Source organism: Orbicella franksi, chromosome 3, assembly GCF_964199315.1.
Source record: "Orbicella franksi chromosome 3, jaOrbFran1.1, whole genome shotgun sequence".
Classification (NCBI taxonomy): domain Eukaryota; kingdom Metazoa; phylum Cnidaria; class Anthozoa; order Scleractinia; family Merulinidae; genus Orbicella; species Orbicella franksi.
In genome coordinates, this window is record NC_138147.1 from 33,424,254 (window position 1) to 33,485,413 (window position 61,160).

General features: G+C 42.2%; 7 protein-coding genes, 1 long non-coding RNA gene and 1 pseudogene across 9 annotated transcripts in view; 2 read left to right on the forward strand and 7 right to left on the reverse strand.

Annotated features, from left to right (window-relative positions):
• Window positions 1–3,034, reverse strand: part of LOC145482189 (dynamin-related protein Dyn2-like) — a 12,182-nt gene extending 9,148 nt beyond the window's left edge. The window contains exons 1-2 of one of the 2 annotated variants that reach the window (XM_081460807.1): window positions 2,621–3,034; window positions 462–922 (exon numbers count right to left, since the gene is read on the reverse strand). In XM_081460807.1, coding sequence (XP_081316933.1) covers window positions 462–906 — 445 coding nt within the window. In that variant the 5' untranslated portion in view covers window positions 907–922; window positions 2,621–3,034. Of the gene's footprint in view, window positions 1–461 lie in introns of both variants that reach the window. The other variant, XM_081460806.1, reaches the window with a different exon arrangement.
• A 4,104-nt stretch (window positions 3,035–7,138) lies between these two features.
• Window positions 7,139–10,613, forward strand: LOC145482180 (uncharacterized). Its single transcript, XM_081460794.1, has one exon. The coding sequence runs from the start codon at window positions 7,938–7,940 to the stop codon at window positions 9,906–9,908; it is 1,971 nt and encodes a 656-aa protein (XP_081316920.1). The 5' UTR covers window positions 7,139–7,937; the 3' UTR covers window positions 9,909–10,613.
• A 4,670-nt stretch (window positions 10,614–15,283) lies between these two features.
• Window positions 15,284–18,757, reverse strand: LOC145482181 (uncharacterized). The gene has a single exon (XM_081460795.1). The coding sequence runs from the start codon at window positions 17,958–17,960 to the stop codon at window positions 15,990–15,992; it is 1,971 nt and encodes a 656-aa protein (XP_081316921.1). The 5' UTR covers window positions 17,961–18,757; the 3' UTR covers window positions 15,284–15,989.
• Window positions 18,758–22,771: 4,014 nt separating this feature from the next.
• Window positions 22,772–25,167, reverse strand: LOC145482543 (uncharacterized; annotated as a pseudogene).
• A 13-nt stretch (window positions 25,168–25,180) lies between these two features.
• Window positions 25,181–35,950, reverse strand: LOC145482191 (dynamin-related protein Dyn2-like). Its single transcript, XM_081460809.1, has 8 exons — window positions 35,325–35,950; window positions 33,176–33,636; window positions 32,426–32,758; window positions 31,247–31,461; window positions 29,726–29,920; window positions 28,443–28,578; window positions 27,363–27,844; window positions 25,181–26,792 (listed from the first exon to the last, which is right to left on the reverse strand). Exons 2-8 carry the CDS (start codon window positions 33,618–33,620, stop codon window positions 26,475–26,477), a joined length of 2,124 nt encoding a protein of 707 aa, XP_081316935.1. The 5' UTR covers window positions 33,621–33,636; window positions 35,325–35,950; the 3' UTR covers window positions 25,181–26,474.
• Window positions 35,951–36,688: 738 nt separating this feature from the next.
• Window positions 36,689–39,353, reverse strand: LOC145482544 (uncharacterized). Its single transcript, XM_081461138.1, has 2 exons — window positions 38,817–39,353; window positions 36,689–38,032 (listed from the first exon to the last, which is right to left on the reverse strand). The coding sequence occupies exons 1-2, from the start codon at window positions 39,351–39,353 to the stop codon at window positions 36,917–36,919; spliced, it is 1,653 nt and encodes a 550-aa protein (XP_081317264.1). The 3' UTR covers window positions 36,689–36,916.
• A 475-nt stretch (window positions 39,354–39,828) lies between these two features.
• Window positions 39,829–50,281, reverse strand: LOC145482190 (uncharacterized). Its single transcript, XM_081460808.1, has 8 exons — window positions 49,981–50,281; window positions 47,818–48,278; window positions 46,748–47,080; window positions 45,536–45,750; window positions 44,018–44,212; window positions 42,728–42,863; window positions 41,648–42,129; window positions 39,829–40,978 (listed from the first exon to the last, which is right to left on the reverse strand). The coding sequence occupies exons 2-8, from the start codon at window positions 48,260–48,262 to the stop codon at window positions 40,661–40,663; spliced, it is 2,124 nt and encodes a 707-aa protein (XP_081316934.1). The 5' UTR covers window positions 48,263–48,278; window positions 49,981–50,281; the 3' UTR covers window positions 39,829–40,660.
• A 1,276-nt stretch (window positions 50,282–51,557) lies between these two features.
• LOC145480354 (DNA polymerase III subunit epsilon-like) lies at window positions 51,558–52,638 on the reverse strand. The gene has a single exon (XM_081458644.1). The coding sequence runs from the start codon at window positions 52,562–52,564 to the stop codon at window positions 51,683–51,685; it is 882 nt and encodes a 293-aa protein (XP_081314770.1). The 5' UTR covers window positions 52,565–52,638; the 3' UTR covers window positions 51,558–51,682.
• A 3,684-nt stretch (window positions 52,639–56,322) lies between these two features.
• LOC145482200 (uncharacterized) lies at window positions 56,323–58,244 on the forward strand. Its single transcript, XR_014048734.1, has 2 exons — window positions 56,323–57,762; window positions 57,903–58,244. It is a non-coding gene; the product is annotated as an uncharacterized LOC145482200 (long non-coding RNA).
• Window positions 58,245–61,160: the final 2,916 nt, after the last annotated feature.

Sequence of the window (61,160 nt, forward strand, 5' to 3'; positions counted from 1 at the left end):
ATCTACAACCGCAGTTCATATATGAATTATTTCATATAAACTTCACATCAGTATTAGTTAACGTGCAATTTTCAGCCCGCGTGGCTGGCGAGATTTCGCGCGCGAGTGCTCTAATTTGTTTTGGCGGAGAAGTCGAGAGGGGTTTGGTGCCAATTGGTTAGGGGCGCGGTGGCACAGGCCCGGGCTAGAGCAAGACACTTACTTTCGAAATTCTTCTCTCCGCCCAGGACTAATAATTTTTGGCGCATTCTTAGACTTCTTAGAGCAATTTGGCGTACTCCTCTTGGCAGCTTGCGATGGACTAGTGTCCCATCGAACAGGGACGACCAAACTCCTTAGTCACTTCATCCCTCGGCAAAAAAAGTGAGCGGAAGGGCCTGCTAAGTTGGCGTCCCATATGTAAGTAGTAAAGAATACAATTGAACAAGCTGAGATCTAGATTTTCATATTTAACAGCTCACCTTGCAGAGTAACATTGACAGGGGTTTTTGATATCGGAGTTCCCTCCTCCTTGGGAAGTTCACCTGAAACCTGGTTGAGAAAATTCTCCACTGCATCATCCGTGGGGTTTTCCACCTTTCCCCCTAATTTTGGTATCTTTTCGCATTTCACTTCTACCACTCTTTCTCGGCCATTCCGTAGATTGAGTATTATGGGATACGTGGTGCGTGCCTGCAGGGTGTTGGCCGTTTCATTTCGTCGCATTGGGAGAAGATATCGACCAATCAGTCGGTTTATGAGCGTGGTCTTTGCCATGTTTTGTCGACCGACCATGACTAGATGCGGAATGTTGAAGGTTTCTCGCAGAGTGTCGTTACTTAACATGCTTTGAATAAAATCCAAAACAACTCCAAAGTCGCTACTTCGGCCATACTTGGCAACGGGTGCTTCAACTATATCTGACATTCTTTTCTGACTGTTTCTGCAATGTTGGAGACAAACAAACAAACAAACAAACAAACAAACAAACAAACAAACAAACAAAAAACTTAAGTCATCTGAAAAAAGACCAGATACCCGCAAGCAATGATTGGAGGTAGCCTCATGATTAGTGCGCTCGTCTCCGGATTAAGCGGAGAGGGAGGAGTAGAAATACCCCTAGTCGCTTCATGATACAGAAACCGGGAAAACCTCCGGCCGGATGGGGCCACTTGGCTCGTATGCAAACTCAGACTGCTTTCCTTACCTACCACAGGCATTGAGCAGGCCCTATTATATTCCTTAAACGAGCACTTAAAAGTTGGCAGAAATGCTATGTTGCCAAGCCATCTCGCTATATCCTTTTATAATTATGTATACCAAGTCCGGTGACGAAATCAACAAATAAATCAATAAATTGAATCTATTGCTTACATCTTACCTTTCAGGAACTGCGATTTACGCACTGAACATAATCTTGGAGATATCTATGATTTTCAAGCTACAAATTCCCACAAGTGAAGATTATAATATGCCACAGTGGCAAACGGTGAAATACAAAACATTTTCCAAATTGCACCACCAGCGTTTTTTGCAACAACTGCTAAGCTTTTCCATGATTTAATTCCTAGGAAATGTAAACTATACCCATAGAACCAACCAGATAGTTTTGGTTATTGAGCCTCGTTTCGTAATTTAACTTACTCATACGCTCGTTCCACCTCAATTGTTTCCACTCGTACGAGCCGTACACAAGTCTCAACTATTGACTCATATTATGGAGTTCCATCTTACAAACAATCCTACTTGGGTGTGGGAAAATTCCCTGGGTGAACTCAAGGATGGACTCTGTGTTGTTTTGGGAAGAGGGTCAGTTGTTACAACTGTTTTGAAGAGCACTGATCCTTTGCAAATATGATAACTCACTATTCCTAAAATATCGAATGAGTTTACTCAGTCTGCAACCTATTCCGGCTCTTCAAAAGGGTTTATATTGAGGAAATATTCCAATGGCCCCGCCTGGCAAATTGGAATCCCGTAAGTGAAATTAGTTAAAGATTGCCACGTCATGTACAGATTATATTAGGCGAAGAAGAAACAAGAAAGTCAAGAAATAACAGGAACGACACTCAAACCGAATGAATTCAGCGGCCTCGAGATCAGTTAAAGCCTTCTAGTTGTGATTTAAACTTCCTTTATCTGATTCTTTATGCAGCTGAATTTTTACACACTCTTTCAAGCTTTCACTTGCTGCGCGATGCAACTTGTAGTTTTGAGTATTTTGTAAGTATCATTTCAACTGCGACGAGCTAATATGACGGGGTAATATGGAGGACTGATACGTATACTTATTCCTTCGCTAAATTTTGATCTCAAACTAATTGAATGCTAATCGCTGAAATTATTTAAAATTGCAACATCACGATCGAAGGATCTCGAATTCGCTATGTATAGGGCTGTTAACTTTACCATTTTATCCTCCAAAACATTCGCGATGGCTCGCTCTGGTACTGTCGTGTTAAGGTTTCAACTTGACCTTTATAGGACCGGCTAGTTCGGACTTTTTTAAACAATAACAACTATGAGCAATGTAATTCCTAACATTCAATTTGTCTATTTCAAAGAAAAGTGAAAACATGGTCGCATGCCACGCCAGTTAATTAGTCTGAAGCGAAACATTTCACATATGGGAATTAAATACCTTGTTTAGATTTAAGCCGGCGAACTGGTAGCTTTGCGAACCGAGGCAGTCTTGCAAGGCAGCGCTCTTCCTGCGTTCTTCTCAATCCAGAGGATGCTACCTGACAAACGTTATTCCTTCAGCCAAGAATCTTCACTCTTTCCGATTTCGCTATTTAAATCGATTAAATTTTCAGCAACTGTCCTTCTCTTTTATCTTTCAGTACACGGAAACGTTTTGCAGCTTTCTCGGAAAAGCAGGCCTGTTTGCACAACGAATGAAAGCGAGGCTTGAACAGATTACTCTGTCATCTCCAATTGGCTATTTCAGGCTGTCGTTAACTTACTTTCAAAAGATATCAATAAGCATGGTTTTTGAACTGACAATGTTTGCAAGGCGTTCTCCAAGTCATTATTTATCATAACTTTAATAAAGCGTTTTACTGACTTACTCGGGAATACCATGAGTGATAAAACTTGCCCAATCCCTAAATCTAATAAGAACTTCTTAATAAAACCGAAATTCATTTCACAAGTCAAGTATAATCATAGTTACATAAAAAAATAGCCTTTTACCTTAGGAAATCATAGATTAAACGTGTCAGAAACTACGAAGAAAACGATAAAACTTCTCCAGTCAATATATATTATTTCTTTGTTCTCTACTATTGTCATTATTTGGCGAGAAAAGTTGTAAACTGACTCCGTTGTCATGTGGGTGCCATATTCAGCACATTTCCTGTTATATTTAATCAAACAAAATTAATCGTTTATGTTAATTTTTCGTCGGCAACAAGAAAGCAACAGTAATGTTCCTGTATCAGACACGAATTTAATTAATTGCATGAGCATTCTTTTCTGGAGCAAAGCTGAGCTAGTTTTTCCTAGAATATGGACCCTGCATTCGTAGAATTCCCACAACAAAGTATTGCATTCATTGACAGTTGAAAGATTGGCTGCTCTGGTTGAAATCAGATATGTCACGAGTTTTCGTTTGATGGCGTAAATTACCTAAATCGCCCCAACGCTTACCAAGAAAGTCAAATTCCTAGAATCTCAAATTCCAAGAAGAATTAAGTTTGTTTTAAGATGAATATTGAAACCCAACTAAATCAACCCCACGAATTTTTCCTTTTATGGATTTTTATTTCTCAAGGGAAAAGCCCTGGATAGTTGATCCACGCCTCTAAGGAAGGGTTTCGAGGCACGTTGTGTATAGTTTATGATTTTTGTTTTATTGATTCTTCGGACAGTGGTTTCGAGATATACTATTTATAATATATTTCATGACTATTTTTCGTTGTATAGACGAAAATTGCTAACCTAACAAGATCGTGACGTTTTCTTGGAAAAACAGAAACAAAACTCTCGTTTTGATTATTAATATAGAATGCCGTATTAGCCTGAATTTCAGCCTTGTTCTCTGGTCACTCAAAGGTGACAGGGCGGACGACAGTTTGAAGAGTGGAAACTCGAAACGTATTAAGAGTGCCTGCCTGTAAAAATCAGACAAATTCTTAATTTCGCGGCAAGAGTCGAAAATTCGATTTCGCTCATATTCTTATGGTAGATAGGCTAGGGCATGACAAAAACTACTGGATAAGATATCATTTTATTTCAAAGAAATATGCAAATTCCCAAATTCCGTTAAAATCGCCATTTGACGCACCATTTTATTAAACAAGTTTGAGAGCCTCGCTTGCAAAACCACACCATCCTTCCGTCTTTAAAACACTCAAATATTTTTTTGCAATGTTTAAATGTGTACTGGGTTGATTTTAGGGAATGTAGCCTTGCCTTTTTTGGTGCAAAATAAGTAAATTTCGAAGACATGTATTTCATTCACTTAAAAGTACTTCGTGAATATAATAAATTTTCACCATGTGCGAAACCTTCAAATGGATTAAGCTTCTCGTGGTTGAATTGCAGAAGGATAGTCTACAGATTCCTGTGAAAATTTCTTTGGGCAAATGATTGTGAGCGACGCGAGAGCTTTTCAAAGTACGTCAAACATGCAAATATTTGACCATCCGTCGTCAAATTTCAATTTACGGGTCAGACGTATATTTTAGCATGCGCGACATGACTTGACCTATAATAAGTTGAAATAGACACAGAGCTGAAAATTTCGATAATGTTCTAACCTTATTTGTAGTAAAAGGCTGGTCCAAAGCCGATTTGACGTGTTTCTAGTCGATCTCTCACCATTTGTCGTACGTAAAGCAGAAGTTTGCTTTTGTTTACACAAGGTTAACGTCCGATGTACATCGCCTACTGTCAACCTATTATTAGTCGAATACCATGAATCTTCGACCATCTTTCTGCGTATATGAACATCACTGCATCTAAGTAAAAAACGGCTGAGTCATTTTGAGATAGCTGCTTGCTTTGCACTGCGCCAGAATATTACGTTCGATCGATTGCTGACCATTGCTGATGAGCGTGTCGGTGCAGCACAACATTACAGCCGTTATTTGTTCGTCACGCAATGCTGTCACGGCATATGCTGCACATTTTGATCTATTTTGTATAGAGCACTCTCAGGATAAGTGAAACAATTTAATCATTGTTCATCTGTTTGTTCATATATATAATAATATGTGTATATTTAAATAATCGTATTCTATAGTGTGCGTGGCCTCGGTCCAAGTCACGTTTGTTGTACGTTCTGATGTTTCAGAAAACAGCTGATAAAGCTAGTGCCTGTACTCACTATAATTTTAAAAAAATCGCCATAAACAAATTATGGATCAATGAAGCAAGAACTAGCTGAAATATAAATAGGAAATCACAACGTGCCTAATTCGTGAGAAAAACAGACTAAATTTAATTAGTAATTACGTTAGTAAACAAACCCTGGCCGTGCCATTTTATTTGGCGTATTTTTGCTTGCTTAGTGGCGAAGCATTGGTATGTTTGTAACAGAAAATAGAGGACTGGTGTCAATACAGTCCAAAATTATTGTCAGTGAAATATTGTAAATAAAACACCCATTGACCGGTCCGGTTACCTCCGCGGCCACCATTTGGTCGTTCCGATAAGGGTTTCATTATCGCCTTTATCCCTATTAAGCGGCCACCCAAAATTTAACAAACACACATTTTTAGTGAGGGTTCTGGCGCAGCGCTCATGCACACAGTGCAAGCGTAACGCAACTCCTCATCTGAAGATTCGGAGTTGCGTTACGCTTGCACTGTGTGCGTTCGCTTGCGACCAGAACCCTCACTATATATGTGTGTGTGCGAGAACGGCAGTTGTCGAAACTAAATTTTCGACAACCAATTTTCGACAAGGACACAGTGTTCCGTGAGTGCTGCGCCAGAAATGTGTGTGTATGTAACGCAACAGCACAGCAGTAAAATTAGGTGAAGTAGCGGGTCCAGAGAAGCTGCAACGTCCGTAATCAATATGCGCGGATGTGCCCTTCACTAGTTTATACAAAATTGCGCCACAAAATTTTTCCTATTGGAGAATTGCATGCACAGTGTATACTACGCCGTCATGGCTGCCGCAAGATATTCGTCCGATGTTCTGCAAATGTTCTACGGCCCAATACCGAGGGAGGAAAGAACAAACCTTCCCGAGCCGTTACAACCAGATTTTACCGCATTATACGACGGGTTCCAAATATCTCAAAACGATTTCCAAGAATGGCTCCGTGTGTGGAGAATGGTTATATCTGAAAGGAACCCAAACAATAAAGATCTTTTGAGGTTCGCAAGAGAAAACAAAGAAAAGATCACCGATGTGGTTGAACAAGAAACCCAAAGGTTAAACAACGTTAAAGTAAGTTTCGGGTTACAAGTAAAGTTCTCAATAGAAAGAAACGATGAAACGCAATTCATGGAGCATTATTTCAAAGAAGATGAACCGCATGTTTTCGGAAGGAACGACGAGGAAAAGATAAAACAAAAATTTGATGAATTCATTGAAAACGCAAAAGGAAAAATTGAACACTGGTCCGAGATGGGATCAGGATGGGCGGTTGAAAGGATACAGATCGCGTACGTGAATGTTGCACGCTATCAGCCACTTCGCGGAGGGAGCTATTTGCCTCTTCCTGCCAAACTGGCGAAAAAGAAGGCAATAATCAATGTGAAACACAGGGACAACGAATGTTTGAAGTGGGCACTCAGAGCCGCTTTATTCCCTCCGAAAAACGGGAAAGATCCGCAAAGGCCAAGCAAATATCCGGTCAATGACGGTATCAACTACGCAGGCATCGATTTCCCTACACCGGTAAAACAGATAGAAAAGCTCGAGGCACAAAACCCCAAACTCGCAATAAACGTATTTGGCTGGGAAAACGATTGTGTGATCGTGCACCAGATAAGCAAAAAACAAGCGAATGTGCCGCGGATAAACCTGATGCTAATCGAGTCAGGGGAAATTCAGCACTACTGTTACGTAAAAAGAGAAAGCGCTTTGCTATTCGATCAGAGCAAGAACAGAAACGCAAAACACTATTGTATGCTGTGTTTGACCGGTTTCCCAAGTGCAGACTTGCTAGCGAATCACAAAAAATATTGCAACGGTGTGAATGGCAGGCCGACAAGGATTGAGATGCCGAAAGAAGGGGAAAACATCCTTTCCTTCCAAAACTTCAAAAAACAGATGAAGATGCCTTTCATTATTTACGCGGATTTTGAGGCAATTATCAGAAAGATTCTGGGCTGTGAGCGTGAGAGAATGCAAACAAGCTACACAGAGAAGACCGAAATGCACGAGGCATGCGGTTACTCTTACCTTGTCGTGAGAAGCGATGGAAAGTGGTAGGTTCGAACACTCACAGGGGCGAAAACGCGGTGGGAAAGTTTTTAAGCGACATTCTGCAGGAAGAGGAGAAAATAAGAGAGAGTTTGGCCACACCAAAGCCCATTGATATGACGGCCGAAGACTGGGAAAAATTCAAAAACGCAAACGACTGCCACGTTTGTAACAAAAGTTTGATAAAAGACGAATTCTTAGACTCAATGCCCATCTGGAACCATGACACAGGGAGCTATTGCGGCCAAAGTCACAAAGGTTGTTATTACGCGGCGCTCAACAAAATAAAATTTGTTGGACCAAAAAGAGAAAGAAAAGAAAAAGACAAAATTGAAAAAAATTTGACAAAATTTGTTCTGCGCAGAACCTTTGATGAAGAAAAACTTCAGAGACGCGGTAAAGGACCATTGCCACATAACGGGCAGGTACCGCGGAGCCGCGCACAGCGAATGTAACAAGAAATTGCGAATTAACCCCAAGACGGACCCAATACCAGTTGTATTCCACAACCTGAGGGGCTACGACGCGCACCACTTGATGCAAGCGATGTCGAAGCTGGAGAAAGAGGTGAAATGCGTCGCCAACAACATGGAAAAATACATCACATTTTCGGTCGGAGGTCTGCGTTTCATCGACAGCTTGAACTTGATTCACTTGTAAGAGCGACACCGAAGGAGGCATTGAAAATAACATCAACGATTTCGAAAGGCAGCGACCTGCTTTTCAAAAAAGGGAGCTACCCTTACGAGTACATGGACTCAAGGGAAAGATTTAGCGAGAAGAGGCTTCCGGACAAAGAGAAGTTTTACAGCAAGCTGAACGACGAGCACATAACAGACGAAGAGTACGCGCACGCGCAGGCTGTCTGGGAGTATTTTGAATGCAAAACGCTGGGCGATTACCACGATCTTTACGTGAAAGCGGACGTCGCGCTGCTGGCGGATGTTTTTGAGAACTTCCGAAACCTGTGCCTTGAGAAGTACGGGTTGGATCCGGCGCATTATTACACGTCGCCAGGCCTCTCCTGGGATGCGCTCCTGAAAAAGACGGGGGTCGAGCTTGAGCTCTTCACAGACTACGAAATGCATCTCTTCGTGGAAAGGGGAATGCGGGGCGGAATCTCCATGGTGAGCAATAGGTACGCCAAGGCGAACAACCCGCAAGTAACGGGATACGACCCAAGCAAGCCAAAAAAATTCATCATCTATCTCGACGCAAACAACCTTTACGGATGGGCGATGTGCAAGCCCCTCCCGATAAGAGGTTTTAAATGGAAGCGTGACATGCCCACATTGGATGAAATCTTGAATAAGAAAGAGAACGATAAACATGGGTGGATTCTCGAGGTCGATCTCGAATACCCTGCAGAACTGCATGAGGAGCACAACAGCTATCCCCTGGCGCCGGAGAAAAAGGCCGTAAAAAAGGAGTGGATGTCGGACTACCAAAAGGGGTTGATGAAAGACCTGGATCTGAAACCCCCGGACAGCAATGAGCTGCTGCTAACGCTTCATGACAAAAAGAACTACGTCGTGCATTACAGAAACTTGCAGTTTTATCTGAAGCAGGGCATGAAACTGAAGCGTGTGCACAGGGTGCTGGAGTTCGAACAAGAACGCTGGATGGAGCCGTACATCCGGATGAACACAGAGTTCAGGAAGAAAGCGAAGAGCGACTTCGAAAAGAACTTTTACAAGCTCATGAACAACTCGGTTTTCGGCAAAACCATGGAAAACCTGCGCAACCGCGTTGACATAAAAATAGTGCGCAGCAACGAGACGGACAAAATAAGGAAATTGATCGCCAGTCCTTTGTACTCAAGGCATGTTTTATTTTCAAACGACATGGCAGGAATCGACATGCGAAAAAGCAAGCTGCTTCTCAACAAGCCGGTCTACACGGGGATGACGATCCTCGACAACAGCAAGATCTTGATGTACGACTTCTTTTACAACGAGCTTAAAAAGAAGTACGGCTCGAAGTGCGAGCTCTTGTACACGGACACCGACAGCCTTCTGATTCTGATCGAAACAGAAGACGTCTACGAAGACATGAAAAACAACATGGACCTTTACGACACGAGCGACTACCCGAAGGAGCATCCTCTCCACTCAAACACGAACAAAAAGGTCTTGGGCAAGATGAAAGACGAGTGTGCCGGAACCCCTATCGCAGAGTATGTTGGTCTGAGGCCGAAGATGTACTCCATCTTGAAGGCGGACGAAAACAATATCAAAAAAGCAAAGGGCGTAAAAAAGAACGTTGTCAAGAAACAAATAACGCATGAACAGTACAAGGAAACGCTTTTCGGTGCGAAGCAGCAATGGCATGGAATGAACATTCTTCGGAGCGCGGGACACGAGATCTACGGTATGCATCTTAACAAAATTTCGCTTTCGCCATTTGATTCAAAGCGATGGATAGGCGACGATGGTATCTGTACGAAAGCTTACGGGTACACCTGCATGGATATATTGTCAACATTAACGGATGATGAACTTAGAGGATTGGAAGCCGAAGTTTCAAAGTTGCTCTGGGGGTAACTGTGTGTTCGGAGGAACAACCAGCAGCTCTTCACGAACAAAGCCGCGCTTGGGCCCGTCGCGCAGATAGTAGAGAACGGGTTGATCCGGTTTGGAAAAAGATCTTTCAATGCCGAAAACTTTCAAAGACCAGATCGGATCTATGGCCCTTTTCACGCCCCCTTCAAGCTCGCCGGGCTGGTAGAGATAACGAACCTGGACAAGAGAGGGGAGGATTTTTTCGCGTTTCCCAACAGGCCTCGTGTAAGGTGTCGAAGGTCTCGCATAAACAGATTTTTCTTTGATGGCAACGGCGGATTTCCTGCCGATAAGGCTTGTGACCTCGTTGTTCAAAGCCGAAACAACTTCTGGAAGTCTTTTCACCCAGGCGGTGGACCGCTTGCCCTCAGGGAGAAGCATTTGCACGGCGTACTGGTGCCCGAACAATCGCTCCGCCAGGGTGCGGTTGAAACGTTCAACAATGGCCTGGTCGCGGTGAACGTCAACGCGCCCGCGCCGGATATATGTTTTGTGATTGTCCATCTCTTGCGTGACAGCGCCCATGAATTCGCGCCCGGGATCAACCTGCAGCATTTCAGGCCATTCGAGAGGCGAGCGCTTGTAAATCTTCTGAAAGGCCTGGGCGACCTCATCAGAACTTTTCGAAATCAGGGGTTCGGCCTCTTTGAAGCGGCTGGCCACGTCGACAACGGTGAGAGCATATTTGAAAACTTTACAGCTGCGAGGGAGCTTGTCGTGCGGCAGAAAAAGAAGGTCCGCCTGATGGACCTTGTTGGGTGTGGGAACGTCGAATTTCGGGCGAGGAATTCGCCTCGGCGCGGGGAGGTATATCTGCCAGAGCGCTTGCCTAATCGGCCACTTTTTTGCGGCTTCTTCAGGTACCTTGGCGGCGTCGGCTAATTTTTTGATCGCGGTGATTCCTTTCCAGTAGCCCCCAGGGCCGTAGTATATCTTTGAGAGTTTGGCGTCCATATAAGTAAGGCGTAAAAAAGTTTAAAGGAACCGGAAGGCCGCGTAGCCCAGAGCGAGCGCCCCGGCGCCCACGAACGCGAGTTCACCGTTTTTCTGCTGCTCGCTTGGCTGATAGAAATCCGAGAACTTGGGCTCCATCTGTTCGTCAGGATGCGCCTGGTTGTAGAGTTTGAAGGCGTAGTCCGTGTTGGTGAAGTTCTGCTTGGCCTACTCCTTTGTTTGCGCGTTGGTCGCGATCCAGTCGAGAAGTTGTGTCTGGTCTCGCGTGTATTTGGCGTAAGCCGCTTGGTAATCTTCGAGAGCTTTGTCGTGGCGCTTTTTTTCTTCAAGCGCGGCTTTGTCGCCCCCGCCAAGCGCCCTCGCAAGATAATTGCCGCCGATAAAAGCCGTGGCGTTCAACACAGCCCCGCCAATCATGATCGCGATGCTCGCCATTGTATATGTTGTAAATCTATTTTTAATTGTTCTCGTATGGCGGCGGTGGGGGTTCGTAAGGAGGAGGTGCAGCGCATTTCTCCGGTAATGGGAATTCCTCAGTATCAAGATCCTCAAAAGCGGAGTCTTGATCCTCAGAATCGGAGTCTTCACGGGTGACAACCTTAACACTCCAAACAAAATCAATGGCATCACAGGCATAATAGATCATATTTATTGCAAAAAGTACAGCGCAGCCGTTGTGAAGGCTTTTATGGCCAAATAAGAACGCGGCATTGCGTTATTATAATATTTTTTTTTTTAAACGCTGACGGGGAGGATTTTCTGGTCCTCACGATACCCTTTTAGCGCAATGCTGCCCGCCATGACGGCGGTGAACTTCACGTAATTCATCAGGCTGCTGCTGGGATCAGGAGTGAAATTCTCTTTCACAACCTTTCTTGCGACCCAGCCGATGCCCGCGGCTAATCCCGTGAGAGTTCCGGCATCAAGGAAGGTCTTGACAAGCTTGTTGTCGGACATGGTGCGTTCGATATAAGAAAAGAACGAAAGTTTAAAACAAAATTAATCTGTTTTTTTTTCCCGCTTGATCTTATTCCGATTTTTCTCCGCCATTATCGTCAAAGACTTCCTCTTCTTCTCCGGCATAAATGCCAAAGGCCTCCCACAAAATTTCGAATGCTTGGCTAAGAACAATTTTGCTAAAGTCGCGCAGCAAATACGTGACACCAAAAATGGCGGCGAAAGTGACAATCTTCTGTGAAGTGGTAAGTTCTGACATCGTGGGTATACATCACACGCAAAGGTTCAAAGCATTTTTTTAAATCCTCTCTGCCGTGTGTCTGCGAGCAGCACGCCGTGGAAAGGTGGTTGAAGCTCGTGAGATGGCTTTACGTGGGCACCAGCACGCTCATAATCCTCGACGACTGCGCGGCCTGCAAAGACGTGAAAGGGCGTACAGGCGAGCTGGTGAATCTCGCCTTTTCTGCCCGGCATATGGGCATCAGCGTTTGGGCGCTGACCCAGAAGTTGACCGGCATAACATCTTCCTTCCGGGAGAACGTGGCGGCGACCGTCCTCTTTTACACCCCCTCGGCCAGGACAACGAAAGCCATCTTCGATGATTACGCCGGCGAGCTCTCCCCGGATGAGTACAGAGGATTGATTTCAAAGCTGAAAGAGCGAAAGTTCTCTTATCTTGTGTTCGCGCTTCGCCACCCGTACGGGGTAAAGTTGTTTTGAATAAAAAAATGAAAGTTGTATATAGCCTTGCACAATGGCTGGAGAAGACGCCGCGTTAGCAGACGTTATGAACCTTCTTCAAACCGAGCCCGAGCCGCCGAGTGGTCCCGCAGGTGGCCTTGTTTCAACCGCCCCCGGACCTGACATTCCTGCTCTTCGCGAGCAGCTGGCCGTGCTCGTGTCCACAGGCAAAGCCAAAGAGGCCATCGGAGTGCAGCTAACCCACGAGCAGGTGAAGCGCCTGAGCGACAAAGAGGTCGAGATATTCACCAAACGCTACGAGACATACGTGGCCTCAAAGACAACGGAAAGCCTGATCGACAGCTTTATTTTTCTTGCAACCAAAGTGGTCGGAATGACCGTCAAAATCAAAGACATCGAGGCTTACCAAAAAGAACTCAGAAACGACTACATCTTGAACAAAGAGCTCTCCAATCTGGCCGGTAACCTTGCTTTGAAGTGTGGCCGGTTTCTTGCTGCGGCCAACGCAGTGTTCATCACCACGAAACATGTTGATTTCAGTCCACAGTTGCCGGAGCAGAGCCACCCTTCTCGTGATGAACACGGCTATCCGCTTAAGGACATTGATGAAGTACCCGGCTCAGCAACTGCAGAATAACTGGCCAGCATTCGTTAACAACTGCTGAGGGCTTGCTGACAAATTGTTAACAATTAAACTTTTTTCATTTGCTTAGAATACAGCTCGTTTCAGAATGTCAACCGAACAATCTGAGAGCGCGCCTGCCGTCACTGCGCCTCAGGTCGAGACTAAGACAGCACCCGCCGGCGATATCACACAGCAAGCGACAACTCCGACTGCAACCACGCAGCCGTAAAAAACCCCAAGCGTGTGGCTGCTGGAAAAATGGTTGCTGAAAGAACGCGGCTGGCCCGGGGAGAACAGAAGAAAGCGGCCGAGGCTTATCACGCGGAAAATGAAGCGAAAGCCGCCACAGAGGCCCCTTAGCCAGCCCCGACTACAGAAGGTGTAAGCCCAAAGAGCGAAAGCCCAAAAAGCGGCGGCCTCAGCGCCAACCAATGGATCGCTACTGGCAGCATATGCGTTTCACTGCTCGGGATCTATTACAATCGTGAAGAGCTCAAGGCAATGGCCAAGCCCGTGTGCGACAAATTCAAAACGCCGGAGCCCGCGAGTGTCGAGTGCAGCCAGAACCTGCTCGCGCGACACGGCCAAGCGGATTTAAAAAAATGCTTTGAACCTTTGCGTGTGATGTATACCCACGATGTCAGAACTTACCACTTCACAGAAGATTGTCACTTTCGCCGCCATTTTTGGTGTCACGTATTTGCTGCGCGACTTTAGCAAAATTGTTCTTAGCCAAGCATTCGAAATTTTGTGGGAGGCCTTTGGCATTTATGCCGGAGAAGAAGAGGAAGTCTTTGACGATAATGGCGGAGAAAAATCGGAATAAGATCAAGCGGGAAAAAAAAACAGATTAATTTTGTTTTAAACTTTCGTTCTTTTCTTATATCGAACGCACCATGTCCGACAACAAGCTTGTCAAGACCTTCCTTGATGCCGGAACTCTCACGGGATTAGCCGCGGGCATCGGCTGGGTCGCAAGAAAGGTTGTGAAAGAGAATTTCACTCCTGATCCCAGCAGCAGCCTGATGAATTACGTGAAGTTCACCGCCGTCATGGCGGGCAGCATTGCGCTAAAAGGGTATCGTGAGGACCAGAAAATCCTCCCCGTCAGCGTTTAAAAAAAAAAATATTATAATAACGCAATGCCGCGTTCTTATTTGGCCATAAAAGCCTTCACAACGGCTGCGCTGTACTTTTTGCAATAAATATGATCTATTATGCCTGTGATGCCATTGATTTTGTTTGGAGTGTTAAGGTTGTCACCCGTGAAGACTCCGATTCTGAGGATCAAGACTCCGCTTTTGAGGATCTTGATACTGAGGAATTCCCATTACCGGAGAAATGCGCTGCACCTCCTCCTTACGAACCCCCACCGCCGCCATACGAGAACAATTAAAAATAGATTTACAACATATACAATGGCGAGCATCGCGATCATGATTGGCGGGGCTGTGTTGAACGCCACGGCTTTTATCGGCGGCAATTATCTTGCGAGGGCGCTTGGCGGGGGCGACAAAGCCGCGCTTGAAGAAAAAAAGCGCCACGACAAAGCTCTCGAAGATTACCAAGCGGCTTACGCCAAATACACGCGAGACCAGACACAACTTCTCGACTGGATCGCGACCAACGCGCAAACAAAGGAGTAGGCCAAGCAGAACTTCACCAACACGGACTACGCCTTCAAACTCTACAACCAGGCGCATCCTGACGAACAGATGGAGCCCAAGTTCTCGGATTTCTATCAGCCAAGCGAGCAGCAGAAAAACGGTGAACTCGCGTTCGTGGGCGCCGGGGCGCTCGCTCTGGGCTACGCGGCCTTCCGGTTCCTTTAAACTTTTTTACGCCTTACTTATATGGACGCCAAACTCTCAAAGATATACTACGGCCCTGGGGGCTACTGGAAAGGAATCACCGCGATCAAAAAATTAGCCGACGCCGCCAAGGTACCTGAAGAAGCCGCAAAAAAGTGGCCGATTAGGCAAGCGCTCTGGCAGATATACCTCCCCGCGCCGAGGCGAATTCCTCGCCCGAAATTCGACGTTCCCACACCCAACAAGGTCCATCAGGCGGACCTTCTTTTTCTGCCGCACGACAAGCTCCCTCGCAGCTGTAAAGTTTTCAAATATGCTCTCACCGTTGTCGACGTGGCCAGCCGCTTCAAAGAGGCCGAACCCCTGATTTCGAAAAGTTCTGATGAGGTCGCCCAGGCCTTTCAGAAGATTTACAAGCGCTCGCCTCTCGAATGGCCTGAAATGCTGCAGGTTGATCCCGGGCGCGAATTCATGGGCGCTGTCACGCAAGAGATGGACAATCACAAAACATATATCCGGCGCGGGCGCGTTGACGTTCACCGCGACCAGGCCATTGTTGAACGTTTCAACCGCACCCTGGCGGAGCGATTGTTCGGGCACCAGTACGCCGTGCAAATGCTTCTCCCTGAGGGCAAGCGGTCCACCGCCTGGGTGAAAAGACTTCCAGAAGTTGTTTCGGCTTTGAACAACGAGGTCACAAGCCTTATCGGCAGGAAATCCGCCGTTGCCATCAAAGAAAAATCTGTTTATGCGAGACCTTCGACACCTTACACGAGGCCTGTTGGGAAACGCGAAAAAATCCTCCCCTCTCTTGTCCAGGTTCGTTATCTCTACCAGCCCGGCGAGCTTGAAGGGGGCGTGAAAAGGGCCATAGATCCGATCTGGTCTTTGAAAGTTTTCGGCATTGAAAGATCTTTTTCCAAACCGGATCAACCCGTTCTCTACTATCTGCGCGACGGGCCCAAGCGCGGCTTTGTTCGTGAAGAGCTGCTGGTTGTTCCTCCGAACACACAGTTACCCCCAGAGCAACTTTGAAACTTCGGCTTCCAATCCTCTAAGTTCATCATCCGTTAATGTTGACAATATATCCATGCAGGTGTACCCGTAAGCTTTCGTACAGATACCATCGTCGCCTATCCATCGCTTTGAATCAAATGGCGAAAGCGAAATTTTGTTAAGATGCATACCGTAGATCTCGTGTCCCGCGCTCCGAAGAATGTTCATTCCATGCCATTGCTGCTTCGCACCGAAAAGCGTTTCCTTGTACTGTTCATGCGTTATTTGTTTCTTGACAACGTTCTTTTTTACGCCCTTTGCTTTTTTGATATTGTTTTCGTCCGCCTTCAAGATGGAGTACATCTTCGGCCTCAGACCAACATACTCTGCGATAGGGGTTCCGGCACACTCGTCTTTCATCTTGCCCAAGACCTTTTTGTTCGTGTTTGAGTGGAGAGGATGCTCCTTCGGGTAGTCGCTCGTGTCGTAAAGGTCCATGTTGTTTTTCATGTCTTCGTAGACGTCTTCTGTTTCGATCAGAATCAGAAGGCTGTCGGTGTCCGTGTACAAGAGCTCGCACTTCGAGCCGTACTTCTTTTTAAGCTCGTTGTAAAAGAAGTCGTACATCAAGATCTTGCTGTTGTCGAGGATCGTCATCCCCGTGTAGACCGGCTTGTTGAGAAGCAGCTTGCTTTTTCGCATGTCGATTCCTGCCATGTCGTTTGAAAATAAAACATGCCTTGAGTACAAAGGACTGGCGATCAATTTCCTTATTTTGTCCGTCTCGTTGCTGCGCACTATTTTTATGTCAACGCGGTTGCGCAGGTTTTCCATGGTTTTGCCGAAAACCGAGTTGTTCATGAGCTTGTAAAAGTTCTTTTCGAAGTCGCTCTTCGCTTTCTTCCTGAACTCTGTGTTCATCCGGATGTACGGCTCCATCCAGCGTTCTTGTTCGAACTCCAGCACCCTGTGCACACGCTTCAGTTTCATGCCCTGCTTCAGATAAAACTGCAAGTTTCTGTAATGCACGACGTAGTTCTTTTTGTCATGAAGCGTTAGCAGCAGCTCATTGCTGTCCGGGGGTTTCAGATCCAGGTCTTTCATCAACCCCTTTTGGTAGTCCGACATCCACTCCTTTTTTACGGCCTTTTTCTCCGGCGCCAGGGGATAGCTGTTGTGCTCCTCATGCAGTTCTGCAGGGTATTCGAGATCGACCTCGAGAATCCACCCATGTTTATCGTTCTCTTTCTTATTCAAGATTTCATCCAATGTGGGCATGTCACGCTTCCATTTAAAACCTCTTATCGGGAGGGGCTTGCACATCGCCCATCCGTAAAGGTTGTTTGCGTCGAGATAGATGATGAATTTTTTTGGCTTGCTTGGGTCGTATCCCGTTACTTGCGGGTTGTTCGCCTTGGCGTACCTATTGCTCACCATGGAGATTCCGCCCCGCATTCCCCTTTCCACGAAGAGATGCATTTCGTAGTCTGTGAAGAGCTCAAGCTCGACCCCCGTCTTTTTCAGGAGCGCATCCCAGGAGAGGCCTGGCGACGTGTAATAATGCGCCGGATCCAACCCGTACTTCTCAAGGCACAGGTTTCGGAAGTTCTCAAAAACATCCGCCAGCAGCGCGACGTCCGCTTTCACGTAAAGATCGTGGTAATCGCCCAGCGTTTTGCATTCAAAATACTCCCAGACAGCCTGCGCGTGCGCGTACTCTTCGTCTGTTATGTGCTCGTCGTTCAGCTTGCTGTAAAACTTCTCTTTGTCCGGAAGCCTCTTCTCGCTAAATCTTTCCCTTGAGTCCATGTACTCGTAAGGGTAGCTCCCTTTTTTGAAAAGCAGGTCGCTGCCTTTCGAAATCGTTGATGTTATTTTCAATGCCTCCTTCGGTGTCGCTCTTACAAGTGAATCAAGTTCAAGCTGTCGATGAAACGCAGACCTCCGACCGAAAATGTGATGTATTTTTCCATGTTGTTGGCGACGCATTTCACCTCTTTCTCCAGCTTCGACATCGCTTGCATCAAGTGGTGCGCGTCGTAGCCCCTCAGGTTGTGGAATACAACTGGTATTGGGTCCGTCTTGGGGTTAATTCGCAATTTCTTGTTACATTCGCTGTGCGCGGCTCCGCGGTACCTGCCCGTTATGTGGCAATGGTCCTTTACCGCGTCTCTGAAGTTTTTCTTCATCAAAGGTTCTGCGCAGAACAAATTTTGTCAAATTTTTTTCAATTTTGTCTTTTTCTTTTCTTTCTCTTTTTGGTCCAACAAATTTTATTTTGTTGAGCGCCGCGTAATAACAACCTTTGTGACTTTGGCCGCAATAGCTCCCTGTGTCATGGTTCCAGATGGGCATTGAGTCTAAGAATTCGTCTTTTATCAAACTTTTGTTACAAACGTGGCAGTCGTTTGCGTTTTTGAATTTTTCCCAGTCTTCGGCCGTCATATCAATGGGCTTTGGTGTGGCCAAACTCTCTCTTATTTTCTCCTCTTCCTGCAGAATGTCGCTTAAAAACTTTCCCACCGCGTTTTCGCCCCTGTGAGTGTTCGAACCTACCACTTTCCATCGCTTCTCACGACAAGGTAAGAGTAACCGCATGCCTCGTGCATTTCGGTCTTCTCTGTGTAGCTTGTTTGCATTCTCTCACGCTCACAGCCCAGAATCTTTCTGATAATTGCCTCAAAATCCGCGTAAATAATGAAAGGCATCTTCATCTGTTTTTTGAAGTTTTGGAAGGAAAGGATGTTTTCCCCTTCTTTCGGCATCTCAATCCTTGTCGGCCTGCCATTCACACACAAAGCAAAGCGCTTTCTCTTTTTATGTAACAATAGTGCTGAGTTTTCCCTTACTCGATTATTATCAGGTTTATCCGCGGCACATTCGATTTTTTTTCGCTTATCCGGTGCACGATCACACAATCGTTTTCCCAGCCAAATACGTTTATTGCGAGTTTGGGGTTTTGTGCCTCGAGCTTTTCTATCTGTTTTACCGGTGTCGGGAAATCGATGCCAACGTAGTTGATACCGTCTTTAACCGGATATTTGCTCGGTCTTTGCGGGTTCTTTACGTCTTTTGGAGGGAATAAAGCGGCTCTGATTGCCCACTTCAGGCATTCGTAGTCTTTGTTTTGCACATTGATTATTGGTTTCTTTTTTGCCAGTTTGGCTGGAAGAGGCAAATAGCTCCTTCCGCGAAGCGGCTGATAGCGTGCAACATTCACGTACGCGATCTGTATGTTTTCAACCACCCATCCTGATCCTTTCTCAGACCAGTGCTCTATTTCTCCTTTTACGGTTTCAATGAATTCATCAAATTTTTGTTTTATCAGGTCCTCATCATTCTTTTTGAAAACGTGCGGTTCATCGTCTTTGAAATAATGCTCCATGTATTGCGTTTCATCGTTTCTTTCTATTGAGAACTTTACTTGTAACCCGAAACTTACTTTTACGCTGTTTAGCGTTTGTGTTTCTTGTCCTACCAAATCGGTGATCTTTTCTTTGTTTTCTCTTGCGAACCTCAAAAGATCTTTATTGTTTGGGTTCCTTTCAGATATAACCATTCTCCACACACGGAGCCATTCTTGGAAATCGTTTTGAGATATTTAGAACCTGTCGTATAATGCGGTAAAATCTGGTTGTAACGGCTCGGGAAGGTTTGTTCTTTCCTCCCTCGGTATTGGGCCGTAGAACATTTGGAGAACATCGGACGAATATCTTGCGGCAGCCATGTCAGCGTATACACTGTGCATATACTTGTTCAATACGAAAAAAATTCTGGCACATTTTTGTATATACAAGTGAAGGGCACATCCGCGCATTTTGATTACGGACGTTGCAGCTTCGATGGACCCGCTACTTCGCCAAATTTTACTGCTGTGCTGTTGCGTTACACACACATACATTTCTGGCACAGCACTCATGCCGCAGTTCTGGTACAGCACACACACACGCAGTTCTGGCACAGCGCACACACGCAGTTCTGGCACAGCACACACACACACACACACACACACACACACACACACACATATAGTGAGGGTTCTGGTCACAAGCGAACGCAACACACTGCAAGCGTAACACTACTCCGAATCTTCAGATGAGGAGTTGTGTTACGCTTGCACTGTGTTGCGTGAGTGCTGTGCCAGAACCCTCACTATATATGTGTGTAACAACTTTGCTTTGAAAAGGGCGATGGCAGATAACAGTCTGAAATTGAAGGTGCATGACGAGTGATAATTCAAATACACGTCTATCGTGATTGCCTTGAATTGACTCCATGTTCACCAAGAAATTTACAACCCGATAGTGAAATATTAAATATTCAAGGTACATCAACCTCTATTTAAGCGGCTAGCCCCATTAAGCGTTCAGCACCCATTTCCCCGAGGGTAGCCCACCGTATTACATGTAATACAGTGGGCTACCCTCAAAAAATAATTACCCCAAAAATAATTGCACAGCGCGAAAAGACCTAGGTATGAGTTTAGCGTTACAGTATTACGCAGGGCATGTAGGTAGCGGTGGTCGAGTAAAAGATAAAAACAGGGGCAATGGTAAACTATTCATTCTTTTCATTTCTTAATTTAATCTCTTCCTACTCAACACGACTGGGTGCTCCCAGTGGTTCCAAGCCTTACGGGGCCTTAGGATTAGTATTAGGATAGAAATTGTCCTACCCCTACCCCCTAAAATGGGATGACAGCATTGCGTGATGAACAAGAAACCGCTGCAAGCAAGGATTCAAACCATGATCATCAAACGTAATATTTTGGTGTAGTGCAAAGCAAGCAACTATCTACAAATGACTTCGCCGTTTTTGACTCAGATGCAGTGGTGATCGTATGTGTCGAAAGAGGGTCACAGATTCATGGTATTCGACCATTAAATAAGTTGACAGTTGGCGATGTGCATCGGACGTTATGTAAACAAAAGCAAACTTCTGCTTTATGTACGACGAATGGTGAGAGAAACACGTCAAATCGGCTTTGGACCTGCCTTTTACAGCAAATGAGGTTAGAACATTTCCAAATTATCAGCTCTGTGTCTATTTCAACCTATCATAGGTCAAGTCGTGTGGCGCATGCTAAAATATACGTCTAACCCGTAAATTGAAATTTGACGAGGGAATGGTCAAATACTACGATTATCAGTTGAGTAAGGGTCCGGACGCCCTGGACTGACAAAATTTGTTTGGCCCTTCCAAAAATCTCGACAAAATTTGTCTCTGCCAAATTTTTAATTTGTCAAGCGTGGGCGCACTGAATCACAGCAAAATATTTGTAAACCACAAGAGTCAATCACATGGAAATTAACACCATCGCTTGCGCGCTTTCAATTTGATTACATGTAGTCGTGAAACTTGCACTTGTACTTGTACTCGGCTGACTCGGGTGGACATACGGATGTACAAATTGAGCAGAGCTTGGTCCTGGAGATGCAGCTGGAACGTTAACTTAGACTTGGGAACCGTAATAGTTGTACTGTACGAACGGATCGTCATGGAGCATACCGAAGTACGAATCTTCCATGTTTATTGTTGATTGCCGCGCAAATATAAATTTAATTTTGGCGGGCTTCGGACTGAAATACTCCGACTAAAAGTATAGATCAAATTTTCTTGATTGACATTTTCCTTCAAATCATGGCGTGTAAATTGACAAATCTCTCAGATTTCACGCCTGACAAAACTTTGTCCTGCTCCGAGGCAGGACGACGGTGTCTTTGAAGTTTGGTAAGCCTTGACAAAATTTGGTAGGTCTAAAAATCACCGGACGCACTTGTCTCAGGGAATTGATGACAGATTTTTTCGCAAAATAAACAAAAATTTGCCCAGTGCGTCCGGGCCCTAAGGCGGGACGAAAGTTTGGTCATCAAGTTTTAACGTAAAAATCGTGTTGTTGTCACGGGCAACTTACCTCGTTTCCGTTGGTAACAATATCAACAGCCGTTGGTCGCCCGTCGCGTCGCCTACAGTTTCGCGCGCTTTGCTGCCAATTGACGTCAAAGGCGGACAAGCTGCCAACGGATACGGAGCCAGTTGCTCGTGACAACAACACGATTTTTACGTTAAAACTTGGTGACCAAACTTTGGTCTCGCCTTACTCAACTGATAATCGTAGTATTTGCATTTTTGACGTACTTTGAAAAGCTCTCGCGTCGCTCACAATCATTTGCCCAAAGAAATTTTCACAGGAATCTGTAGACTATCCTTCTGCGATTCAACCACTAAAAGCTTAATCCATTTGAAGGTTTCGCCCATGGTGAAACTTTTTTATATTCACGAACTACTTTTAAGTGAATGAAATACATGTCTTCGAAATTTAATTATTTTGCACCAAAAAAGACAAGGTTACATTCCCTAAAATCAACCCAGTACACATTTAAACATTGCAAAAAAATATTTGAGTGTTTTAAAGACGGAAGGATGGTGTGGTTTTGCAAGCGAGGCTCTCAAACTTGTTTAATAAAATGGTGCGTCAAATGGCGATTTTAACGGAATTTTGGGAATTTGCATATTTCTTTGAAATAAAATGATATTTTGCCAAAAAAAAACTATCCAGTAGTTTTTGCCATGCCCTAGCCTATTTACCATGGAAATATGAGCGAAATCGAATTTTCGACCCTTGCCGAGTTATTTTCTATTTTTATGGACAAGGACTCTTAAAATGGCTGAGACAAATCATGCGTCAAGATTAATATGAAAATGCGGGCTGTAATCATCAAATCATACATCTTATACTCTATATTTTCCCCTTCTTCATTAATAACAGGGGGCAGATCCAGAAAAAAGCATAACCCTGATACACGATTGGAACGTGCTGGAGAGAAAAGCCATATCCTAGAATAATATTTTACTCTGTTTTTGTCTCTTTAGGGCTGACACTTAAGTCAGGTGAATCTGCTTTACGTTTCTGTGAATCACTGCCCTTATTCAATAACGCAGCTCTGTATAGAAGACAAACTCTTTCATCCTTCTCAACTCCCGAAAGCAACACTCTTTTTATTTTACTCACTGACAATTCTTGAAGCGTTTTCCCTCTCAGCGACGGTATGGTGCAATAAAATTTCTCCGCACGCGCAGCAAAAGATGTCAGATCTTCGTCGGACGTTTTCCTTTCCTTCAACATTACTTCCAAAGCAAGAAACAATTCCGTTTCAATTAAACACTGTGGAAAATTATTAACGAGGTCGGCAATGTTGGAGTAACTGTTTTTCTCCAGAAGTATCTTCAGGAGTGAATGCGCTGCGAGCAAGTCACATACAGCATCATGCTGCCTTTCTTCAAAGTTTTCTTTCTCTCCCTGTTCGAACAATGAAAGCACTTCACACTCTTATTGATCCCCTGCCGTAATACAAGACTGATAAAGATAAAAGAGGCTTTGCGCTTTTTTAATTCGAATCGAAAACTTCTCTAATAGCGTCGATGATCTATAACTGTTGAGATCAGGGAATGACTTGATCGCAAATCTAAGAAGGTCAACCCATTTGATCTTCCTCATAAGAGCTTTGTTGTCTTCGTTATCTTGCAGTCTGTCAAACTCAGCCATCAATATACTCCAGTCAAAGACACAGTTATGGCACACAACATAATCAACATTTTCCAAGAACTCACACAACTTCGATGCCACGTCGGCAAACTTCGGCTTTCCTAGAAGAAACTCCGGCGATATTTTGTGCACTTTGCAAACTCTCATTTGTTCCTCTTTTGGTTTGCAAGGATTCACATATGCCATCCATGGTTTAGAAACATTGTTTTCGACTTTAACAACGCCTATTTGTACGATGCGGTCTGTTTTTCTATCCAGTCCCGTGGTTTCAACGTCCAAAACTGCATAAACAGGTGGAAGACTTTGACTTGGCTTGGTTGAACAAACGACCTACAGATCGGTATTGAAACAAAGTTCACAGACATAACTGAGTCAAAATCGTATCTGAGTGTGCGGCGGAGAAAATTAAAGCTTCTATTAAAATTGTTGTTACTTTCAACTTGTAACTACGCTGGCTATTTACACTGTTGTTTGTCTATTTTTGTTTGCGAGCTCAAAATGGTGATACTCACATCATACCAACGTCTAAGATGTTCTTCCCTCGCTCTGTAGGGTTTAACTGGTTTGTACCGGTTTTAAACCGGACCTTGTCAAACTATTTACACATGATGGGATTAACAGTTACCGTAGCCGGGTAAGACGCATAGGTCTGGACAGAAATAATTTCAATATTTAGAGAGAAAGCCACATCAGTCTTAGCTGATTTTGATGCGGGTCCTCTATCCTGGTTTAATTGGAATTTGGAGATGTTAGTTGTTGTGGAGGGAGGAAAACCGAAGAACCCGGAGAAAAACCGTAGGAACAAGGAGAGAACCAGCAACAAACTCAACCCAGATATGGCACAAGGCCGGAATCGAACCTGCGTCACATTGGAGGGAGGTGAGCGTGCCCATCACCGCGCCATCTCTGCTCCCCGCTTCCCTGCTTCTAAGACGATCCGATTGTAAAGAAGATGAGTAGATGCTAGGTTTTGGGTTCTTGGAAGACACGCACCATGTCTCCGTGGAAACGTGGACGTTCTAGTGATTGAATTTATTGAATTCTAGCGTGATAATTAGTGCATGAAATTGATAAGTTTGTCACCTTCTGTTCTTGTGTTGGTTCCAACTACACTCGTTCATCAGCCTGGTCAGCTATTTGAACCAAAGCCTCTTTTTCTTCTTTTTCCCACTTGTCCATTACACTATTTAGTTCTTCGGTTTGACCTCGTTCTTCAGCCTGGTCAGCTATTTGAAGCAAAGTCTCATTATCTATCTTGTCCATTAAGCTATATAGTTCTTCGGTTTGACCTCGTTCTTCAGCCTGGTCAGCTATTTGAAGCAAAGTCTCATTATCTATCTTGTCCATTAAGCTATATAGTTCTTCGGTTTGACCTCGTTCATTAGCCTGGTCAGCTATTTGAACAAAAGTCTCATTTTCCATCTTGTCCATTAAACTATTTAGTTCTTCGGTTTGACCTCGTTCTTCAGCCTGGTCAGCTATTTGAAGCAAAGTCTCATTTTCCCACTTGTCCATTAAACTATTTAGTTCTTCGTTTGTTAATTGACTTGTAGATCCGAGGGCAACTATGGGTGTAATACTACAATTAACAAATAATCCCACGAGGGCGCTTTGGATATGAGATAGTGCGCCGAGTTGGCTATCTACCATCCGGGCGGGGGGGGGGGGGTACTTTGGGAATTTCTGGGTGGGGATGTGCCGCTGGGACCCTGGAACCCTTTATATCGGTTTTGAAGAGATTTTTTTGCAAAGCGTGAGTTCGGCGTGACTTTGTAATCTGAGATTTTTGTTGACCCGGAAGAAACAAGGTTTGGCGAGTAATCATTACAGATTGCGTAATTGAAAGTTGGCCGAAGTGGAGATCTGCGTGTGGTCGGCCCATGGCCGCGCGGTTAATAATTGTAATTATAAGTGTAATATTACGATAGCGTAATTGATTAAGTTGAGTCAGCCGGCCGTAGAAAGCTACGCCATTTCGTGATAGTAAGCATCAAGGCTACTGTACTCCGTTGTCTCCATGTTTTCGCCACTAGTTTGACAGTTTCGTAGTGAAAAATAAGGAGCAAGAAATCGAAATGATAGACACTGCTTAATTTTCTATTAAAAAAACACTTTTATTCCGTTAGAAGTAGCAATTTTTTATTACGCTTTTATTACATATCTGCCTAAATTCGTGAAACTAGTTTCAAATTATTGATTGCTCGACGACAGAGCATATACAACTGTTTTGAGAAAGGTTGTCCGGCAGAAGCGTATGCTGGAATGTCGTAGGGTATTATGGGTAATGCTAGTAACAGAAGGAAACAGCACAAACACGTGTATTTATGTTTCCCCCCTCCTTGCTGAGATACCGTGAACCTCAGTTTCTGTCAATTTTTTTCGAAACAGCTCTATATGTCAACGATGAGGTTTTTAAACCTAGTTTAAAAGTAATATTTGATTCATCATCTAACTAAAATAAACTCAAATTTTCTCGAGAATGGAATATTATGATTCGTCGGATCGCGAGGGTTTCAATAACACTGAGCCATGATTGAATAATAGATAGCTTTAGATCGGAGTAAGGTCAGCATGTAGCGATGGTATGGACGAGAAATGCTGGTTTGGGCAAACAGCACATTTTTGCCCTAAAATTGAAATAAGCTACCGGGAATCGGGAGACTAAAAGACACCTTTCAAGTAAACTAGAGATAATATCTCAGTACCTGTTCATAACAGTATCAGACAGTTTCACAAAACTTGAGAGAAGGGATTAAAAAATTTACGATGATCCGTCTACATCCGGGTACTCCTCAAACAGCATTTACGATTAGAATTGTCACCCTACGCATCCCCGTGATATGGAACAAATGAGCTTATAGTCATGCCATGCCAAACGATGCAAATTAAACAAACGTGCAAAAATTCTTAAGTAAGGCACTTTCCTTAAAGACAACAAATGAAAAGATTGTTCCAGTTCAGTAAATCTTGCCACCTTTTACTGGGGATCCCTGTTTCATGCGGAGCAGTTTGTCTACTACGTTAGTGGTGCGTGGCAGCGCTTCCTCCAGAGCCTGGGACTGTTTCCTGCACATTTCACGCTTGTCCCGGATGTCCTTCCTCTCCTGCAAGAACTCGACCAAGTTCTCCTTCTCCAAGGCGCGGCGAAGGTCATCTACCAACTGCGTGACGAAGAAATGAAAGATGCAGCGAGGGACTGTGTCACACACGTTCATTTTCAACACGTTGAAGCATCGAACTACGTTCCTTTTTAGATTCTTCATATCCTCAAGTTCCTAAATAACAAAAAGATAACATATCCTCATTACTAGTGTCTCAGTTCCTAAAAAAAGCAATGTTATGGTTAATTTACAGTTTTGCAACATATTGTAATTGGCTGAAGAAAACTGGTGCAAAATGTATGCACCAGCTGTTCGGCAGGGGGTCCCCCCATCTACCAGCAACGCACCAATCCAGTTATTTGACACCAGAGAAACTATGAATAAATCAAATGGCATTTGTTGTTTAAGAAGCAATACGAAATTGTACACAATAAATCTTCACTCATAACTACACCATTTGTTGTATAGCTGTCTTAGACAGTCCTTTAAAGAGGATGATAACAAGAATTATAATTGGATCTATCTAGTCCGGCTCTGCTCACCTGGACACACCAAAAAATTCTGGGCCTGCTTCTCCAGCCTGTTGAAACTGGCTAAACCAGATAAATCGATGTCTTGGAAAAATAAAATCTAAACTGAAATAGAACACCCCGTCCCTGACTAAGAAAAGAAAAAAAACTTTACCCTGTACGGTTCCAAGTGCCCATAATGGAACCTTCCCATACGCCCATGTTATATGCTCACCTTGTGGTTTACAAACGCAGTATGTGCGGAACTGCTGCCGTGACCTTCAATCTCGGTTACCAGATGCCGAGGGTAGAGTTTTTCCGCGAGGTGCTCCATGTGATTCATTGTTTTCGATGTCATGCATGGATGAGTCTTGCTAAGGCCTTCCCTCGTAGTCAACTTCTGCGATTTCCACTGATCTATTTCGTCTGGCGTGGGGATTGGTACAAACACCACGTCAATGCTTTTCTTCTGCATTTCCAGAAACTGTCGGATGAACTGAATGGTCTGGTCGCGTTTGGTTTCAAAGATTTTGTTCACAACTTTCGCTTCGACTGCTGTTTTGAGGGTGGGAAACTTGGACAGGCAGCGCTGGATGGTCTTTTGAACGATGTTCCGTAGAGTTTCCTGGACATTTTCAACCAGCTTCTTTGATATGGGAAACAGTTGATCAATAGGGCTGGCCATGGAGACTGGTTTACGGTCTTTCTGGTGATATCCTGCAAACACATTAAAAAATACTAAGATATAGTTGGAAAGCAGAGAAATGCAAGGAAACATTGTCTCTGACCCTTTTATTGATAATATATTCCCCCCTTTATCTATAAATAGATTTAAATTAGATTCAGGTATTCTAATTTTTAAACTCTTGCAAATTTTCTGCTCTTGTTGTTTTAGGGAGTTCCATAGATGCAGAGCTACTATACAGCTCTGCTGTAAAATAGCTATTTTTGTTATCATTAGTGTTGTTGTTTTTAGTATTGGGTCTTGGAAGGAAACAATAGTCCTGTCTACCAAGTAACAATTTCGCTGTTTTTTTTCCACAGTTCAGGTCAGTGGTAATTGTATAAGTCATAAAATGAAACGGCTATTGACTTGGCGGGTTACAAGGATAAAATACTTATCTACTGAGTTGGCCACTGGGTTTGCTATGGGATAAAGCACTTATTGACCGAGATGGTAAAAAGATAAGAAAAATCTTGATCGAGTTCTTTGTTACATAAAATACTTAGCGACTTACGAACGTACTTAAACCTACTTTACATACCCGTCACATGTTTCAAAAGTTACCCGCACCTCTGGTGGTATGTTTTGTACCTGTGTAATTCTCGTAGAGCAGCTTCTGCAGTAGCTGACTGTTTTCACTGCCCTCTCCTAGCGGGGCGGCCACACCCTCCAACCTCCTTTGTTCTGTTCTTATGTCGTCATCATTGCGCATAGCCAGAGGATCAACCTTGACAAGACATAGTGAGCCATAATTAATAATGTCTTAAATAAAAGCAACTCATTCTTACTTAAGAGGAAGTGTAGCTTAATGCATGGTTAGCGCGTTGGACACCAAATTGAGACACCCCCGCCCTGTTTCGGGGACTCGGAGCCCCGCCTTGGGTCTAGTTGTGTTGAAGGAGTATAAATGGCTACCGGCAACCTGACACGTAGCACAGCTTATAATGGACTAGGATCCCATGTAGGATTAGCAGGGAATACGAGTTGAGCACCGGCCAGCAAAGCCACTTAGAATAGTAAACACACTTTGTAAGCAACCATTGCTTCGTTGACTCAAGAAAGATTATGAAATTACTGATAATCTTAGCACAAATTCCTTTATTTGTCGGAACGGAGGGGAGGTTTGGGAGCGGGTTTGAACTGCGTGTTGTATAGAGGGATGACTTTCGGTTGCCCTTAGCAGGGTGAGACTTTGTTAAGTCAGCCTTCTCCGTGAACAGAAGTCAAGCTCATTTTCTTTTTCTTTGTTATGGACCAACACTGGTTTTCGTTTTCCTTTATTTCGTTAGTGCTGTTATATAGAATTAGATCGCTGTAAAATCCTCTATTTATATCACCAAGTATTTGTGTACAGTACGTTAAATTAGGAAACCCTAAAGCCCCTTGGTTAGGGGCACACACTCTCTCTTTTCTTTTCGTCTGCTGTTTTTCAGGAGTTTTCGTGTCAGGCTTTGTTGTACTTATTTTTCATGATCCTGTCATAGTTCGCGAATCTTTGTAACTGTTGAGATTATTGAATAAATGGCACGGCGGACATTGTTGGAAGACAAAAATTATATCTTTTTACTTGACGTTTTGTATGTTTCAACGTACATCTTTAGAAGTGACCGTTGAGAAAAGAAGTAACAACTAAATTGAATTAATATTTGAGGTCGGAACTGTGCCTCTTCACCTTTGCAAACCAAACTCATTGAGTAAATCAAATCGAAAAAAAAAAAATGAAAATATAGTCGTATCAGTTGAGTTACAGTACGATAATCTTTTTGACAAGCTTTCAAATTGCGCTCTAACACAATCTTACGTCACTAAATTGAAGAAATTCATCCACTGTACATACCTACTTCAATAGCCCAAGTTAGTCAGTGTTTTCTCACCTGGTAAACGGCCTCACAGAATGAATTAAATAGCTCTCTCACGTTTTCGCCTCCTTCCATGTCGGAAGTATTGTTAAAGAGAAGTTTCTCCAACTCTGTGATGAGGTTATGCTTTAGCTTCATCGCAACCGCCCCTTTTCCCTCGTCCGACTCAGGGACTTCGCTGTCCTCAAGTTCTTTCAGCATTTCATCCACCTATTTCGATTGGAAAACAGTTGCCATGTTTTGTAAGTGTTGGAGAGAATATCGGAGAGGTTTGCGATTTCTTGAATACACTGTAGTTAATAGTAGGAAAAGTTATAACGCGTGTGACTCCGAGTTGTGTTCTTGGAAAGATTCTCAATTCTTACGGTGTCTCTCTCTACCCAGGAGTATAAATGGGTTCGGACGAATTAATAACTATATGTTATTGAACTAGCGTGAGCTAGAGGTTGAGATTGAGGATGAATTTAACGACTGAGCAGCTGCTTTGTTGTGAGTTTACGCTAAAATCAAACAATATGTTGACCTAATGCAACAAAAGTATATTTTGCAACATACCATGCAAAACTCTACTAAACTGGAATTTTTCAACACTTTTAAGAACGATTACACACCCTCCTCTTAAGTAGGCCTAACGAGCAAACAAAGCGAAAGAAAAGAACTAGTGAAATTTAGGATAGACAATCACAAACTAAGGATTGAGAATGGTAGATATGATCAAACTCCAAGGGTTAACAGACTCTGCCCTATTTGTGAATCTAAACAAACTGAAGACGAATCTCGCTTTCTTATATATTGCAATAAATACTCTATTCTAAGAAAAAAAATTTATACTGAAAAATAGAACATATCATTCCAACTCTTAAAGAATTATCTTCATTACAAGCCATTGGCGAACTTATGACTTCTTCATATCATTATATTAATATCAGGAACCATAATCGAGGACGGGTCCCCGATTATGGCTCCTGATTAATATTCAAGTAGCAAAATTTAGTTCATCTTACTTTGATCTGCGCAATATACTTTCAATCTACTTTCTACTTTTTGATCTACTTTCAAATCAAACCAATGTAACTTGATTGCTATATCATAACATTATTATATGATCAGGATAATCGTTACTGTTTTAGTTTTAGTTTTAGTTTACAAAAGCTTTCGCAACACTGTATGTATTTATAGTCATGCTAGTTGTTGTTGTTGTTTGGCGAGGTCCACGACCTTGCAAATAAAGAACGAGAACAAAATTCCCTAATACGGACCGAACAATGAAGTATTTATTGGCTCTTTTTAAAACTCATCTGTTAAATAAATGCCTCCCTGTGAGCCATTCCTGCTAAACGTAGGCGCAAAGGTTAAGTAATTATTTCCTGGTTTCTCAAGGGTTACTTTCGTGAAAGGGAAACTCAAAATGTGCGCCAAACATGGAGAAAAAAGATTTCTACTTAACAATAAACTGCTTTCTTGTGTGCAATGTTTTTGAAAGAAAAAAAACCAACAACAACAACAACAAAAAAACATGGCACATAATTTGTTTACCTCTTCTTTTCGGGCTTTCATTTCACGCACCAGATTGGGAACCTCCGTGACCATTTTTTCGGCCAGTAAAGATATCATGGTGGCCATTAGTCGATCAATGCCACACACATGTTGGATATCACTGTACTGTGGGTGATTCGCGAACCACTCTTTCTCCTTTATACGGGTCATTTCAGCGTCCCAGTCCTTTTCTTTCGGATCTGTACCATCTTTGCCTGGTTTGTTGAGGGTAAAAAAAGAAACTAATTAACTTCTACCTGTGGTATCGAGTTAAAGATTTGTATACAAAACACTCAGCTGGAGGCGCAGTGGCCTCATGGTTAGTGCCCTCGTCTCTGGATCAAGAAATCCGGGTTCGAACCCTGGCCGGGGACACTGTGTTGTGTTCTTGGGCATGGCACTTTCAAGTCAAGTCAAGTCAAGTCAAAGATGACTTGACTTGACTTGACTTGATTTGACTCTCACAGTGCCTCTCTCCACTCAGGTGTATAAATGGTTACTGGCGAATTTAATGATGGGGGTAACCCGGCGATGGATTAGCATCCCATCCAGGGGTGGAGTAGAAATACTTCTAGTCACTTCATGTTATGGAAACCGGGATAAGCTCCGTGCTAGTGGGCCACTTGGCTCGTATGCAGACTTTACTTTACCCATACAAAACACTCAAAGCAATCGGAGATCATATCTTTGACCAATCAATTGCAACAGCGTTGCCCAGTGTGCTTTCAATCAAGTTGATTGATTTGAGTTGGTCGAGTTGTTAATTTTTTCCTTGTAGTTTTGATGGGTCTGTTACGCTTCTTTCGCTTCAGTGATTGTCATTGTGATTACCTCGGTTTATTTTGCACAATCATCATCATCACGTCCAGTTAAGGAGAAAGTCAAGTAGTAGCAGCACCAGCAACAGCAGTAACAGAGGCAGCAGCATTAACAATGGCAATAGCAGTGGCAGTAGCAATAGCAGTAGCAGCATTAAAAGAAGTAACAGCAGTAGCAGTAGGAGTAGCAGCGGCAGTAGCAGCAGCGGCGGCAGCAGCAGCCGCGTCGGCAGCGGTAGTAGTGGTAGTAGCGGTAGTATAGTGGTAGTAGTTCCAAATCATTTAAAGAGTTTAACTAAAGTAGTTTCCAGAATTATTGAAGAAACGTTCTTCGCTCAAGGTACAAGTTTAAACTTCTTACCCCGAAGCACAATAAAGCGGTTATCCTCCAGGGTAAAGCTTGACCCGTTCAAAGCCACCCTTTTACCCATGTCATCACTTTCTCTCAGCTTGTCTGGTTTGGTTAGAGCGCAGATGGTACGGCTCCTAAAATCTGCGGCCTTTTGCATGACAAGGTTTATTGCACTGTCGCCTGTGGGGTCCCCTACTTCGGACACTATCACGATAATGCTATTTGTGTTCTTTTCAATGTAATCCAGCACTAAACGTTGGGTCACGTGGTTCATTCGCGGGTCGTCGTTGGCGAAGTGGGCGCCGGGAAGGTCGACCAAGGTGAGAGTCGTGAGCTCGGGGCCTAGAAAAGATAGGACAGCAGTATTAGTTAACGTGCAATTTTCAGCCCGCGTGGCTGGCGAGTGCTTTAATTTGTTTTGGCGGAGAAGTCGAGAGGGGTTTGGTGCCAATTGGTTAGGGGCGCGGTGACACAGGCCCGGGCTAGAGCAAGACACTTACTTTCGAAATTCTTCTCTCCGCCCAGGACTAATAATTTTTGGCGCATTCTTAGACTTCTTAGAGCAATTTGGCGTACTCCTCTTGACAGCTTGCGATGGACTAGTGTCCCATCGAACAGGGACGACCAAACTCCTTAGTCACTTCATCCCTCGGCAAAAGAAGTGAGCGGAAGAGCCTGCTGAGTTGGCGTCCCATATGTAAGTAATAGAGAATACAACTGAACAAGCTGAGATCTAGATTTTCATATTTAAAAGCTCACCTTGCAGAGTAACATTGACAGGGGTTTTTGATATCGGAGTTCCCTCCTCCTTGGGAAGTTCACCTGAAACCTGGTTGAGAAAAGTCTCTACTGCATCATCCGTGGGGTTTTCCTCCTTTCCCGCTAATTTTGGTATCTTATCGCATTTCACTTCTACCACTCTTTCTCGGCCATTCCGTAGATTGAGTATTATGGGACACGTGGTGCGTGCCTGCAGGGTGTTGGCCGTTTCATTTCGTCGCATTGGGAGAAGATATCGACCAATCAGTCGGTTTATAAGCGTGGTCTTTGCCATGTTTTGTCGACCGACCATGACTAGATGCGGAATGTTGAAGGTTTCTCGCAGAGTGTCGTTACTTAACATGCTTTGAATAAAATCCAAAACAACTCCAAAGTCGCTACTTCGGCCATACTTGGCAACGGGTGCTTCAACTATATCTGACATTCTTTTCTGACTGTTTCTGCAATGTTGGAGACAAACAAACAAACAAACAAACAAAAAACTTAAGTCATCTGAAAAAAGACCAGCTGAGATACCCACAAGCATTGATTGGAGGTAGCCTCATGATTAGTGCGCTCGTCTCCGGATCAAGCGGGGAGGAAGGAGTAGAAATACCCCTAGTCGCTTCATGATACAGAAACCGGGAAAACCTCCGGCCGGATGGGGCCACTTGGCTCGTATGCAAACTCAGACTGCTTTCCTTACCTACCACAGGCATTGAGCAGGCCCTATTATATTCCTTAAACGAGCACTTAAAAGTTGGGAGAAATGCTATGTTGCCAAGCCATCTCGCTATATCCTTTTATAATTATGTATACCAAGTCCGGTGACGAAATCAACAAATAAATCAATAAATTGAATCTATTGCTTACATCTTACCTTTCAGGAACTGCGATTTACGCACTGAACATAATCTTGGAGATATCTATGATTTTCAAGCCACGAATTCTCACAAGTGAAGATTATAATATGCCACAGTGGCAAACGATGAAATACAGAACATTTTCCAAATTGCACCACCAGCGTTTTTTGCAACAACTGCTAAGCTTTTCCATGATTTAATTCCTAGGAAATGTAAACTATACCCATAGAACCAACCAGATAGTTTTGGTTATTGAGCCTCGTTTCGTAATTTAACTTACTCATACGCTCGTTCCACCTCAATTGTTTCCACTCGTACGAGCCGTACACAAGTCTCAACTATTGACTCATATTATGGAGTTCCATCTTACAAACAATACTACTTGGGTATGGGAAAATTCCCTGGGTGAACTCAAGGATGGACTCAGTGTTGTTTTGGGAAGAGGGTCAGTTGTTACAACTGTTTTGAAGAGCACTGATCCTTTGCAAATATGATAACTCACTATTCCTAAAATATCGAATGATTTTACTCAGTCTGCAACCTATTCCGGCTCTTCAAAAAGGGTTTATATTGAGGGAATATTCCAATGGCCCCTCCGGACAAATTGGAATCCCGTATGCGAAGTTAGTTAAAGATTGCCACGTCATGTACAGATTATATTAGTGAAGAAGAAACAAGAAAGTCAAGAAATAACAGGAACAACACTCAAACCGAATGAACTCAGCGGCCATCGAGATCAGTTAAAGCCTTCTAGTTGTGATTAAAACTTCCTTTATCTGATTCTTTATGCAGCTGCATTTTTACACACGCTTTCAAGCTTTCACTTGCTGCGCGATGCAAATTGTAGTTTTGAGTATTTTGTAAGTATTATTTCAACTGCGACGAGCTAATATGACAGGGTAATATGGAAGACTGATACGTATACTTATTCCTTCGCTAAATTTTGATCTCAAACTAATTCAATGCCAATCGCTGAAATTATTAAGATTGCAACATCACGATCGAAGGATCTCGAATTCGAAATCACCGCTATGTATAGGGCTGTTAACTTTACCATTTTATCCTCCAGAACATTCGCGATGGCTCGCACTAATACTGTCGAGTTAACGTTTCAACTTGACCCTTATAGGACCGGCTAGTTCGGACTTTTTTAAACAATAACAACTCTGAGCAATGTAATTCCTAACATTCAATTTGTCTATTTCAAAGAAAAGTGAAAACATGGTCGCATGCCATGCCAGTTACTTATTCTGAAGCGAAACATTTCACATATGGGAATTAAATACCTTGTTTAGATTTAAGCCGGCGAACTGGTAACTTTGCGAACCGAGGCAGTCTTGCAAGGCAGCGCTCTTCCTGCGTTCTTCTCAATCCAGAGGATGCTACCTGACAAACGCTATTCCTTCAACCAAGAATCTTCACTCTTTCCGATTTCGCTATTTAAATCGATGAAATTTTCAACAACTGTCCTTCTCTTTTATCTTTCAGTACACAGAAACGTTTTGCAGCTTTCTCGGAAAAGCACGCTTGGCTGCATAACGAATGAAAGCGAGGCTTGAACAGATTACTTTGTCATCTCCAATTGGCTATTTCAGGCTGTCGTTAACTTACTTTCAAAAGATATCAATAAGCATGGTTTTTGAACTGACAATGTTTGCAAGGTGTGCCCCAAGTCATTATTTATCATAACTTTAATAAAGCGTTTTACTGACTTTCTCGGGAATACCATGAGTGATAAAACTTGCCCAATCCCTAAATCTAATAAGAACTTCTTAATAAAACCGAAATTTATTTCACAAGTCAAGTATAATCATAGTTACATAAAAAATAGCCTTTTACCTCAGGAAATTATAGATTAAACGTGTCAGAAACCACGAAGAAAACGCCAAAACTTCTCCAGTCAATATATATTATTTCTTTGTTCTCTACTATTGTCATTATTTGCCGAGAAAAGTTGTAAACTGACTCCGTTGTCGTGTGGGCGCCATATTCAGCACATTTCCTGTTATGTTTAATCAAACAAAATTTATCGTTTATGTTAATTTTTCGTCGGCAACAAGAAAGCAACAGTAATGTTCCTGTATCAGACACGCATTTAATTAATTGCATGAGCATTCTTCTCTGGAGCAAAGCTGAACTAGTTTTTACTAGAATATGGACCCTGCATTCGTAGAATTCCCACAACAAAGCATTGCATTCATTGGCAGTTGAAAGATTGGCTGCCCTGGTTGAAATCAGATATGTCACGAGTTTTCGTTTGATGGCGTAAATTACCTAAATCGCCCCAACGTTTTCCAAGAAAGTCAAATTCCTAGAATCTCAAATTCCAAGAAGAATTAAGCTGGTTTTAAGATGAATATTGAGACCCAACTAAATCAACCCCACGAATTTTTCCTTTTATGAACTTTTATTTCTCAAGGGAAAAGCCCTGGATAGTTGATCCACGCCCCTAAGGAAGGGTTTCTAGGCACGCTGTATATCGTTTATGATTTTTGTTTTATTGATTCTCCGAGCAGTGGTTTCGAGATATACTATTTATAATATATATCATGGCTGTTTTTCGTTGTATAGACGAAAATTGCTAACCTAACAAAATCATGACATTTTCTTGGAAAAACAGGGATGTTGGGACGGAATACATGGAAAAAAAAAAAAAAACCACTCTCGTTTTGATTATTAATATAGAATGCCGTATTAGCCTGAGTTCCAGCCTTGTTCTCTGATCACTCAGGGGTGACAGGGCGGACGACAGTTTAAAGAGTGGAAACTCGAAACGTATTAAAATGGCTGAGACAAATCATGCGCCAAGATTAATATGAAAATGCGGGCTGTATTCATCAAATCATACATCTTATACCCTATATTTTCCCCTTCTTCATTAACAACAGGGGCAGATCCAGAAAAAAGCATAACCCTGATACACGATTGGAACGTGCTGGAGAGAAATGCCATATCCTAGAATAATATTTTCCTCTGTTTTTGTCTCTTTAGGGCTGACACTTGAGTCAGGTGAATCTGCTTTACGTTTCTGTGAATCACTGCCCTTGTTCAATAACGCAGCTCTGTATAGAAGACAAACTCTTTCATCCTTCTCAGCTTCCGAAAGCAAGGCTCTTTTTATTTTACTCACTGACAATTCTTGAAGCGTTTTTCCTCTCAGCGGCGGCATGGTGCAATAAAATTTCTCCGCACGCGCAGCAAAAGATGTCAGATCTTCGTCGGACGTTTTCCTTTCCTTCAACATTACTTCCAAAGCAAGAAGCAATTCCGTTTCAATTAAACACTGTGGAAAATTATTAACGAGGTCAGCAATATTGGAGTAACTGTTTTTCTCCAGAAGTATCTTCAGGAGTGAATGCGCTGCGAGCGAGTCACATACAGCATCATGGTGCCTTTCTTCAAAGTTTTCTTTCTCTCCCTGTTCGAACAATGAAAGCACTTCACACTCTGGTTGATCCCCTGCCGGAATACAAGACTGATAAAGATAAAGGAGGCTTCGCGCTTTTTTAATTCGAATCGAAAACTTCTCTAATAGCGTCGATAATCTATAATTGTTGAGATCGGGGATTGACTTGATCGCAAATTTAAGAAGGTCGACCCATTTGATCTTCCTCATAAGAGCTTTGTTGTCTTCGTTATCTTGCAGTCTGTCAAACTCAATCATCAACATACTCCAGTCAAAGACACAGTTATGGCACACAACATACTCAACATTTTCCAAGAACTCACACAACTTCGATGCCACGTCGGCAAACTTCGGCTTTCCTAGAAGAAACTCCGGCAATATTTTGTGCACTTTGCAAGCTCTCATTTGTTCCTCTCTCGGTTTGCAAGGATTCACATATGCCATCCACGGTTTAGAAACATTGTTTTCGACTTTAACAACGCCTATTTGTACGATGCGGTCTGTTCTTCTATCCAGTCCCGTGGTTTCAACGTCCAAAACTGCATAAACAGGTGGAAAACTTTGACTTGGCTTGGTTGAACAAACGACCTGCAGATCGGTATTGCAACAAAGTTCAGTGACATATCTGAGTCAAAATCGTGTTTGAGTGTGCGGCGGAGAAAATTAAAGCTTCTATTAAAATTGTTGTTACTTTCAACTTGTAACTACTCTGGCTATTTACACTGTTGTTTGTCTATTTTTGTTTGCGAGCTCACAATGGTGATACTCACATTATGCCAACGTCTCAGATTTTTGTCCCTCGCTCTGTAGGGTTTAACTGGTTTGTACCGGTTTTAAACCGGACCTTGTCAAACTATTTACACATGATGGGATTAACAGTTACCGTAACCGGGTAAGACGCATAGGTCTGGACAGAAATAATTTCAATATTTAGAGAGGAAGCCACATCAGTCTTAGCTGATTTTGATGCGGGTCCTCTATCCTGGTTTAATTGGAATTTGGAGATGTTAGTTGTTGTGGAGGGAGGAAAACCGAAGAACCCGGAGAAAAACCGTAGGAACAAGGAGAGAACCAACAACAAACTCAACCCAGATATGGCACAAGGCCGGAATCGATACCTGGGTCACATTGGAGGGAGGTGAGCGCGCTCATCACCGCGCCATCCCTGCTCCCCGCTTCCCTGCTTCTAAGACGATCCGATTGTAAAGAAGATGAGTATATGCTAGGTTTTGGGTTCTTGGAAGACACGCACCATGTCTCCGTGGAAACGTGGACGTTCTAGTGATTGAATTTATTGAATTCTAGCGTGATAATTAGTGCATGAAATTGATAAGTTTGTCACCTTCTGTTCTTGTGTTGGTTCCAACTACACTCGTTCATCAGCCTGGTCAGCTATTTGAACCAAAGCCTCTTTTTCTTCTTTTTCCCACTTGTCCATTACACTATTTAGTTCTTCGGTTTGACCTCGTTCTTCAGCCTGGTCAGCTATTTGAAGCAAAGTCTCATTTTCCATCTTGTCCATTAAGCTATATAGTTCTTCGGTTTGACCTCGTTCTTCAGCCTGGTCAGCTATTTGAAGCAAAGTCTCATTATCTATCTTGTCCATTAAGCTATTTAGTTCTTCGGTTTGACCTCGTCCCTCAGCCTGGTCAGCTATTTGAAGCAAAGTCTCATTTTCCATCTTGTCCATTAAACTATTTAGTTCTTCGGTTTGACCTCGTTCTTCAGCCTGGTCAGCTATTTGAAGCAAAGTCTCATTTTCCCACTTGTCCATTAAACTATTTAGTTCTTCGTTTGTTAATTGACTTGTAGATCCGAGGGCAACTATGGGTGTAATACTACAATTAACAAATAATCCCACGAGGGCGCGTTGGATATGAGATGGAGCGCGGAGTTGGCTATCTACCATCCGGGCGGGGGGGGGGGGGTACTTTGGGAATTTCTGGGTGGGGATGTGCCGCTGGGACCCTGGAACCCTTTATATCGGTTTTGAAGAGATTTTTTTGCAAAGCGTGAGTTCGGCGTGACTTTGTAATCTGAGATTTTTGTTGACCCGGAAGAAACAAGGTTTGGCGAGTAATCATTACAGATTGCGTAATTGAAAGTTGGCCGAAGTGGAGATCTGCGTGTGGTCGGCCCATGGCCGCGCGGTTAATAATTGTAATTATAAGTGTAATATTACGATAGCGTAATTGATTAAGTTGAGTCAGCCGGCCGTAGAAAGCTACGCCATTTCGTGATAGTAAGCATCAAGGCTACTGACTCCGTTGTCTCCATGTTTTCGCCACTAGTTTGACAGTTTCGTAGTGAAAAATAAGGAGCAAGAAATCGAAATGATAGACACTGCTTTATTTTCTATAAAAAAACACTTTTATTCCGTTAGAAGTAGCAATTTTTTATTACGCTTTTATTACATATCTGCCTAAATTCGTGAAACTAGTTTCAAATTATTGATTGCTCGACGACAGAGCATATACAACTGTTTTGAGAAAGGTTGTCCGGCAGAAGCGTATGCTGGAATGTCGTACGGTATTATGGGTAATGCTAGTAACATAGAAGGAAACAGCACAAACACGTGTATTTATGTTTCCCCCCTCCTTGCTGAGATACCGTGAACCTCAGTTTCTGTCAATTTTTTTCGAAACAGCTGTATATGTCAACGGTGAGGTTATTAAACCTAGTTTAAAAGTAATATTTGATTCATAATCTAACTAAAATAAACTCAAATTTTCTCGAGAATGGAATATTATGATTCGTCGGATCGCGAGGGTTTCAATAACACTGAGCCATGATTGAATAATAGATAGCTTTAGATCGGAGTAAGGTCTGCATGTAGCGATGGTTTGGACGAGAAATGCTGGTTTGGGCAAACAGCACATTTTTGCCCTAAAATTGAAATAAGCTACCGGGAATCGGGAGACTAAAAGACACCTTTCAAGTAAACTAGAGATAATATCTCAGTACCTGTTCATAACAGTATCAGACAATTTCACAAAACTTGAGAGAAGGGATTAAAAAATTTACGATGATCCGTCTACATCCGGGTACTCCTCAAACAGCATTTACGATTAGAATTGTCACCCTACGCATCCCCGTGATATGGAACAAATGAGCTTATAGTCATGCCATGCCAAACGATGCAAATTAAACAAACGTGCAAAAATTCTTAAGTAAGGCACTTTCCTTAAAGACAACAAATGAAAAGATTGTTCCAGTTCAGTAAATCTTGCCACCTTTTACTGGGGATCCCTGTTTCATGCGGAGCAGTTTGTCTACTACGTTAGTGGTGCGTGGCAGCGCTTCCTCCAGAGCCTGGGACTGTTTCCTGCGCATTTCACGCTGGTCCCGGATGTCCTTCCTCTCCTGCAGGAACTCGACCAAGTTCTCCTTCTCCAAGGCGCGGCGAAGGTCATCTACCAACTGCGTGACGAAGAAATGAAAGATGCAGCGAGGGACTGTGTCACACACGTTCATTTTCAACACGTTGAAGCATCGAACTACGTTCCTTTTTAGATTCTTCATATCCTCAAGTTCCTAAATAACAAAAAGATAACATATCCTCATTACTAGTGTCTCAGTTCCTAAAAAAAGCAATGTTATGGTTAATTTACAGTTTTGCAACATATTGTAATTGGCTGAAGAAAACTGGTGCAAAATGTATGCACCAGCTGTTCGGCAGAGGGTCCCCCCATCTACCAGCAACGCACCAATCCAGTTATTTGAGACCAGAGAAACTATGAATAAATCAAATGGCATTTGTTGTTTAAGAAGCAATACGAAACTGTACACAATAAATCTTGACTCATAACTACACAATTTGTTGCATAGCTGTCTTAGAGAGTCCTTTAAAGAGGATGATGACAAGAATTATAATCGGATCTATCTAGTCCGGCGCTGCTCACCTGGACACACCAAAAAATTCTGGGCCTGCTTCTCCAGCCTGTTGAAACTGGCTAAACCAGATAAATCGATGTCTTGGAAAAATAAAATCTAAACTGAAATAGAACACCCCGTCCCTGACTAAGAAAAGAAAAAAAACTTTACCCTGTACAGTTCCAAGTGCCCATAATGGAACCTTCCCATACGCCCATTTATACATGCTCTTTTTATTTTACGTTATACAGGGCCCCCGTTGATACCAGTCCTGCGACTGAAGGGGTCACCCTGTTTAAATATTGATTATTATTATTATTATATGCTCACCTTGTGGTTTACAAACGCAGTATGTGCGGAACTGCTGCCGTGACCTTCAATCTCGGTTACCAGATGCCGAGGGTAGAGTTTTTCCGCGAGGTGCTCCATGTGATTCATTGTTTTCGATGTCATGCATGGATGAGTCTTGCTAAGGCCTTCCCTCGTAGTCAACTTCTGCGATTTCCACTGATCTATTTCGTCTGGCGTGGGGATTGGTACAAACACCACGTCAATGCTTTTCTTCTGCATTTCCAGAAACTGTCGGATGAACTGAATGGTCTGGTCGCGTTTGGTTTCAAAGATTTTGTTCACAACTTTCGCTTCGACTGCTGTTTTGAGGGTGGGAAACTTGGACAGGCAGCGCTGGATGGTCTTTTGAACGATGTTCCGTAGAGTTTCCTGGACATTTTCAACCAGCTTCTTTGATATGGGAAACAGTTGATCAATAGGGCTGGCCATGGAGACTGGTTTACGGTCTTTCTGGTGATATCCTGCAAACACATTAAAAAATACTAAGATATAGTTGGAAAGCAGAGAAATACAAGGAAACATTGTCTCTGACCCTTTTATTGATAATATATTCCCCCCTTTATCTATAAATAGATTTAAATTAGATTCAGGTATTCTAATTTTTAAACTCTTGCAAATTTTCTGCTCTTGTTGTTTTAGGGAGTTCCATAGATGCAGAGCTACTATACAGCTCTGCTGTGAAATAGCTATTTTTGTTATCATTAGTGTTGTTGTTTTTAGTATTGGGTCTTGGAAGGAAACAATAGTCCTGTCTACCAAGTAACAATTTCGCTGTTTTTTTTCCACAGTTCAGGTCAGTGGTAATTGTATAAGTCATAAAATGAAACGGCTATTGACTTGGCGGGTTACAAGGATAAAATACTTATCTACTTAGTTGGCCACTGGGTTTGCTATGGGATAAAGCACTTATTGACCGAGATGGTAAAAAGATAAGAAAAATCTTGATCGAGTTCTTTGTTACATAAAATACTTAGCGACTTACGAACGTACTTAAACCTACTTTACATACCCGTCACATGTTTCAAAAGTTACCCGCACCTCTGGTGGTATGTTTTGTACCTGTGTAATTCTCGTAGAGCAGCTTCTGCAGTAGCTGACTGTTTTCACTGCCCTCTCCTAGCGGGGCGGCCACACCCTCCAACCTCCTTTGTTCTGTTCTTATGTCGTCATCATTGCGCATAGCCAGAGGATCAACCTTGACAAGACATAGTGAGCCATAATTAATAATGTCTTAAATAAAAGCAACTCATGCTTACTTAAGAGGAAGTGTAGCTTAATGCATGGTTAGCGCGTTGGACACCAAATTGAGACACCCCCGCCCTGTTTCGGGGACTCGGAGCCCCGCCTTGGGTCTAGTTGCGTTGAAGGAGTATAAATGGCTACCGGCAACCTGACACGTAGCACAGCTTATAATGGACTAGGATCCCATGTAGGATTAGCAGGGAATACGAGTTGAGCACCGGCCAGCAAAGCCACTTAGAATAGTAAACACACTTTGTAAGCAACCATTGCTTCGTTGACTCAAGAAAGATTATGAAATTACTGATAATCTTAGCACAAATTCCTTTATTTGTCGGCAAGGAGGGGAGGTTTGGGAGCGGGTTTGAACTGCGTGTTGTATAGAGGGATGACTTTCGGTTGCCCTTAGCAGGGTGAGACTTTGTTAAGTCAGCCTTCTCCGTGAACAGAAGTCAAGCTCATTTTCTTTTTCTTTGTTATGGACCAACACTGGTTTTCGTTTTCTTTTATTTCGTTAGTGCTGTTATATAGAATTAGATCGCTGTAAAATCCTCTATTTATATCACCAAGTATTTGTGTACAGTACGTTAAATTAGGAAACCCTAAAGCCCCTTGGTTAGGGGCACACACTCTCTCTTTTCTTTTCGTCTGCTGTTTTTCAGGAGTTTTCGTGTCAGGCTTTGTTGTACTTATTTTTCATGATCCTGTCATAGTTCGCGAATCTTTGTAACTGTTGAGATTATTGAATAAATGGCACGGCGGACATTGTTGGAAGACAAAAATTATATCTTTTTACTTGACGTTTCGTATGTTTCAACGTACATCTTTAGAAGTGACCGTTGAGAAAAGAAGTAACAACTAAATTGAATTAATATTTGAGGTCGGAACTGTGCCTCGTCACCTTTGCAAACCAAACTCATTGAGTAAATCAAATCGAAAAAAAAAAAAAAAAAAATGAAAATATAGTCGTATCAGTTGAGTTACAGTACGATAATCTTTTTGACAAGCTTTCAAATTGCGCTCTAACACAATCTTACGTCACTAAATTGAAGAAATTCATCCACTGTACATACCTACTTCAATAACCCAAGTTAGTCAGTGTTTTCTCACCTGGTAAACGGCCTCACAGAATGAATTAAACAGCTGTCTCACGTTTTCGCCTCCTTCCATGTCGGAAGTATTGTTAAAGAGAAGTTTCTCCAACTCTGTGATGAGGTTTTGCTTTAGCTTCATCGCAACCGCCCCTTTTCCCTCGTCCGACTCAGGGACTTCGCTGTCCTCAAGTTCTTTCAGCGTTTCATCCACCTATTTCGATTGGAAAACAGTTGCCATGTTTTGTAAGTGTTGGAGAGAATATCGGAGAGGTTTGCGATTTCTTGAATACACTGTAGTTAATAGTAGGAAAAGTTATAACGCGTGTGACTCCGAGTTGTGTTCTTGGAAAGATTCTCAATTCTTACGGTGTCTCTCTCTACCCAGGAGTATAAATGGGTTCGGACGAATTAATAACTATATGTTATTGAACTAGCGTGAGCTAGAGGTTGAGGTTGAGGATGAATTTAACGACCGAACAGCTGCTTTGTTGTGAGTTTACGCTAAAATCAAACAATATGTTGACCTAATGCAACAAAAGTATATTTTGCAACATACCATGCAAAACTCTACTAAACTGGAATTTTTCAACACTTTTAAGAACGATTACACACCCTCCTCTTAAGTAGGCCTAACGAGCAAACAAAGCGAAAGAAAAGAACTAGTGAAATTTAGGATAGACAATCACAAACTAAGGATTGAGAATGGTAGATATGATCAAACTCCAAGGGTTAACAGACTCTGCCCTATTTGTGAATCTAATCAAACTGAGGACGAATCTCGCTTTCTTATATATTGCAATAAATACTCTATTCTAAGAAAAAAAATTTATACTGAAAAATAGAACATATCATTCCAACTCTTAAAGAATTATCTTCATTACAAGCCATTGGCGAACTTATGACTTCTTCATATCATTATATTAATATCAGGAACCATAATCGAGGACGGGTCCCCGATTATGGCTCCTGATTAATATTCAAGTAGCAAAATTTAGTTCATCTTACTTTGATCTGCGCAATATACTTTCAATCTACTTTCTACTTTTTGATCTACTTTCAAATCAAACCAATGTAACTTGATTGCTATATCATAACATTATTATATGATCAGGATAATCGTTACTGTTTTAGTTTTAGTTTTAGTTTACAAAAGCTTTCGCAACACTGTATGTATTTATAGTCATGCTAGTTGTTGTTGTTGTTTGGCGAGGTCCACGACCTTGCAAATAAAGAACGAGAACAAAATTTCCTAATACGGACCGAACAATGAAGTATTTATTGGCTCTTTTTAAAACTCATCTGTTAAATAAATGCCTTCCTGTGAGCCATTCCTGCTAAACGTAGGCGCAAAGGTTAAGTAATTATTTCCTGGTTTCTCAAGGGTTACTTTCGTGAAAGGGAAACTCAAAATGTGCGCCAAACATGGAGAAAAAAGATTTCTACTTAACAATAAACTGCTTTCTTGTGTGCAATGTTTTGAAAGAAAAAAAAAACAACAACAACAACAAAAAAACATGGCACACAATTTGTTTACCTCTTCTTTTAGGGCTTTCATTTCACGCACCAGATTGGGAACCTCCGTGACCATTTTTTCGGCCAGTAAAGATATCATGGTGTCCATTAGTCGATCAATGCCACACACATGTTGGATATCGCTGTACTGTGGGTGATTCGCGAACCACTCTTTCTCCTTTATACGGGTCATTTCAGCGTCCCAGTCCTTTTCTTTCGGATCTGTACCATCTTTGCCTGGTTTGTTGAGGGTAAAAAAAGAAACTAATTAACTTCTACCTGTGGTATCGAGTTAAAGATTTGTATACAAAACACTCAGCTGGAGGCGCAGTGGCCTCATGGTTAGTGCCCTCGTCTCTGGATCAAGAAATCCGGGTTCGAACCCTGGCCGGGGACACTGTGTTGTGTTCTTGGGCATGGCACTTTCAAGTCAAGTCAAGTCAAGTCAAAGATGACTTGACTTGACTTGACTTGATTTGACTCTCACAGTGCCTCTCTCCACTCAGGTGTATAAATGGTTACTGGCGAATTTAATGATGGGGGTAACCCTGCGATGGATTAGCATCCCATCCAGGGGTGGAGTAGAAATACTTCTAGTCACTTCATGTTACGGAAACCGGCATAAGCTCCGTGCTAGTGGGCCACTTGGCTCGTATGCAGACTTAACTTTACCCATACAAAACACTCAAAGCAATCGGAGATCATATCTTTGACCAATCAATTGCAACAGCGTTTCCCAGTATGCCAAGTGAACAGCCTTCCGCGCTTTCAATCAAGTTGATTGATTTGAGTCGGTCGAGTCGTTAATTTTTTCCTTGTAGTTTTGATGGGTCTGTTACGCTTCTTTCGCTTCAGTGATTGTCCTTGTTATTATCTCGGTTTATTTTGCACAATCATCATCATCACGTCCAGTTAAGGAGAAAGTCAAGTAGTAGCAGCACCAGCAACAGCAGTAACAGAGGCAGCAGCATTAACAATGGCAATAGCAGTGGCAGTAGCAGTAGCAGTAGCAGTAGCAGTAGCAACATTAAAAGAAGTAACAGCAGTAGCAGCGGCAGTAGCAGCAGCAGTAGCAGCAGCGGCGGCAGCAGCAGCCGCGTCGGCAGCGGTAGTAGTGGTAGTAGCGGTAGTATAGTGGTAGTAGTTCCAAATCATTTAAAGAGTTTAACTAAAGTAGTTTCCAGAATTATTGAAGAAACGTTCTTCGCTCAAGGTACAAGTTTAAACTTCTTACCCCGAAGCACAATAAAGCGGTTATCCTCCAGGGTAAAGCTTGACCCGTTCAAAGCCACCCTTTTACCCATGTCGTCACTTTCTCTCAGCTTGTCTGGTTTGGTTAGAGCGCAGATGGTACGGCTCCTAAAATCTGCGGCCTTTTGCATGACAAGGTTTATTGCACTGTCGCCTGTGGGGTCCCCTACTTCGGACACTATCACGATAATGCTATTTGTGTTCTTTTCAATGTAATCCAGCACTAAACGTTGGGTCACGTGGTTCATTCGCGGGTCGTCGTTGGCGAAGTGGGCGCCGGGAAGGTCGACCAAGGTGAGAGTCGTGAGCTCGGGGCCTAGAAAAGATAGGACAGCACTTTCATCTACAACCGCAGTTCATATATGAATTATTTCATATAAACTTCACATCATTTCATTCCTCACGGGAAGATATGAACTCACTGAATTGACCTCGCTCCCAATGTGTGGCTTCATAGCTCAGTTGGTAGAGCATCGCACCGGTATCGCGGAGGTCACCAGTTCGAATCCCGTTGAAGCCCTGATTTTTTCAGGCTTCTTCTTTCCAGTTGCTTAAATTGGAAAATTTACTGCGATGATCATTCTTCACTTTCATCTACAACCGCAGCTCATATATGAATTATTTCATATAAACTTCACATCAGTATTAGTTAACGTGCAATTTTCAGCCCGCGTGGCTGGCGAGATTTCGCGCGCGAGTGCTCTAATTTGTTTTGGCGGAGAAGTCGAGAGGGGTTTGGTGCCAATTGGTTAGGGGCGCGGTGGCACAGGCCCGGGCTAGAGCAAGACACTTACTTTCGAAATTCTTCTCTCCGCCCAGGACTACTAATTTTTGGCACATTCTTAGACTTCTTAGAGCAATTTGGCGTACTCCTCTTGGCAGCTTGCGATGGACTAGTGTCCCATCGAACAGGGACGACCAAACTCCTTACTCACTTCATCCCTCGGCAAAAAAAGTGAGCGGAAGGGCCTGCTAAGTTGGCGTCCCATATGTAAGTAGTAAAGAATACAACTGAACAAGCTGAGATCTAGATTTTCATATTTAACAGCTCACCTTGCAGAGTAACATTGACAGGGGTTTTTGATATCGGAGTTCCCTCCTCCTTGGGAAGTTCACCTGAAACCTGGTTGAGAAAATTCTCCACTGCATCATCCGCGGGGTTTTCCTCCTTTCTCGCTAATTTTGGTATCTTATCGCATTTCACTTCTACCACTCTTTCTCGGCCATTCCGTAGATTGAGTATTATGGGATACGTGGTGCGTGCCTGCAGGGTGTTGGCCGTTTCATTTCGTCGCATTGGGAGAAGATATCGACCAATCAGTCGATTTATGAGCGTGGTCTTTGCCATGTTTTGTCGACCGACCATAACTAAGTGCGGAATGTTGAAGGTTTCTCGCAGAGTGTCGTTGCTTAACATGCTTTGAATAAAATCCAAAACAACTCCAAAGTCGCTACTTCGGCCATACTTGGCAACGGGTGTCTCAACTATACCTGACATTCTTTTCTGACTGTTTCTGCAATGTTGGAGACAAACAAACAAACAAACAAACAAACAAACAAAAAACTTAAGTCATCTGAAAAAAGACCAGCTGAGATACCCACAAGCATTGATTGGAGGTAGCCTCATGATTAGTGCGCTCGTCTCCGGATTAAGCGGGGAGGGAGGAGTAGAAATACCCCTAGTCGCTTCATGATACAGAAACCGGGAAAACCTCCGGCCGGATGGGGCCACTTGGCTCGTATGCAAACTCAGACTGCTTTCCTTACCTACCACAGGCATTGAGCAGGCCCTATTATATTCCTTAAACGAGCACTTAAAAGTTGGGAGAAATGCTATGTTGCCAAGCCATCCCGCTATATCCTTTTATAATTATGTATACCAAGTCCGGTGACGAAATCAACAAATAAATCAATAAATTGAATCTATTGCTTACATCTTACCTTTCAGGAACTGCGATTTACGCACTGAACATAATCTTGGAGATATCTATGATTTTCAAGCCACGAATTCCCACAAGTGAAGATTATAATATGCCACAGTGGCAAACGATGAAATACAGAACATTTTCCAAATTGCACCACCAGCGTTTTTTGCAACAACTGCTAAGCTTTTCCATGATTTAATTTCTAGGAAATATACCCATATACTATACCCATAGAGCCAACCAGATAGTTTTGGTTATTGAGCCTCGTTTCGTAATTTAACTTACTCATACGCTCGTTCCACCTCAATTGTTTCCACTCGTACGAGCCGTACACATGTCTCAACTATTGACTTATATTATGGAGTTCCATCTTACAAACAATCCTACTTGGGTGTGGGAAAATTCCCTGGGTGAACTCAAGGATGGACTCAGTGTTGTTTTGGGAAGAGGGTCAGTTGTTACAACTGTTTTGAAGAGCACTGATCCTTTGCAAATATGATAACTCACTATTCCTAAAATATCGCATGATTTTACTCAGTCTGCAACCTATTCCGGCTCTTCAAAAAGGGTTTATATTGAGGAAATATTCCAATGGCCCCTCTTGGCAAATTGGAATCGCGTAAGCGAAATTAGTTAAAGATTGCCACGTCATGTACAGATTATATTAGGTGAAGAAGAAACAAGAAAGTCAAGAAATAACAGGAACGACACTCAAACCGAATGAACTCACCGGCCTCGAGATCAGTTAAAGCCTTCTAGTTGTGATTAAAACTTCCTTTATCTGATTCTTTATGCAGCTGCATTTTTACACACGCTTTCAAGCTTTCACTTGCTGCGCGATGCAAATTGTAGTTTTGAGTATTTTGTAAGTATTATTTCAACTGCGACGAGCTAATATGACAGGGTAATATGGAAGACTGATACGTATACTTATTCCTTCGCTAAATTTTGATCTCAAACTAATTCAATGCCAATCGCTGAAATTATTAAAATTGGAACATCACGATCGAAGGATCTCGAATTCGAAATCACCGCTATGTATAGGGCTGTTAACTTTACCATTTTATCCTCCAGAACATTCGCGATGGCTCGCACTAATACTGTCGAGTTAACGTTTCAACTTGACCGTTATAGGACCGGCTAGTTCGGACTTTTTTAAACAGTAACAACTCTGAGCAATGTAATTCCTAACATTCAATTTGTCTATTTCAAAGAAAAGTGAAAACATGGTCGCATGCCATGCCAGTTACTTATTCTGAAGCGAAACATTTCACATATGGGAATTAAATACCTTGTTTAGATTTAAGCCGGCGAACTGGTAACTTTGCGAACCGAGGCAGTCTTGCAAGGCAGCGCTCTTCCTGCGTTCTTCTCAATCCAGAGGATGCTACCTGACAAACGCTATTCCTTCAACCAAGAATCTTCACTCTTTCCGATTTCGCTATTTAAATCGATGAAATTTTCAACAACTGTCCTTCTCTTTTATCTTTCAGTACACAGAAACGTTTTGCAGCTTTCTCGGAAAAGCACGCTTGGCTGCATAACGAATGAAAGCGAGGCTTGAACAGATTACTTTGTCATCTCCAATTGGCTATTTCAGGCTGACGTTAACTTACTTTCAAAAGATATCAATAAGGATGGTTTTTGAACTGACAATGTTTGCAAGGTGTGCCCCAAGTCATTATTTATCATAACTTTAATAAAGCGTTTTACTGACTTTCTCGGGAATACCATGAGTGATAAAACTTGCCCAATCCCTAAATCTAATAAGAACTTCTTAATAAAACCGAAATTTATTTCACAAGTCAAGTATAATCATAGTTACATAAAAAATAGCCTTTTACCTCAGGAAATTATAGATTAAACGTGTCAGAAACCACGAAGAAAACGCCAAAACTTCTCCAGTCAATATATATTATTTCTTTGTTCTCTACTATTGTCATTATTTGCCGAGAAAAGTTGTAAACTGACTCCGTTGTCATGTGGGTGCCATATTCAGCACATTTCCTGTTATGTTTAATCAAACAAAATTTATCGTTTATGTTAATTTTTCGTCGGCAACAAGAAAACAACAGTAATGTTCCTGTATCAGACACGTATTTAATTAATTGCATGAGCATTCTTCTCTGGAGCAAAGCTGAACTAGTTTTTACTAGAATATGGACCCTGCATTCGTAGAATTCCCACAACAAAGCATTGCATTCATTGGCAGTTGAAAGATTGGCTGCCCTGGTTGAAATCAGATATGTCGCGAGTTTTCGTTTGATGGCGTAAATTACCTAAATCGCCCCAACGTTTTCCAAGAAAGTCAAATTCCTAGAATCTCAAATTCCAAGAAGAATTAAGCTCGTTAAGATTAATATTGAAACCCAACTAAATCAACCCCACGAATTTTTCCTTTTATGGATTTTTATTTCTCAAGGGAAAAGCCCTGGATAGTTGATCCACGCCTCTAAGGAAGGGTTTCGAGGCACGCTGTATATCGTTTATGATTTTTGTTTTATTGATTCTCCGAGCAGTGGTTTCGAGATATACTATTTATAATATATTTCATGGCTATTTTTCGTTGTATAGACGAAAATTGTTAACCTAACAAAATCATGACATTTTCTTGGAAAAACAAGGATGTTGGAACGGAATAGATGAAAAAAAAAAAAAAAGAAAAAAAAAAAGAAAAGAAAAACCACTCTCGTTTTGATTATTAATATAGAATGCCGTATTAGCCTGAGTTCCAGCCTTGTTCTCTGATCACTCAGGGGTGACAGGGCGGACGACAGTTTAAAGAGTGGAAACTCGAAACGTATTAAAATGGCTGAGACAAATCATGCGCCAAGATTAATATGAAAGTGCGGGCAGTATTCATCAAATCATACATCTTATACCCTATATTTTCCCCTTCTTCATTAACAACAGGGGCAGATCCAGAAAAAAGCATAACCCTGATACACGATTGGAACGTGCTGGAGAGAAATGCCATATCCTAGAATAATATTTTACTCTGTTTTTGTCTCCTTAGGGTTGGCACTTAAGGCAGGTGAATCTGCTTTACGTTTCTGTGAATCACTGCCCTTGTTCAATAACGCAGCTCTGCATATAAGACGAACTCTTTCATCCTTCTCAAATCCTGAAAACAACACTGTTCTTATTTTACTCACTGACAATTCTTGAAGCGTTTTTCCTCTCAGCGCCGGTATGGTGCAATAAAATTTCTCCGCACGCGCAGCAAAAGATGTCAGATCTTTGTCGGACGTTTTCCTTTCCTTCAACATTACTTCCAAAGCAAGAAACAATTCCGTATTAATTAAACACTGTGGAAAATTATTAACGAGGTCAGCAATATTGGAGTAACTGTTTTTCTCCAAAAGTTTCTTCAGGAGTGAATGCGCTGCGAGCGAGTCACATACAGCATCATGGTGCCTTTCTTCAAAGTTTTCTTTCTCTCCCTGTTCGAACAATGAAAGCACTTCACACTCTGGTTGATCCCCTGCCGTAATACAAGACTGATAAAGATAAAGGAGGCTTTGCGCTTTTTTAATTCGAATCGAAAACTTCTTTAATAGCGTCGATAATCTATAATTGTTGAGATCGGGGAATGACTTGATCGCAAATTTAAGAAGGTCGACCCATTTGATCTTCCTCATAAGAGCTTTGTTGTCTTCGTTATCTTGCAGTCTGTCAAACTCAGCCATCAACATACTCCAGTCAAAGACACAGTTATGGCACACAACATACTCAACATTTTCTAAGAACTCACACAGCTTCGATGCCACGTCGGCAAACTTCGGCTTTCCTAGAAGAAACTCCGGCAATATTTTGTGCACTTTGCAAGCTCTCATTTGTTCCTCTCTTGGTTTGCAAGGATTCACATATGCCATCCACGGTTTAGAAACATTGTTTTCGACTTTAACAACGCCTATTTGTACGATGCGGTCTGTTTTTCTATCCAGTCCCGTGGTTTCAACGTCTAAAACTGCATAAACAGGTGGAAAACTTTGACTTGGCTTGGTTGAACAAACGACCTGCAGATCGGTATTGCAACAAAGTTCAATGACATATCTGAGTCAAATCGTATTTGAGTGAGTAGCGGAGAAAATTAAAGCTTCTATTAAAATTGTTGTTACTTTCAACTTGTAACTATTCTGGCTATTTACACTGTTGTTTGTCTATTTTTGTTTGCGAGCTCACAATGGTGATACTCACATTATGCCAACGTCTCAGATTTTTGTCCCTCAATCTGTAGGGTTTAACTGGTTTGTACCGGTTTTAAACCGGACCTTGTCAAACTATTTACACATGATGGGATTAACAGTTACCGTAACCGGGTAAGACTCATAGGTCTGGAGAGAAATAATTTCAATATTTAAAGAGAAAGCCACATCAGTCTTAGCTGATTTTGATGCGGGTCCTCTATCCTGGTTTAATTGGAATTTGGAGATGTTAGTTGTTGTGGAGGGAGGAAAACCGAAGAACCCGGAGAAAAACCGTAGGAACAAGGAGAGAACCAACAACAAACTCAACCCAGATATGGCACAAGCCCGGAATCGAACCTGGGTCACATTGGAGGGAGGTGAGCGTGCTCATCACCGCGCCATCCCTGCTTCCCGCTTCCCTACTTCTAAGACGATCGGATTGTAAAGAAGATGAGTAGATGCTAGGTTTTGGGTTCTTGGAAGACACACCATGTCTCTATGGAAACGTGGACGTTCTAGTGATCGAATTTATTGAATTCTAACGTGATAATTAGTGCATTAAATCGATAATTTTGTCGCTATTTGAACCAAAGTCTCATTTTCCATCTTGTCCATTAAACTATTTAGTTCTTCGGTTTGACCTCGTTCCTCAGCCTGGTCAGCTATTTTAACCAAAGTCTCATTTTCCCACTTGTTCATTAAACTGTTTAGTTCTTCGTTTGTTAATTGACTTACTGACTGGTCCATGGTCAGGAAGTGTTTTCTGAATCTGAAAGAAAGTAAGACAGAGTCAGCAACACAAAATCGTACTTAATTTCCTCAGCAATATATCTGTTGATTGAAGTCAAGCTCTGTGCAGACCATTCAGTACAAGTTTGAGTCGATCCCTGGTGATTTAGAGGGTGTGTAACGATATGGTCAGTGAGGAATTTTATTCCACTGTGCTCGTGCCTGGTTGAAGACTCAGTTCTCAAAAACCTATATGACGTACGTTCTTATGTGATTCAGTAGCTCGCGCTACAGTTAGGACTTCGGTCACGCGGACAAAAATAACGCAAGCAGTTCTAAAGAAGAAACGAAAATATTTTACTCATTATTCCAACAGTTGCGTTTTATTAGTATACATTGTATGCTAGCGACTTCGACACGTTAATAAAGTTCTTATCTTATCCTATCTTTTCAAACCTAGGAAAGACGATTTGTATATAAAGACGTCTTCTAGAGTGAACGGGCAATAAGAACAAATAATTAAAACTCTTATAAATTTCTGCTAACATCCAAAATTTATTTGTTAAACTAAGGACTCGAGAGAAAAACACTCCTGCAATAGAAAACCGCAAAACGAATTTCTGTGTAGAAGAAAGTGAAGAAGTTTCAAGGTTCACTCCAAAATAAATATCTAACAAAGCATATTACAGAAACAACAAAGGAAAAGAACACACAGAATAAAAACGGCACGCAATGCATGCAGAAGCGATGACGTTTAAAAATTGTATCTTGAAGGTTACTTCAAACCTTCGCGGATGTACTCCAGAAAAAAATTCGTAGGCGCGCTGTTTTCAAGGAAACCTCCACAAACTTTATATCAACAGAAAGGTTATAAAATGTAGAATTCGATAAAATTATGTTTTGTTTTAGATTTTGCTTTCCAAAGGCGGCAGAGGCCGTCAACTCCAAAATGACCGACTGACGTTCCAGCGAATTAATCGGGTATCAAATGCGATCGTTCATGCAAAATAACTGTGCAGTGTTTATCACAAAGCCTCAATCTCCAGAAACGTGTCAGCATTTTCTTTTATTTCTATTGGTTATCTTTTTATAGATCTGTCAAGTTCGACTATCGAAAAATTAGCGTAACCTGTTGTATTAAAGGCTGCCACGAGGAAAGTATTTAAAATAAGGGAATTCGCCGACACACTTTTGCTCCATATCTATCAGTGAATGCTCTGACCAAATTTCATGGACAACCGTCAAATCTGCATACCCTATTCATTCATTTAAAGCGAAGGGATTCTCTCGAAAAACGAGTGCGAGTTTTCGCCTTCTAAAGATTTATAAACATACCACGCCTTCACAGAGGAATGTGTCAACTTGACAAGCCGCTAGCCAATGAAATAACCGAACCCCTAGCGTTCACAGTATGTAAACTTGAGCTTATTATTATGCGTTTGCCCGTGAGCGCAAATTTATCCGACACTATAAACCAAAACCCACCCCCAGATCTTCGTTTAAAAGCTGAAACTAAAAGCACTACGCTGATCCTCCAAACAGCAAAGGAAAGCCGCAAAGTACAAGTTTCTCTCTCTGAAATCGACACCTTATTATCTTTAACGATATTTGGCAACGCTAATTACCTCATCGAAAATTAATTTGTTGTTTTAACCGTGTACTTGTCGTCAATGAACATGCGTATTGTCTTTACCCTGACAAAACGAATATTTGGGTAAAAAATGTCTCCGCATATCTCGCGTAAGAAACATTGCTGTGACCTGAATCTTGGGGAAAGTCTTTGCATATTTACCTTCTTTCTCTTCAAGATTCTGGACTTTGTCATTTGAACTGTTGTGATTTTTATTTTGATTTATTTTGAACGGCGTGACACTGAAAACCAGCAATAAAGTAATTCGATGCTCGATGCCCGAATGATGTGGCGGCGAATTTCGCGTATAATCTGTCATTGTGTGCTGCATGATACCTCTTTCTACGTCATACAGTCATGCGAAGACAATTTCAAAGTGCCCATTGCATTCACTTTAAAGAAGAAAGAATCGGTCGCTGTGAAGGTCTTCCACAGTTTAAGTGGAATGATCTCGGCGAACAAGATGTGATAGGGAAAGGGTCGTTTGGAGCCGTTTTTATCACAAAAAACCAGGAACAAGGGCGGAAAGTCAAAACAGTGGTTGACAAGAAATCATCCGCTTTTAAAGTTCCCACTTAGAAGAGATTCCCCATTTAAAAGATTCCCCCGCTTTTAAAGATTCCCCATTTTCAAGAATATCCGTTTTCAAGATTCCTCATTTTAAAGATTCCCACTTTTAAAGATTCCCCGTTTTAAAGATTCCCCGTTTTAAAGATTCCCCATTTTAAAGATTCCCGCTTTTATAGATTCCCCATTTTATAGATTCCCGCTTTTAAAGATTCCCCATTTTAAAGATTCCCGCTTTTAAAGACTCCCCGTTCCCCGTTGCCCGTTCCCTGTTGCCCGTTCCCTGTTCCCCGTTCCCCATTCCCCATTCTCATTCTCCGTTCCCGGTTCCTCGTTTTAAAGATAGCCGGACAAAGAGTTGTAGTTATGTTTAATAAAAATGCAATGCTTATTTAAATGAAAACTCGCGTACTAGCAATTCTAAATGTACTAGCATTTGGAAATAAGAATTCTAAAGAGAAAAGGAGTTACTAGAAGTCTTTGGTACACGATAGTTTTTGTTGGTTTCGGGTGATTGGTGACGTCAAGAGAATGATGAGACTATAATTAAAAGTTCATTTGTTGTTTCTGCTTTGAACGTCGTTTGATCATGTGTGATCAGGTGATGTTTCAAATAAAGGGGATGCAAATTTCAAATCCTGAACAATTAGTTACATGTAGTTAACACCTTTAACATATTTCTGGAAAGGAAAGTGAGAGGCCAAAGGCTAAGTACCCTACTAGCACTGGGTTGTTTTCGCAGGGTAAAGGCCAAAATGCCAAAGATAACACACATAGGTCAGAAACTTTGCAAGTGATGGACTATTTTCAGACAGGAGAAGAGGAATTCTTTTTGCTTTTGTTGATTATTTCAGATGACGGTAAGCTTGAGCTTTGGGATCTGGAGACAGGAGCGACTGTGAGATCGGTGCGCGGCCACGATGAAGATGCTGTCACAGCTGTCAAGGTAACTTTGGTAACGTCAAATTCTGTTTGGGAGGGCAGGCGGGCGAAAGTCACGCGCCACATGCAAAGTTTTAAGCCAGGATTATAAGCCTGTGAAATGTTTTTTTTTTTCTGGCAGCAAACACAAACACAAGTGTAGCAGCCCTCGTAAGCTTGTACTTGGTTTGCTTGTTAGCAGTTGCTATTGTTTTGGGGCTAGGGGCCTTGTTTCTGTTGCTTGTTCTATTGTCCTCTCAAAGCGTATCAGGCCATTCATGTGAGATCCTGCGAGAACTGGTACCCGGCCCAACACGTACCCCCTTGCAGTCGATGTAGAACAGATAGACGAGAAAGTGTAGTTGAAAACGTTGAACAGGACCTGTTGTTGGTTCTCATTTTGATCGGTTTTGTGATGGCTCCTGGTTTTGTCCACCTACTTCTCACTAAATTTTTGTTTTTTTTCCTTAATTCCCTTAATGATGTTTGTGCATTTAAGGTGGTAATCGGCATTTTCGTCTTTCTCGTCATAAGAGAGAAAGACATAGCGTTTAGGACGGCGCATGGTTACATACCGTGTGGCACGAAATTTTTGCGGCAGTTTAATTTTGCGGATCGATGATTTTTTTGTATTTTGCGGGAACTAATTTTTGGGAGCGTAAAAGACTGGTTTCTCTTGCTGAATATTTTAATATTCAGCAAGATTACCGCAAAAATTTTTGCGGTAATCGGTGTTAACCACGGCTATCACAATAACATCTTGCCCAGTGTGGCCGATTGCTTCGGCAATGGATTGGCAAAAACTACGGTACCATTGATGGTGTGATCAGTGGCTCGGCCACAGGGGTGGTGAAAGTCTGGGACATCCGGGACAATTCTCTTAAGCCTGTGATGAGCTCGGACCAGGCTCCTGTGGACCAAACTGACGCCGGCGTGACTGTCAAGCCAAGACGCGTGCGTTGCTTAACAACAACAGAAGTAACAGTTTACTGGGGAGATGATGGGGTTAACATCAAGGCAATGGACTTGAATTCAGGTACAGCGATGAACATGATGCCGCTTGTATGTCAATGTAAACTAGTATTAACGATATCGTAAGTTAATTGCTGCCGTGTTGTTAACCTGTGTTCCCTACAGTACGACATACAGATTATTTTTATACTTTTTTCTTGGCAGGTAAACTTCGAAAGATTCGTAATCACGTGGCACAGTTTGGATCATCAGGTGCCATGGCGACCGCGGGTTCGTGTCTTGTGAGTGCGGGATATGACCTGGACCGAGGAAATGGATACTTGAATGGTAAGTAACAGTACTCTATGAAACTAATTTTTGTTGCTGTACAAGTGCTTGAAATTATTTTCGATGCCGAACAAATTTTAACGTTGAGTTCTGCAGATGCAACTTTGCGAACGCTTTTTGAATTTGTGAAATCCAGTCACTCTATCCTTCTTTCCACCAAGCTTTATAATATTGGTTAGTTACTTTGTTAATTGAAGGAGCTCAGTCGCGGTATTTTGAGTTATTTTGGCCAAAATAAAATAACCTTTAAATTGAAAAAAACCTGAAAATAATAGATAACAAAGATAGAAAAGCACCAAAGAGATAATAATAAGTCATAAAGGAACAAGGATGGTTAAGGATGAGGAAGATTAACACGGATTACAAACGACGAATTTGAAACATTTAGGCTAAACTTTTCAAAATACGCCAACCGTGACGTAGTTCCTTTTAAGGACGGTGCCTACTTTTGTTAGTGCTCACACGTTCTGCGCATCACGCAAGGCATGGTTTAAGTGGAATACCCTCTAATGCGTCTTTCTCCATCAATGTTGTCAACAGTCTATTCTAACCCGTTTTACCGGTTTAGTTCGCAGCCTTCCCTCAGAGGAATACTTGGCAACCGTGAATGACGAAAGCACAGGAAGTATCACCTGCTTGTCATGCACACAGGCAACACGTGATCAAGTGACACTGCACAAAATGTGCACGGGGGGAATGGAATTGAAACTCTGAGATCAGCTGCCGAGTTCAATGGTAAAAAAACGTGCAAGGTTAGTAAGGTGTGTCTTTGCTACGAGTATAGTTTTTGCAGAAAACAGTTCTGCCAAAAAGCAAAAGAATAAATTAGTCCTTTGCAAGTGGACTCTGCAAGGATTCACCAAAACTGTTCAGATTAAAGAGCTATGTGTTGATGTACAATATTTAGTGATCTTTTTGCAGTACAAAAATTGCCTAAAAATCGTAGGAACCTTGAATACTTTAATGAAGCAAGAAAATACTGAAGAGTTAGAGATAATCCAGTAAGAAAATGATTAAAAAAAAAAAACAACTCAAAATTAGAACTTTTAAAAGCAACTTCTAGGCCAGGTTGTTCAAAGCCCGATTAAGCTAACCCCGGATTATCGAGAATTTTGATTTTAGTTTTGTAACTTTTCGATGAGGTTTTCTGTTTATATTGGTTGTCCTTTAGTTTTGAGCTTGCGTAATCTTAAGCTACACCAGGAGCCATAATCGGGGACGGAGACCGTAAGCGCGCGCCATTTCTAGTATTGGGGTTGTCCCCATGATATGGGACAATAATTCTATTTTTAGAACAAATTGCGCCATCGCCTGCGGCACACGCGCGTACATGCTGCGAGGATTTTTGCGGATGTCGCGCGGGGGAAATGGCGTCCGAAATTCCGAAATTTCTCATGTTTTTGGCCCACAACTCAACGCGTTTACGTCTGTTGGAATTTTTCTTTACTATTTTCGTCGTAAGCTGCTCCATTTGGAGTGAAGTAAGACAGTGTCGAATTTAGGTATGTTCCGCTTCAAGCTTATATATATAGCTGACCAAGTTGTGTTCCGACGGATGCTTCTTTTACATGAGCTGTACATTACTCCACTTTAAATTTCACATATGTTGAAGATTAACAGCTTTTCCATGACACAGCAAAAAACTAGCTGGATATATTTATATATAGCAGAGCTTTAGGACTTCATAGTTTCCTAGCTCCTCTTGTCACACGCTTGCGAGCAATTTGCCAGTCTATCGCGACTGAAAAGTAAAACAAAATAATTGCTAGTTTGGTCAGTTTGAGTTTCGTCTGAATTGTAAGCAACGCTTGCTGTTTCATCAAGGCCTAATAACTTCACGTCCGTAGATACTGCTCAGTTCTATTCGTGTAAAAATCCAGCAAATTCTCTGTTGTCGATGAATGAGCGCCCGCCGATGCTTGTTTTGTACAGTCAGTAAACATGACAAATTGTATTTGCGCCGCACTTTCGTGTGAAAACGTAGACCGAACTCAAACAATAATTCTATGGTTTTTAAATATGTTTAAGATTGATAAATGTTTGAGAACATATTAAAAGCTAAGCTGAAAATATGTGAATAAAGCAGAAATAATCAGCAAAGTTACGTTGACGCTTTCTTTAATCAACTTCGAATAACGATTTCGATTTTGTTGATCGAGTTATCAAAACTCCTCAGTTGTTTATTTTCATTTTCGCAGTGTAAAACTTCACTATGCTTATGTTGAAGAAACCCGCATGATGTTAGTAGCATTTTTTGCGTTCGTGAAATTTGTTGCAGCATCTCAGCACAAAAGATAACGAAAGAAATCTTTGTCAAGATTTGTTGACAATTGAAAACACCGACTCGGACTTGAAAGTGCACGAGCTGCACTATGCAAATGAGCTAATTGTACACGTAAGACTTTCCTTTCAAAAACTTTTGCAAGCTCACCAAACAAGCAGAAACGATAAGAAACTATCAAAACAGGTTTTGGTTATGATTAACCATTGTCTCAGAAACTCACAAATTAACTCGATACCAGAGTAGAGAGTTTTCTTGCTATATTCTTAAGTCAGAACAAACGCAAAAACATACGCGTAAGCTTACAACTAGCGCGACCAGATCTTATTATTCATTCCCAGCGCGAGATTGAAGTCTTGTTTTCGACCCTGAAAAACCCACCTTTTCCGTTAGCTCAGAGCATAAAACTACATATAGGCGCCCTGGTTCGTATTCCCTGCCTTATTCCCTGCCATCGCTGTGAAAAATACGCAAGATAATCCCTCAAGGTCTCTCAACTCTCACCATTTGATCACGCAACGTGACAACATCCACGCGAGAGCCCCCGACATGTGCGTGGATCCGCGCGGATATATGACGTCAGAATGGCGCAATTTGTTCTAAAAATAGAAAAATTGTCCCATATCATAGGTGCGCGCGGATCCCAAGACTTACGGTCTCCGTCCCCGATTATGGCTCCTGGCTACACAGAACATAAGCAGTGAAAAACATTTTTACACAAAAAGTGATACTTCGGTTAACTTTTAACCCTGGGTTTAGCGTTATCCAGCTTTCGAGCAACCCGGCCCTGATGCTGAAATACGTAACTCCAGATATACGTATTATAATCATCGGTTGATGTTGTGCAGTTTTGG

Coding starts and splice junctions, on each gene's coding strand:
- LOC145482190 (XM_081460808.1), bottom strand. CDS start 48,262: ATGTCAGGTATAGTTGAGACACCCGTTGCCAAGTATGGCCGAAGTAGC. Junction 42,130..42,727: donor GCTCTACGAGAATTACACAG/GTACAAAACATA, acceptor ATGTGTTTGCAG/GATATCACCAGAAAGACCGT. Junction 40,979..41,647: donor CTGCGTTTGTAAACCACAAG/GTGAGCATATAA, acceptor TTTGTTATTTAG/GAACTTGAGGATATGAAGAA.
- LOC145482181 (XM_081460795.1), bottom strand. CDS start 17,960: ATGCGTCGCCAACAACATGGAAAAATACATCACATTTTCGGTCGGAGG.
- LOC145482191 (XM_081460809.1), bottom strand. CDS start 33,620: ATGTCAGATATAGTTGAAGCACCCGTTGCCAAGTATGGCCGAAGTAGC. Junction 32,759..33,175: donor TGTCAATGTTACTCTGCAAG/GTGAGCTTTTAA, acceptor TATCTTTTCTAG/GCCCCGAGCTCACGACTCTC. Junction 27,845..28,442: donor GCTCTACGAGAATTACACAG/GTACAAAACATA, acceptor ATGTGTTTGCAG/GATATCACCAGAAAGACCGT.
- LOC145482544 (XM_081461138.1), bottom strand. CDS start 39,353: ATGGTAGATAGCCAACTCCGCGCTCCATCTCATATCCAACGCGCCCTC. Junction 38,033..38,816: donor CTGACCAGGCTGATGAACGA/GTGTAGTTGGAA, acceptor ACCGATCTGCAG/GTCGTTTGTTCAACCAAGCC.
- LOC145482180 (XM_081460794.1), top strand. CDS start 7,938: ATGCGTCGCCAACAACATGGAAAAATACATCACATTTTCGGTCGGAGG.
- LOC145480354 (XM_081458644.1), bottom strand. CDS start 52,564: ATGGCATATGTGAATCCTTGCAAACCAAGAGAGGAACAAATGAGAGCT.